The sequence below is a fragment of the Uloborus diversus genome, chromosome 3 (assembly GCF_026930045.1).
Source record: "Uloborus diversus isolate 005 chromosome 3, Udiv.v.3.1, whole genome shotgun sequence".
NCBI lineage: Eukaryota > Metazoa > Arthropoda > Arachnida > Araneae > Uloboridae > Uloborus > Uloborus diversus.
The window spans coordinates 82,132,656-82,204,744 of record NC_072733.1 but is presented as its reverse complement, the minus strand read 5'-3'; the positions used below and the strand labels follow the sequence as shown (position 1 = coordinate 82,204,744).

Here is a 72,089-nt window from a genome sequence, read left to right as displayed (position 1 = left end):
GTACTTATGTTTCTTGGAGTCATCCCTTACATTATGTTTCAGACATATTATATGATTTATTGCAACTGCTATAAAATGATGATCACTATTGTGCTAGTACCCATTGTACATTGGTCTCGCAAAACAGTGCTAAGAACTTGGGCTCAAATTACGATGACGAGAGGCATAGAAATTTCGCATGATAATTTTATGTATTGAGTAAAAGTGAAGCGTACGCGAATAACCTTTGAAGCTTTCGTATTTTTAAATGTTTTATATATACTGAGATGTACTGAGTAGTTCATAAACCGGATGCATTGAATACTTACCGCAAAAGAAAAATTTCTAAAATTAGAATTCAAACGATAAAATTTTAAAATCATAAAACAAGTAAAGAAAATAATACAAGGTTCCAAATTCAGTTAGAGAAACGATATAGCGTCTAAGATGTGGTTATTTGAAGATCAAACTTTTTTTTTTGACAGTGTGAAGTAAAAATGTCTAATAATGATTCATTTTTAAAATACATGCAAGGGTTTGCATTGCTCTTATCCTAAATAAGTTTCTCCACATAAGTTGGACGATCGAGGTATCATTAAAAACGAAATAAAGATTTCATTTAAAGATAACGACTAATGGAGGAAAATTCATAACTTCGAACTTCCTGAGTGATTTACCAGAACACGAACTTTTCACATCATTCTTCCAGTGAGATAGGTTTAGAAATTAAAGTTTGTAGATTTTACACACACGCAATCAATTATATACATCCCTGGACTCGGTTTTTCAAAGTAAAACGCTGTACAAATGATGGTTGGTTCTGTTGGGTTCAATGGCGCAAGTTCCTTCAAATGCCTTTTTACAAATGACGTATAGCTGCTTTTGAAAGACATGAGCATTCAGCAATATTCTAATAAATACGACCGAAAAGGAACTCAGCATGGGGATCACCATTAGTAATGTTTCTTTGAATTGAATTATTCCTTTGAATGGTTGGAATGCAAAAAAAAAAAAAAAAAAACACTTCAAAGAAAAGAAATTAGCATTATATATTAGTTGAAACAGCTCCAAATGTGAACTTTCGGGAAAAGAAACATAGCTTGATGCTTGATGTGACATCATTTGGTGGGTTCAGTGTTGTAAAATGCTCAAACTTTCATAAAATGGGGCGAATGTCCGACCAAATGCCCAAAATTCAAATATGCCCGGTCATTTTCGGGCACTTTTTTAGAGAGATGTTGATTATTGTTAAACAAAGACGTATTGAATATTTAATAATACAGGGTCCAGCATATCTCTTTCTCTAGTACATGGAGCTTTTAGCTTTAAATTTTAACTGATACACATATACAAATAAATAATGGCTAATTTATGTTCAGCAGATTAACCTTTTTTTAATAAACATTTATTCAATCACTCATAATTACTTAGATGCTACAGCAGCAAAACTGTTTGTTACCAGAAATATTTATAAAATATAGTATGTTTTTATGATCAACACTGATTAAAACATAGAAATATGTAAGCATTTTTGTATATTCCATTGCACTTTTATTTGTGAAAAGTAGCACTATGTTAGTAGTGGATTTATGATTTTTGACCACAAACCCAATTTTCAAAATCGCAGTTTTTATGCTTTTAGAGATGCTTAATGCTATCGATAGTACTAAGAAAGGAATGTTTAGTTTTTTTTTTTCAAGACCTTCCTACTTGTCAAACGCATCGCACCACACACAATTTAGTGAAAACAAAACCATTCACTATGTCAGTGATTCTATTGTGTTTAAGGCAGCCATTGATGTCACGGACGTTGTGCTACAATTTTGACATTTCCGTCTGCGAATCGATTCAAAAAATCTACTAAAATTATTATTAAAATCATAGCATCTTCAAGACTTTCTTATACATATTTTTGTCTCTGTTTTATATGACAAAAATAAATAAATGATAAACAATCCCGTTTTTGTTTGCTGTGTGTCTATGGTTACTCATAGATATTTTTCAGAGACGTTAAAGATATTTTTCACTAACATCACACGAATCAAATGCAAAGTTAAGTCCGCGATGTGTAATGTGCAATGAAAGTTTCATGTTCATTTGGGCATTGCCTTTTCAGAATATTCTGGGTAATGTATAATGACACATTGTTTAAAAGTTTTTTTTTTCTTTCTAGAATTAGAAAAAAATAATATATTATTTTTGAAACACATAATTTCTGTACGAAAATAGTATCTTTAACGGGTTCCGGGACACGTTTTGAAAAAAAATTTACTAAACAGTTTAGAGTTTTGAAATTTTTAGTTCTGGTTCACCATCTATTTAATAAGCAAAATCATAATATAAATATTTTAAGAATTTTTTTAAAGTTAAATTTAATTTATTGGTAAAACGATTGTCACCATGCTTGAATTCTGTTTCAACGCACCATGAAGGGTACGTGTAATCAAGTATAAATAATTTTGAAGTACAAGTTATAAATTCTCATACATTTTTGTGGGGTAGTTTGTGTCAAACGAAACTCAAAATAAATTTTAAATTTCTCCGGAAAATCAGCAGAAGAAACGTTCGAAAATGTTAAATTAAATATTTCATCCCGGGACATAAAAGTTAAATCAATTCTGAAACTGAACGTGTACAGAAATGAACGTAAAAGAAAAATGAAGATATTTAAGCACCAGTTTAAAAAACAAATAATGAAGTAAGTGTTTTGGGGCTGTATTTTTAATTTCTTACGTTAAAACGGAATTCATAGGTTTAAAAAATGCTATACATGAAGTAAAAAATACCCATTGTTAATAGTTTTTTGAAATAAATTACTTCTAGATTATCCAACACGTTTCATGTGATTTTCACTGCAAGAACATTAGAGTTTTCTCTTTTGACCTACAGCGAACTTTAAATAAGAGAATTCAGTTTAAAGGAAATGGCAAAGCCACGAGTTTTAGTTTTGTTTAATTTCATAGAACTATGTCAATCCTTTAAAATTGAATCTTCGACAGCGCGTAAACTGGATGCGTCACAAATTATCATTCGTATTTATAGCTTGACCGCGGAAAGATAGCGTATGAACTGGAAGCGAAAACGGACCACTTCATTTTGTAATAGGTAGAATCGATGTGAACACGCAATCATCAAGTCTCGCGTTCTCGCTGATGCTACCTGTTACAAAATGAAGTGGTCTGTTTCCGCTTTAAGTTCACGTGCCATATCTCTGTGGTCAAGCTTTACCTGCTTAAACTCGTTCAGTAAAACTAAAAGGAAAAGACTGCTCGTTATCAGTACTACAATGCTTGCTTAAAATAAACACATAGGGTAAGTGGGGGTAAAGCCCCCCCCCCCCCGCGGGGTAAAAACCCGCACCGACTTTTTTGACCTGACCGCCTTGGAGTGAGAAGTTTACTTTTAGGTGGTAGGTTTGTCCTATTAAAACCTACTGTGTCATGAAAATTATCCTTACCAGGCAATCCAGACATGAGAAAAAGGGGTAAATCTGCTTTTTAACACCCAACTATACATAGCTTAACTTCAGTCAATTAAGTTATTTTTCATAATGCGGCTGTCATATTTTCCCATGTAACTGAATCCTTCTTTTGTGGAGAGGAAATAATTATCGTACTAGTTTTTAAAAAATCATATTTAAATATATGAGATATTCAAGTTCAATACTGCTGCATAACAATAAACCAATGACACTATAGGGGTTGTCAAATATTTTCATCAAGCAGTCACTCTTATTATTCACATTCATCTTCCCCGCATTGCGGGGCTTTACCCCATTTTATGGGGTAAATCCCCGCAATTTTGATTTTCAACTTAATTGTTTATTTCTGGATAATTACAAATCAGAAAGAGTTTGAATTCGGTGGAGTTATAGTTTCAAACCGTTCTACGCCCCTAATTAAAAAAAGTGGGAAAAGCTATCCTTTCTTGATCATGATGTTATAGAAACTGTAAATCGCGGGGTTTTACCCCCACCTACCCTATACCCTTTTTTCTTTCTAAAATTTTCAGGCAGTGGAACCAATTCGTAAACGTTTCTTTCTCAGCTCACCTAAATTTTTTGAGTCATTGCGTTTTGTAAATCTGCACTTTCTTGCGTTCTCAAACTTTGTTTCAAATTCGAAGGAATTACAGTTTCGGAAACGTTAGCTTCTATCTTACCTGAATTATCCTTTCATCATCAGAATCTGATACTTTTCTCGAATTATCATCACAAGTGAAATCAAAATATTTTGGGTCATATTCAACGTTATTTTCAGAACAATAAACCTCGGTTTCGCGATTGAACGTATTCGGACTTTAGAACCGTCGCGTCGATAGAGTAAAACATATCCCTGCATTCTCTAGTTTGCCTTGGTATTTCTTTAACCCATTTAATTTCACTACATGGTATTTTATGATTATCAGGATATTCTTCGATTTCTTCTTCTACTTCAGATTTACTCAGTGGTGAAATAAAACTGTATTCCTCTGTTACCCGTTCCTGTGACTTTTTTTTTCCTTGCCCAGAATTAATTTCAACGAATTTAACAATCAGCGTTTCTGTCACTTCGATATTTTCATGATCCCAAATTCTGTAACCTTTTGTATGAAACGCATATCCTACCATGACTCCCTGTTTCGCTCTCATATCCAATTTGTTTATTTTCTGTTTTGGAAGTTTAATATACGAAATACAGCCAAAAACACTAAAGCGTTTGATAGATGGCTTTCTTCGACCAAATAGCTCAAAAGAAGTTTTGTTTTTTCCTTTTAAAACCGCTCTATTCCGTAAGTAGTGGAAGCACGTAGTAGCTGCTTCTGCTCAAAACTGCTGAGGCAAACCCGATTGATTTAAAAGTGTTCTAATTGCGTTCTTAATTGTTGAGTTATAGTGTTCTATGACGCTACTATGTTAACTGGAGGATTTGGGGGGGTTTTTTTTTTCGATTCTTCTGCCTTTAGGTAAATTTCAAACCGGGAGTTACTTTCCGTTATTGGATCGGATTGCTTTTAGTTTTTTAATCGCAAATCTCTCTGTTCTAGAAGAAAAAATAAATCAAAGACTTTCTTGAAAAATCGTCTATTATTGTGAAAATAATCTCCCCCCCCCCCCCCCTTAAGGACTCAACTGCTAAGGAACCCATCGCATTTAAAGGCAAAAAATCTTACTCCGCTTTTTCTTCAATCTCCGTTACAGGTTTAAACGAAATTCTCCGATTTTTCGCTACTTTACGCGCGCAATCTGACATATTTTTACTTTTTATATGCAGTGAAAGACAGTGAAGTACATAATCACATTTTTCAGTATTTATAACATAGTTTTTGTCTTCATCATAAACACGTTGATGCCAAATTTCAAGACTCAAAGAACTCGATGGGCTGTGGGTTGGGAGAAACGATGGTTGGGAAATACACATCGACGCACATTAAACTAAGTAATCCTCTTTTGGTGCCAATAGTTTAAAAATTAAAATGTAAAGAAATTGACGAGTTCAAGATTACAAGAGTTTCAAATAATTATAGATCTACTGTAGTTCTCAAGCATCTACTTTTCTAAATGAGCATGTCCTTCAAGGCGCTAAAATTTTAATCACTAAAAATTAATCACTAAATTTTTAATAATGACCTGTTTTTCAATTTTATTTCTGTATTTTGCGTTTTATGTAGGAACAGCTGAGGTAAATATGAACATGGGGTAATTCGGAACAAACACCGTTAGCACTCCTATGAGCAGTATAGGAACAAAAAAGGATTAACATGTGATAGTTCATCACTCGATTGATAACTAACAGCTATTTCCCGGCAGTTTGACAACACTTATTACGCAATTCCAGATGTTATAAGAGTTCGTAACTTGGGAAAGTGAAAATCATTTTGTTGTGTGTTCAATTTTGTGACTGCCTCATCACAGAAAATCCAGGTAAGATGTTGTTCTCAAACATTTCACATTCAGTATTAAATGACCCATCAGGATTTCGATTAATTTTTGCTAGATCGCGTTCTTACTGATTCACAGAAGAGTGTTCATTATTACCCCGTATTTTTCTTGATATGGGGTGATTGTAAACATTTGTTTCAGAGCATTTTCTGGCATTTCTGATGAATTTTTTACGGTCAAAAATTTTAATTACTATTTTAATCATTAAAATGAGCCAAAAAACATTATCTAATGAATTCCTTTATATGTTCAAATTAAAAAATGCCCCACCTTCGTCAAAAGAAAAAGTTAGCGCGGAGCTACTCTAGAGAAGACTTAATGAACGCAGTGCAGGATATTTTGAACGGCAACAAAACCTACAGAGATGCAGTGGCTACCCATGGTATTAATTTGGGAGTGTTGCACAACATAGTCACAGGCAAAACCGAGGCTGATAAATTGGAGCAGGTCGCTCAACAGACATTTGTATTGATGTGGAGCAAACTCTGGTGAAATGCCTTATATTGCCAAGGCTTAAATAGGGTTTCTCTGTGACAAAGAAGAATTGAAAGCCCTCGTTCAGCAGTATGTTGTAGCTAATGGATTGCACGATCGTTTCAAAGATGGTAAGCCAGGAGAGGGTTGGTATATTGGCATTATGAAGTGGCACTCCAGCTATTTACTGAAAAAACGAGAACTCCTGCAAAAAGCAAGGAAAAAGCAAAAGATCTCTTCGTGGTTTGCCATTTTTATGGTACAGTAAAGGAAGTTTAGGAAAATCGCTATGTGGATGTTGACTCAAATCAATGTTCACAATTACCCCATACACACTGGGGTAAATATGAACTTATGGGGTAGTAATGAACAGGCATTTTAGGGGTCATTGACTGCAACTTAAAAACAAAAACAAAAAAAAAAAAAAAAACTCACAGAATGAAGTAGGGCAATGAAACATTCGTTTTTGGTCACTTTCCAGAATTTCTGCATGTATGAAAGACTTCTGGTAGCCGTTTAATTTGAAACTTAGAAAATTTGTTCGTAATTACCCCCAACTGATCCTATTCAAACCAGGTCCGTCATGGAATATTTTCCGGGGGGGGGGCGACAAAGAGTCGAGAAAATACACGCACAGGTACAAATACAAAATTGCATTACAATTCTAAAATCCGGTGGGGGGGGGCAGGCGAGATACAAGACTCCCCTGATCAATGAAGTGAGGGGCCTGATTCAAACTCATGCAAATGTTGCCCTAACTTTAGAGGGAAACACTTTTCTTGTTGAAGGTGCACAAGAGCGCATACAATTCTATTCTATTCTATTCTAGAGTCACAACTGACTTCAACTGTATTTATGTCGAGGACTGCATACTAAGTGCCTTGCCTCCATTATTTTTTATATACCGATAGATGGCAGCACCATCACCGGATCGAACAGTTAATGAGAATTTTGAACTAGTCCAGGAGCTAATAGCTACCTAGTACTAGCACCCCCAGAGGTATCGTTTCACTTGGAGGACATTGAGACCACGAGCATATTTAACGTCGTGGGTCTTCGACCAGCGAGGATCGAACCCGAGGCCCTCCGGTCCCGAGTCCAATGCCTTACCGATCAGGCTAATACGGCCCCGAGAGCATACAAATTTTTAAAGATACAGCTTAATGATGTGATGCCATCTAGTGTTCACTACTTTATTTCTTGAAATAATTACAAATAATGCTGAGGAAAATTATACTTTTAAAATTATCTTTGTCGTACAGTCAGTCAGGGTGAATTTTAGAGGCAATTTCTCTACTTTTCACTGCCTCACAGATGTTTTAACAGTGTTATTTCATCTCTTGGCATGGCATTACTAAAAATACTGATCTGTGACATAAAATTGGTAAAAAACCTCCTAAAGCAGGAGTGTTTCGCTTAAGATCAAAGGCGCACCCCTCCCCCACAAAAAATGGAAACATACACCTCAAAGCACTCCCCCTGTCCTCCATTTCAAAGTCGTAGCTGCGCCATGACCCTCACCTAGGTGGACACCCCTGCCTAAAGAAGAAATAATAATTGTAAAAACCGTTTAAAAGAAATTGTCAACCTGGTTCAAAACCATTAACCAGGGCCGTGCCGTCCCTATATGCAAGGTCGTGCTGCGCACGACGGCGTCAGAGTTAAAACGGCGCCGAGCATAACCAATCAAAAATGCTCCAAATGAGGGAATGTCTCCCACGAAAAAAAAAGAAATTTTCATTACATCTAATATAGTGGCGGGGAAAATATACTGCTCTTTAAAACAAGCAATCCGTTTCGCTGCATATCTAAAAGGAAAAATTATTCCTTGTTGTGTCTAAACATGCTATTCAAAAGCGCAGTCTTTCACATTGAAAACACATGATGCTAATTAATGCATACATGAAGCATTTTTCTTCATATGTGGAGCCGTGAATGCCTTTTCGCTATGTCTATATCACACGACGAAGAGCTGAATAAATTTGCTGTTCCCCATTTTGGTTCTTGCGGTGAGTATGATATATTGTAATTTGTGCAATATATCTTTTTGCGATTTCTATCTATTGTTCATAGGTAATTCCACTGCATCATGTTATCATTAATAAAAATATACGGAAGCACATTTGCATATTATTTACTTGTGCGTAAAATACGTTATTATAGACAATAATTTAAGTTTACTTTTTCGTTCCAAAAAGTTACGCCTTGAACATTGTTAAATGATTCCCCCACTCCCTTTTTCTTTAACTATTTGCATATTAAATTACAGAAAGAGTTTTGGACAATGTTTTTTTTTTTAGATACTAACTTCAATGCCGTTTTAATAATTCCGTATTTTAGAATTATTCGTTTTACCGGAAAGGATTTCAGTTACGGATTTTAATGTGGAGTTTCCTCTATATTATTATCCTTCAATTTGAAAATATAGAAATCAATACCGTCCTGTACTGGGCGCAACTAGAGAGGGGGCGAGGGTCAATGGGGCACTTCTCTAGTTGCACCACCCTATCCCCCCCCTCCAGAATGCTGAATTGAATTGTTTTCCAAAAATATTCTTGAAAATTGATGAGGGGGAAAAAAACGCGTCTCAGGAAAACAAAGTTAATTATGTTGGGGTAAAACTCAATTTCTTTTGAAAAGAAATCTTTGAATAAAAAGTTTTCCTCCATCCTATTTCTTTTTCTCTTTCATTTTTCTTTTCTCTAGTTCGTATGAAAATAAGAAAGTCTTCAAAATCCTACTCTTCCGAATATCCCCCCATCCCCCGCGAAAAGCGTTAAGTAGCATCTCAAACTTTTTACAGATCTTTAATTTAACAAAATTTCCAGGGAATAAAGCCCCCGAATACTAACTAGCATAGCTTGAAATCCACCTAGCGTTCGAAATCCACCTAGAACCTAGAATTGCGATTTTAGAGCTTCAACTTCGAAAGATTGCCAGCCCTAATATTACCAAATAAGGTCTTAATCGCGTTTTCAAGACTTCAATTTCAGAAAATATTCGTGCAAGGGCTTCCGAACTGCTCTCATTTAATATCATCAAAAATTATGTTTTTTAAACATGACTTGCCAAAAAATTTAAATGGGATAGCCTTTGAACCTCTCCTTCAAATACCATAGAATATTGCTTAAGTTTTTAGGACGTTAATTTTGAAAACTTTTCCAGAAAAGAGCTCCCCCAGAATCCCCTTTCCGAAAATATCTTCAAAGTTGTCTACAATTGCGTTTTTGATTCCGAAAAAATGGAGGGGAGAAAAGGGGGGAATTAATTTCTATCTATTTTTCAAAAAAAAAAAGATTGTGGAGAGTGCCAAAGTTCCATCCCTTTTTCTCAAGTCAATAAATGTGTTCTATAATTGCGTTTTAAGGCTTCAACTTGTTCAAATTTCCGCGGAGCCCTTTTTACCCCCTCCCCCCCCATAACACCACCAAAGACTGTCTAAAATTGCGTTTTTAAAACCACATGTTTCAAAACATTTCCGCGGGTTAACCTGACCCCCTTCTTTTAAAGTGAATTTTTTTCCAGTGTACCTCCTTAAAATTATTTTCTAGCTGCGCCACTGCTCCTGTTGTCATATTTTGACAGGCTTTACAAGTTTTATTAATTATTTTTCACTTAGAGATTGGATGGATATTCAAAGTGGCATTAACTTTGACAATTACCATATTTGCTTTTTCCAAAACGCATTATTAGCATATCAGAGGAGCTGCTGAACTCAAAATAATTTCGAGATATCGTCGCCTCAGAGCAACAGCAGGATATCTTAGTGTTGTTCCTGGGATTAGATGTCTTGCTCTGAGGCGACGATATGAAGTAAAAACGTACCCGATATTCCAAAATTAAATATTCACATTATTTTTTAAATAAATGAAATGCCAAACGCATTTTTTTTTCCATTTTATGTTTGTCTACAAAACCTCACTTCAGGTGTTTGCTATATTTTAACCGAACGCCAGTGTATAAAGGCGCTCAAAAGACGTTCGCACGACGGCGCTGATCAGGCTTGGCGCGGGCTTGCCATTAAACTTAGGCAGCTTTAAACCAAAACAGAAATTTCAAGTAAAATAAATTATTTTGACAAAAATTGCGCAACTTTGAACCAGAAATCTAAAATTTCTAAATATTTAACAACTCTTCTTTTTTAGATCTTTACAAGCACATTTTTATAAGCTTTCTGTGTATCAAATCAGCATTCAAGAGTACTTTCTAAACAATAATTAACAGGGTTAATGGATTAAGAAATTACCTGCTTTCAGTGTTGCCATTTTATTTTTTAAATCAAAAAGTAGAAAACTGATATGTTAACCTTGCCTGCAGAGTGCAGCATCGTGCCTTCTACAGTCTCTTTTGAAGAAAAGTATTCTGAAAAATGTAACAAGTGGTGAAAAGTTGGTCTAAAAACCTCATGGCCCAAAATTACCCTAAATGACTGTATACTATTTCTATTTCTATTTCTATTCAGAGTCACAACTGACTACAACTGTATTTATGTCGAGGACTGCATACTAAGTGCCTTGCCTCCATTATTTTATATACCGATAGATGGCAGCACAATCACCGGATCGAACAGTTAATGAGAATTTAGAACTAGTCCAGGAGCTAATAGCTACCTAGTACTAGCACCCCCCAGAGGTATCGTTTCACTTGGAGGACATTGAGACCACTAGCATATTTAACGTCGCCCAGTCCCCTTGAATGACGACGGTGGGTCTTCGATCATCGAGGTTCGAACCCAGGACCCTCCGGCCCCGAATCCGACACTCTACCGATCGGGCTACCACAGCCCATGACTGTATACCAACCGAAGTGAGAAACGAAGAAGAAGTTGATTGTTGCTTTGTGTTATATGGATTACTTTCATGGGCGCACATAGGCAAAATTTTAAGAGGAGGGAGGGTGAGCTATTTTCCCCGGGGAAATCGATTTCAGTACAGATTAGAGTTATTAAAAATTGACATTTTTGAAAACTTATTCATTAATGGCTGGAGACAAAACGTTTTTACATTTTTGCAAAGAAAAAAGTACTAAAAGCAAGGAAGCTCTCATTTCTAGGGAGCGAGCTTGAACCCCCACTTGCCCTGGGCGTGGTGGGGGTTCATAAAAATATAATCATATGGGCGCCTATGATTACTTTATCAATTGTAGAATGGTGTTCCCAAAGACGTGCTAGTACAATACTTGTGCCTTATTTGTCTTGAAAATAGTAATTTTAACTAATCTTTTCTTATGTACAGTGCTGGTTAAAAAAATTGCATCACCCTCGCAATTTCACAACAATGGGATATGTGAGAAGTTTTTTTTTGGTCGACCGATTAATGATTAATGTATGTTAAATGCAGCAAAACTCATGAAATAAACCTTTAACAGCAGGAATCCGATAATTGTTCACTTTATTTTTCGGAATGCATGGCCAAAAGTGTAACAAGTACAATGTGAAGTGCATCCACGTTGCTAAATGGACGACGAAAAAGTAAGTAGAAGTTTTAATTGTAACACTCTTTCTGTTCAAAAATAAACAAAAGTAACATGGAAATGTTTGAACATCATAAAATATAACCAAATATTTTGTTGGTCCGCCTCTAGTTTTAATGACAGCATGACATCTACGGGGCATTGAACGGATGAATGATTGAATGTATTCTTTACTGAGTTCATGGTGCCAGACGCGAATTATTGATTCCCGGAGTATTGTAAGTGATGTTGGCTTATGTTTCATCACTTCTACACCCATTCTATTCCAACAATTTCCAATCGGATTTAGATCGGGGCTCTTTCCGGGCCAAGGCAAACTGCTGACCCCATGCTCGTTTTTCCATTTCTGAACCTGCGTGTGAGTTTAGAGAAAAAAAATACTTAACCCCATGTCAATTTAAGTCTAATGTCAGGATAAAGGTTTTTAAATTGTTACTTCCCAATTTTGCCCTATGGCACGGAGCAGAATCATCCTGGAAAATGACGTTTGGAACTGAAGTAAAGTGATCCCGGATAGTAGGAAACAATTTCTCCTCCAAAATGCCAATATACACCTGAGCGTTTACTGTTTCTTGCACAAAGTGAAGCTCACCAACTCCTTGATCAGAAATACGTCCCCAAATCATCTGGGATACGGGATGCTTGACTGTGTGTTGAAAAAAGTCGGGATGATATTCCTCTCCTTTGCGGCGTCTGTGTGCTGCCCGTCAAACCCATGCAGATTGAATTTGGACTCGTCCGAAAACACAACTGATTTTCATTGATCGACAGTTCACTTTTAATGAGCTTTTGCCCAGTCTATATAGACGCTGTTTCCTCATTTTATTGGTCAACAATGGCTTCTTTCGTGGTCGACCTGCCACCAAATCCGCACCACACAGTCGTTTCTGTACAGTAGACGTGGATGCATGAACAGGAACACCCGATTCGTTTTCCCATGCTGTTCTAAGGTCTGTGGAAGATGATTGTCTGTTCCAAAGACTGAGTCGTATCAAATATCTGTCCTGCGCTGCATTGGATATTCGTGGACGACCACTGCCAGTCTTTCGTAATGTGCTTTCGGTGCTCTTTAGCTTATTCAGTAGTCGAACAACAGTCGATTGCGAACAGTTTATTCTTTTTGCTATGGAACGTGACGACAATCCTTCTTTGTCCAATGCAACAGCAACACTCTTCCTTTGTGGTGTCAGTTGAACGTATTTCGAGATACTGCAACTCAAAAGTCCAGATCGTAAATGAATGCGTCGAACGTGAAACTTTTTTTTTTCATACAGTTAGAACAGTGATGCAATCGTACGCAATAACTTGCGTCATGTACCGATGCCAATTCGTGTTATATGATGCAAGAACCGTTAAATATTTTGTAATTACTTATAAATGTTAAAAATATTTGGATTTCGCGGGTGATGCAATTTTTTTTACCACCACCGTATTTTTGTATGTAAAACTGGCCTTATTCATTTATTTATATGCTGTTACTGATCAATAGATTGAATACTTAAATGTATTGCTATAATTTTAAAAACAACATTATTAGCAAAACATAAAGTTTAACTTTTCATGCTTGCTATTGGCAGAACATCAAATGTTGGGGAAATCAAATGTATTTAATTGTGTTTTGTTGCATTGTTTTTTTTTTTTCAAAAAAAGTTTTCTTTAATATAAATTTATCCATTAAAACATCGATTAAAAAGTCGATTAACTTTCAAGTTTGGGCAGTTGTGAGGGGGGGGGGTGCTCTATATGGGTCAACCCACCCCCCATAAAGCAAGGAAAAGTGTGCTTTTTGCCATTGATTTTGAAAAATTTCATATGAACCCCTCCCTCTCATCAAAAGTTTCTCACTACGCCACTTAGTTGGGGGAAGCTTAGGAGTCCTCTTTTTTTAAGCTGGACACTTGTGATAGTTGACGTCTTCAATTGTCGTAAAAATTTCAGAATGTGTTAGTGGTACTAGGATAAGGAAAAGTGAAGTTTCTTTATAAAAAAAAACTGATTTGTTTGTCCTTGAGTAGAGGTCAAAGTTTAAGGTCGTGAAAAAAAGAGCTAAATTTTAGATTGCTTTGCTTCAAAAGCAATGAGTGAACCAAGCCAATTCTTTTAAATGTGGATACTACTTGATAGTACACGCTAGCATAAATATTTTGGTGCTTCACTCATGGCCTGAGGGAAAAGGTCAATTGAAACTGTTACTTTTTTTAAAAAACTTTTTAAACTTTATTTGGAACCGGATATCTGCTAAAGCCGTGATTAACCCTCGGAAATTAGTATATGATTAACTACTCACCACGGTATAGTACTAAGAAAAATATAAAATAGCTTTGGTTTCTATTTGCTTTAGTACACTCCTGTTTCTGAAAATTGAAACACCATGAAGGAAGCATCATAGTTGAATGGAATTTAATACACAGTTAAGTGGTAATGGTACAAATAAATGATTACATTTTCAAACCAAACAAACAATAAAAATAGATAGAAATTAGTATTTTGTGTGGCCACTATGCGCCGCAATAAGAGCTGCTATTCGACTCGGAATGGAGTGAAACAAAGTTTGAATATCTGCCTGCGGAAGAGTATTCCATATTGTTTGTATGCGCAACCAACAGGACGAGGATCACGAGCGAGACGCCGCCCAAAGAAATCCCACACAAGTTCAATCGGTGACATATCCAGGGAATATGCAGGCCAAGGAAGAAGCTGTACTTGCTGCGAATCAAGGTAGGATTTGACAGTCATGGCAACATGTGGACGGGTTTTATCCTGCTGGAATACAGCCCCTGGCAATCCTTGCAGGAAAGGAATAGCTTGGGGCTGTAAAACTTCGTTTATGTATCGGATACTGTTCAAATTGTCCACAATTCGTAGCAATTGTGATAGTCTATGATATGCTATGGTACCCCAGACCTTAACTCCGGGTGTTCGTCCACTGTGGCGTTCGATAATGCACTCCGAAATGTGCCGTTCACCGGCATAGCGCCTAACACAAATTCGGCCATCATGGTGCCACAAATTGAAGCGGGATTCTTCAGAAAAGACGACCTGCTGCCAATCAGCACGCCAGCTCCTGTGCACATTGGCACATTGCGTGAGAGTTGGTTTTGCGTGAGAGGAATCCTGTATAAAGGAATCCTTGCGCGCAGACCACGCTGCAGCAGACGTCTCCGAATTGATGAAGCACACAATGAAACACCTGTAGCTGTTGATCATTGGGCTGCCAATTGTCTAGAAGAAGCTGTGCGGTCCGTCAGCGCCATGTGCACCAGGGATCTCTTATCGCGAGCTGACGTCACATTTCGGAGTTCACTCCCGGATTTCCGAGCTGTCCGAGCCTCGTCCGTGCTTCCGAACACGCATGATTGTGCTGCTGTTACGCTGCACACGAGCCCCCCCCAGCTACTGCACGATAAAACAATCCAGCTTCACGAAGGTCGACGATTCTGCCCTGTTCAAACTCCGAAATTTGCACAAATTTCGCTTTCTTTTGTCGAAGAGGCATAGCAAAGATTCAGTTAACGTTTACTCTAGCATGTAACCACCGATAATCATACACGCCTCACTACAGCCGTCTATTTATATTCGGTTCGATCCGACGTTCAGAGGGCGCTGCTCAGCATACGCATGCGCTACCGGTCTGCAATTCTAATCATTTGCATATCATGCCCTACTTTACATTTCCTGCAATTTTCAGCTCACTCGCGTAACTCCTTCGTGGTGGTGCAATTTTCACAAACAGGAGTGTAGTTAAACGGTCTCAATATATTTTGCACTATTATATCCAAATACGTGTTAGATAGAAGTAAAATAGGCACCACTGTGTTTGATAGACTAACTTGGATCCACCTACATTATTGCATTCAGTTTTCGAACTTAAAAAAAAAAAAGATTCATTCCTCTGTTTGAATTTGGTGCCATCAATAATTGTTTGAAAAATCAAAAGCAATTTCAAATTAATTTTGACTCATTTTTTCGTTATTTTACACACTTCTACCCAATTGTATGGCATCCGAAATAGGTCAGATCCACCTGATAAATTCTGGGCCCAGCTTCAACGTGAATGGTTTAGAAGACGCATGACGTAAATGCTAAATCTTATGTGAAATATACTATATTTTAAAATAACTTCATTTTTTTAAATAAGTAGACAGTTTAATAAATATAGAATATTTTATTCTTACACAAACTTGAACAACATATATTTTTATTAAAAACAGTAATTTAGGAACAAAATTACTTTATGTCTAATATCATAGATGAAGTCTCTTTGGAATTTTGTCTGATGTGTAAAATAATTAATCTCACCGCACAGATGATAGCCTGAAAAAGATAAATAATACGATTTTAAATGCAGCAAAAGGGAGACAAAAATTTTCAAACGAATAATTACTGCTAAAAAAAGCGAATTTCATTACCACTACAATTTCTGTCGCAACTATTATTGAAGTTGCAATTTTGTACCCAACGTTGTCAATCAAAAATCCTCCCAAGGAAGGACCAACAAAAGCTCTAAAAAGCAAACAGAAATAATATGATTAAATAAAAGTTTTTCGCTAACCAAAAAATAAAGTGATGTTTTAAGTTTTATGCTCATATTTTAAGGTTATTGTTTGAAAAGTAAAAAATAAGATTTTTTTAGCCTAAATAAAATACAAATGCTAACTTTAAAATGTCAATGAGGTACATCCTGACTCTGATTAGAGTACTTCCGGCAGGCGATGAATTAAACGATTCCCTTTGCTAAAATAGAGAGAGCAATGCCGGCTCGTATTACCATTGTATTATTTTTTCCATTAAACCAGTAACATTTCTTGTAGCACACTATATCCTTACATAATGTGCCAGTCTCCAAAAGCTTAGTCTATCTTATAATATTGCACAACAATTTCAAAACCCTTTAACTTTTGAAGCAGTATAAAAACTAAAAATTGTTTATATAAACAACGCTTTTTAAAGCACAGTAGTTCAGCAGATAATAATATTTAAAGTTTCTGTAGAGTTAAAGTACTGATAGCGTTACCTATTTTCAACAACAAAAAAAAAAAAAAACATCTTTTTCAGCAACGTGCTAACAAAATTGTAATACAACAACGGTAGTTGAGGCAGGTATAATGTGTTACAGTTCTTACTTCTATCTAATTTCAACTAATTGAAAGTTAGGTTTACTCAATTTGATAACATAAGTGATCAGATGTTTAGGTTTCATTCGCTTTCATCAGTTTTGACACCGTTTATACAATAATTCTGTATCTGAATGTGATAATATCAGAAAAAAGCAATGATTAACTAGCCAGAGCTAACACTGAACAAAATGACTTTTTCAACTAAATTATTAGGATATATAATGCCACAGCTGACAAATAGTTTGCCAAGCACTTCCTGCCCCGTTTTAACGAAAGTATAAATTTTGTTTATACTGTGATATCGCTTGATTCATAACTCAATATGACGTACGATCACTTCTTTTCTGTTTCGAACTTATAATTTTCGAACATTTTTTTTGTCAAAAATCTTTTATGTATTAACTTTCAAATCATTTCCACTTATTCAATATTTATAATACAACCGTCAAATAAGCAATTTCTCCAAACGACGGTTTATAAGTTCGTTAAATAGTAATTGTAAAGCAATAAAAGTAATCTTAGCATATTATTTGAAGATTATGGACAATGCTTTAAGAAAAAAAAAACCCTCAATAAACAAGGCAGCAATAAAGTCTTTGTAAATCTTTTAAGAAAAAAAAATCATGCTCTTTAGCTATTCCTAGTTCTGTTTCCTCAAAATGCTGTGGTATTATATTTATTCCTTAAAGGAGTTATTATATTTTACAAACGTTTGGGCTAAAGTTACTGTTAAACAGCTGAACACTCAATAGGTGTTGATGAAATTAGCAAAGAACGTTTAATCACTCACCCAAAACAAGCAACTGAGAACAATACACCTGAAACCAAACCATACGTTCCAACATCGTCAGGAAAACCTCTTTGGCTGAAAAGATAAATTTTTAAATGTTAAATTTTATGAAGTTCCGAGGCTTTGAATACTACATATAAATATTGTTTCTGAACTTCAAAGAGGTAAAAAAGCTCTCTGAGGTAAATATAGATAAACCACTGGCAATATTTTAAAATTAGCTCCAGTAATATGACTAAGACAATTTCGCAAATATTGTAACTTTTAAGTTTAACACATTGATAAAATTGACATAATCCATCTTTGCCTTTATATTTATATTTGCCAAGACATATTTATCTTTTGAATATAGTTTACTACAAGTAGAGTTGTTAAAGTATCTTGGTAGTAACATTGGTGAAATACTTACACAGTGTGCTTCATGCCATGTGTGAAACTACAAACGATTTGACCCGCCATAGCTAGTCCAAGGAAAAATTGAGAAATTATTACTGCTGTCAAATTTCTGAAAGAAAATGATGATTTTATAGTTTTGAAATTTGAAATCAGATGTATAGTTCGATGTTTCATAATTACATTTGTAGAATTATCACGAAATAGCATTTTATAAAGTGAAAATCTGGTGTTTTCGAGGAAAAAGTTTTGGGAAGATTTCTGGAATTCTAGATAACTCTTTCAATGGTACGATGCAAGAGTTCAAAAAACTAGTATCATTTTCATCTGCTAAAGCACAGTTTTTGATACTTTGAGACTTTGCAAATACAGGTATATGTTTGCATCGTTGTTATAAACTACTAAATGATAGATGTTTAGCATTTGTTACGATTCTGCTTTCATTTATTTTTTTAAGTACCGTTTATTTGATGCTGTATGTTAGTTGTTGAGTTGCATTGGGATGTACTAACGTGCTATTTGAAAAAAGCTTTTTAATGATGCAATTTTACGTTTCACTCTTTTTAACCAATGTACAAGATTTACACTAAAATCAGCCAAAAAAGCTTCGTACAATTTTTATTTTTTAATATTCCCTAGAGACCTTCTACAACAAAATAAAAGGTTTCTAAGGAAGTTGATTCTTTGACAGAAATACTTCAACCTTTCAAAATTTTGCTCTTTGCTCCAGATCCGTCAGATATAACAGACAGGAACATAAGCCCTTCCTTTTTCTTTTAACAAAAATTTGTGAAAAGGAAGTATAAAAATGGAAAAAAAAGCATTTTATCTTGTACTGCTAGAAACATTTTTTATGTACACAGGGGTATTTGAAAACATTTAGCATGTTGTGTAGTGTGTGAAAAATTTAATATTGGAACATTCAAAAATCATCCTCAGAAGGAAGACGAATACTAAAGTATCTCTTTCAAGAACTATACAAGATTATGAAGGATTTTAGCTTTTTATAGTTAGTTATCAGTTGAAATACTGCACCCAAGAATAAGATGCATCAGAACAATTTGTGCAACTTGTAATAAATAATATTTAAGGAGTAAAGCTTAACAATATTAAATATTAAAATAAGTTTTAGTTGCTTAAACTAAATATTGCATGGAAATTCAAAACAAATGTGACAGAAATGGTGAAAAAACTTAAACTCACGTAACAAATGGAAGGAAAGGCACAGGACCGACGATCAGGAAGCAGGTAATGAACAGGAGACATGCAATGAACGTTAAATAATGAGCGTTTTTCTGAAAAATTAGAGAAAAGCCTTTAGATACGATTCATTCAAATAGTTCCATTATTTTATGAAACGTAACATATGTTCAAAGACTTACTATTGACTACACCAGTTGAAAACCGAATTTAATTCTTAAAGCGGTTCGATACTACTGTTCAAGCATTCATAATGCAAAGTGTACTGGATAAAAACTTGATAATAAAACAAGTTTTGCTTTGAAGAAACCGAACACTCCTAATATTTTTTTCTTTAATATTCATTGCACCTTTCTAAAACTAAATACGATTAATAAATATGACATAAATAACACATTTTGACTACTTATTTGTTGAAAAAAAAAATTCCTTAGGTTTTTGTAATAAAAAGCCAAATTTTTAGCAAAACACTACCATTTCCTTAACACTTCCAGTGCCTTCAGTTTTTCATAATTTTAAAACCTTTTTGTGTCTATTTCTTCGTTGGATACCAGAATGTGATATGACCTTCCAATTTTGATATAAGTAACTAAAAACAAGTTTTATGGGTAAATGTCTGAAAAATTCCCCCGAAAAATGTGCTTTTTGCCCCCTAAAGTTAAGAGATTATTATTTCAAAACAACACACTGCATGTAGGGTAGGTGCACCAGTTGTGGCCACAGAACCAGTTGCGGCCAATTTCACATTTAAGTCTGAAATACTAAGAATATTGACCACTCCAACTAATCTTAAAGCTTGTTTTAAATCCTGAGCAGTATTTCTCAAAATTTCGCTGTGAAAGCTTAGGAACTTTTCCTTTGTTTGGATGCAGGATGCACTTGTCTGAGGAATATTGTATTTGTACTGCTCATTGTTAAGAGAGTGTTTCTTCTTTGTTTACTTACAGCAGCAATAGTTTTGCAGATTTTTAGCTATTGTTAAATTTTTCTTATCAAGCTAAGATCAAGTTTTAATGTGACTGCCTTTTTTTTCTTTATTTTGTAACTTACCTGCCTAAAAGAGTCTGGCCAAAACTGGAGCACGAATCCGTGTATTTTACTAGTTGTGGCCATAGTTATGGGCACAACTAGATTACACACTGTTCTAATTGTGGCCATGCAGAATATTTTAAGTATACAGTGAAAATCTAAAACAACGTTATCCAAGGACCCACAATACTTCAAGTGTAAAAAATTAAAAATATAGCCAAGTTACATAATGAACAATCATTATTTCTGCTTATGGTTGAATGGGGGGACGGAATTTTATTGACTTCGTAGCACAGTTGTCACTTTAACCAAGTTTAACCCTATAGAAATGGTGAAATTCATACTGCATCTACATCTATGATATCCTTTTTATTTTTGGTTTAAGTGTCTGAACACTTTAAAATGGGTAACTTTTACCAATTACACATTTTTGTTTTGATACATTTATTAGCTTAATCATTTCTTCAGCTTTACTAGTTCGATTGATTTTTGTCTACGTTCTATGAGAAACAGTGATAATGGCTTTTGTATAAGCATAATATGTTGTAATAGTATGAAAGTTTAAATCAAAATACATTTTTTTGAAATGATTTTTTATGAACATAAGCGCGCTTTCAGAAGTGAAAACTCAAAATAATCTTGTTCTATTTACATGACACCTTTGTATGTGTATACTATATTGTAAAAATGTGAAGATTTAAACTAAAGATACATTTTTTATCGAAATGAGTTTTCCAGGAGAATTGACGGGCTTCAAAATTTAGTATTTATGTAACACTTTGCAGACCTTGATTTTATACTGGTTGCTAAGAGAAAATGTTAATTTTCATCTTTCATTAGTTTATGGTCTACTCTTACAATATGTGTAATAAATTTTCGAATAACATTACAAAAGCTAATTCACTGAGTTTTTAATTTTTGTTTCGTTCAACATAGTTTCAAAATGTTTAGTACATTCGTTAAGTGAAAATCAATAAAGTTATTTTACTGGGTCTCAATTCTAAAAAGATAAATTAATTTACGACATTTTCGAAGCTTTTGGAAATTTTGTACAAGTTCTACAAATAATTGCATTTATTTATAAACGTTTTCGGAGTCATTTAAAAAAAATTCCACTGAATTATTTATTTTTACGTGAATTATATGAAATCCGTAATTACAATACTTATAAACATGGTTTTTCAAGAGCTTCGAACACATTCAGATTTCTTAATTGTTTAAACTGAAAAGAAAAGAAGGAAAGAAAGAAAGAAAAAAATCAACTCTTGGGATATTGATCAGTTTAAAAAAAAACATTTTGCATAAATAATGGCTCCTTAAAAAAAAAAAAGAATGTTTCATGCTTAATTTCCCACTGAAGTTAAAAATACCGTGAGGCTGTAAGAAATTGCTCCGTTTTGTATTACATGCTATTAGTATCACTTGTAAAGTATCTAGGATCTTAGAAGGAAACTATCAGACAATCTTAATTTGAAAGACTTGCCCTGTACCCGAACTTAAGTAAATTAAGAGTTAAAGAGTGGATTACTAGTTCTTATTTTACGGAGGAATTTTAATCTTTCATGAACAATTTGAAATCAAAAGCAATTTCGAAGTAAAGAATAAAAAAAAAGAATGCCAAAAAGAAAAAGGACACAGAAGACACATATGGCTTTAACTAGTGATTTAACTGAATCAGCTGGGACAGTATGGGTAAACTTAATTCAATCGGTGAATATGTAATAGTTTATTATGAAAGCAGTTATTTTTTTGTGTAATAGCTGCTGAAATAAATGGCTCTAATTATGATGTGAGTTCTATGATAAAAGTTGGCCCCTTAGGGTAAAAATAGTAAAGAAAAGGTGATTTATTGTGGGGAACTACAAATGATAGTATGCAGTAGCAGACCATTAGACAAGCTACATAGACAAGTTGTACAAGTATTGTTTTCTTATGATTGCCAAATGTTTATTTACTGTTTACTATTCCATTATTGTTACTAATTCATATTCATTAAAATGAATTAACATCCGAAAATATTGCTATTCTTTATTACACGTTTTTTATTAATTATAAATCTATTATTGGACTTTAATTCTTAGGCAAAAATTTTGTATTGGCCACAACTGGAACATTAGGTGGCCACAACTAGCTCATAGGTGGCCACAACTGGTGAAATCTATACTTTTTCAGTTGAATTGACCTACGTTGTTTTTGCTTATTTAATTGCTTATGAGTTTATATGTATGTTAAAGAGGCTTAAATTCTGAGAAAACTAACATATATTTCATTGTTATAGTGCGTCTACAAGAGGAACTTGGTCTCTTATAACTTTCTCTTGGCCTTAAAGTGGCCACAACCGGTGCATCTACCCTACATTATTTTCTCGAGGTTTATATCACAGTAATATGTTCAATTACTATTTTTGCAACGTTTCATATCTTTAGAGTTAATACTTTTTTTGCCAGAGCTGTTGTCGTAAATAAAAACTTTGAAAAAATGGTTATGAGAAAATCAAGAAAGAAAAAGGTTTTTGACACCCAGTTTTCCCACCAGATGAAGGTATCTGGGCTCTTTCGATGTGAAACTGCAGTGGGGATTTTAATTTTCCAAGAGGTAGTTATAGCCAAACTAATATTCGCTGCATCTTTTACATGCCGCATAATTCTACGACATGGATGCTGTCAATTTTTTGTATCATGAAATTTTCAATGCAGCCCACAAAGCCCACAGCCCACAATTTTCTCCTAATAGCAGAGTGGCTAAACTGTGACCGTAATGTGAACATAATGTCGCATGACTGTCACATTCGTAAGGATCTCGTAAAGGTCACGATTTGTCACTTTTCAGTCATCAACAGGTTGCAACAACTTACTTCTGCGGCGCTGTTACAAGGCGACATTGTACTCTGACGTCTTCATAATGTCACAAATCAATTATGGCAATGACTTTGCAGAGAAGTCGCATCAAACATGTCACAAATATATCACAGCGTGACTCTTAGTGTTGTCACAATTATTTTACTTTTTGACTGTGACCCGTGACGTTTCTGTAACATTATCGTGACATGTCGTGATATCAGAAGGGGCCCGAGGATTAATTTCCGTGAAATCGTAATCCCATGAAATAATGTCTCTTACTCTTTTTTTGAGCGCTCAGCCACTTCTTTGGTTTTCCCCTTGTTCATGTGTTTAGGAAAATGTAAAATGATTTTTCTTAAACCCCATATTTCATTTAATCTAATAAAGTGTTGCAAGCAGGGTAAGCTGGGATCTTTGCAAAACTCCCGACGTGCTTTTAACTAATAATGTTCTCAACTTTGGAGTTATTTCTGATTATGTATTTTTCTCCATCATTGTTTTGAAATAATTATAAAATAATGAATTGAATATAATTTTTATAACGCGTAAGGGTCATTCCATGTCAAGTGATCCAAAATTTGGGAAAAATTTTTCCTCACCCTTTTGTATTTCTTTGAAATTTGGCTCATCGATTGTACCCTTCGAGGTAATCAAAAGTCCAAATTTTTAGATTTTTATCTCTATTATTTTTTTATTTATGACACTTTGATTTTTCGAAAAACCCTCTTTTTTTCATGGATGTTTGAACATAAAATGGACGATAACTCAGCACCAAATATAGATAGAAAGATTTGGTAAAAAGCATTTTAAAGTACATTAGTTGCTGTTTGATTGGATATGCAACATGACTAATTTCAGAAAATTTTTAATTTTTACAAAATGAAATTTAAATTTTAAAATTAAATTTCTCAGAAAAAGTATAATGAATGTTTTTTAAAAAATTCTCAAAAATTTGTGTGTATTTTATCTTCATTTGTGCAAAGTTTCAAGTTGGGATCTCAATGGGATCATAATTTTATGAATTTTTAAATAAAATTTGACTTATGAAATAATGACATTTTTCAGATTCTAAGTAGTAATTGATCATGATTATGCTTGAAATGAGCTGACATGAATTTGTAGATTGGTAAGCCCCCCCCCCCCACCACTTTAATTTTTTTTTTTCAAAACATTTCGAAAATTAAAATTAAATAAATAGATAAATAAAACAAAATAAATAGTAAACTTAATTAAAAGTTGGTAAATAATCTTCTTTAAAGCAAGAAAAAGCCCCCCCCCCCCCAGCACCACCACTTTTTTTTTTCAAAACTATTTTCAAAACGCAAAAAATAAATAAATTAATAAAATAAAACAAAATGAATAGAAAGCATATAAAAAGCTGGTAAATGTTCTTCTTTAAAGCAAGACGAAGTACATTCCCCCCCCCCCTCACCCACACATACGATTGACACTATAATAGTATCACGCCTCAACTGACGCTTTTTTTTTTGTTCGGACCAAGTGTTTCTTTTTCAAACCGAACTTCACAAAATGTACTTGATTAATTCACTATCTGATAAGGAAAGTTATGATTCATTTCATCCCGTACCCCTGCGCCAACTTTCAATTTTGGAGGGAGGAGAGAAATAGTTTGCCCCAAGATCATAGCAAAATAGGAGTGTTTCCCCCCCATTTTGTTTCATTATTTTCACACTAAACTAAAAATCAATCTAAGTATCAGATCATATGTATCTCCGCATAAAACTGTCTTTCTACAACATTTGAAGTGCGGCGATTTTCTTTTCTTTAATGCTAGTTTTCTTTTTAGTTTCAGTTGTAAAGGAGAGCAATGCAGCGAGATCTATTTATGCATATATTAAAAGCAGTTATAGATCAAACAAATTTTGCTAGTTTGAGCATAACCTTCCATGTTGTTAAGCTTCATTTCAGATTGCTCTTCCCCCTCCCTTTCCCCCTCCCCCTGTCGTCCCACTTTTCGAAAGAAGAAAAAAAGCTGCAAATGAGTGGTTCTATTTGTCTGTTAAAGTTTTTCTGACTTTTAGTTTTTATGACCCCCCCCCCCCCTATTTATAAGCCTTAGTCACTGCTGATGTTTAGCAGCGTGCATCCCAGTTTATTATGATTATAATTCTTACGTGCCAAGTTTTCTTTTTTTATTTTAAAATACAGTTTTGAAAAAAAAAAGATAAAAAGTGGTTGTGTGGCAGGGGGGGGGGTACCAATCTACAAATTCATGTCAGCTCATTTCAAGCATAGTCATGATCAATTACTACTTACTAGACCATCCTTAGTAAAAGAACCCTATATTTAACTAGTTATAATCTGAAAAATGTCATTATTTCATAACTCAAATTTTATTTAAAAATTCATAAAAATATGATCCCATTGAGATCCCAACTTGAAACTTTGCACAAATGAAGATAAAATACACACAAATTTTTGAGAATTTTTAAAAAAAAATTCATTATACCTTTTCTGAGAAATTTAAATTTAAAATTTAAATTTCATTTTTTAAAAATTAAAAATTTTTTGAAATTAGTCATGTTGCATATCTAATTAAACAGCAACTAATGTACTTTAAAATGCTTTTTACCAAATCTTTCTATCCATATTTGGTGCTGAGTTATCGTCCATTTTATATTCAAACATCCATGAAAAAAAAGGGTTTTTCGAAAAATCAAAGTGTCATAAATAAAAAAATAATAGAGATAAAAATCTAAAAATTTGGACTTTTGATTACCTGAAAGGGTACAATTGATGAGCCAAATTTCAAAGAAATACAAAAAGGTGAGGGAAAAAACTTTGGATCACTTGACATGGAATGACCCGTAATCTATTATTTTAAGACCGCTCTTACCATACATATATCATAATAGCTCTCTATATGTTTTCCGCAAAAAACATCAAAGGTTGTTTCAATTAGCTGATATTACACTTTTTTTCATCATAATTGAAACCCTCCTCCTTTTATCGCAAAGTGTCATTCCTCACCTTCCAACTTCTCCTCCTCTTGTCACATATCATACTATAGTATATAAAAATATTATTTAAAAAAACGCGTGATGTCACATTTCTTGGTACTCCCCTTTTCCCTTCACTAACTGTCACAATTTCACGAACCCCTCTCCCCCTAATAGCGTTACATCATTTGTGGACGATCGTTTAGATATTGAGAAATATGATGCCATATGCATGACTCTAATGTCACGTTGAGAACATTCCAAAGTTATTTTTGAAGAACGTAGTCTTACATTCATGTTGAAAAAAGTTTTCGATATGAAAAATGTTCGACTTAACGTTTCCAGAAATTTTTATGTGCAAAAAGTCATTTTTGTAGTGATGTTTTTGGATAACATTAGAATTTTTCATATTTTCATTCACCAAACTATTTGAACTTCATTAAAAAAATATATTAAAATTAATAATTCCAACTTTTTACTGAATATGTATATGGTATAAAGTTTGACTTTGTTTTACTTCAGTTTTGTTATTGTTACATTTGGTTATAGTTATAAATCACTATCCAATTTAAATATTAGCCCCAAACACAGACGCTTAAAAGACACTTGGAAGAAGACGATAATATCCTCAAAATTGTCGAAGAGTAAGAACTATATTTGCAAAAGTTCATAAATACAAAAGACAAATCATACCCGTTAGCAGATGTGACACATCTCAAACTTTTGGAGAAAAAAAAGGTACTAATTATTTATTCAACATCAAAGTTTAATGACCCTTCTAGCCACAAATTTTAGTTTTTATAACTAGTGCGTGGTACGGTAGATTATGAAATAAAATGAATAGAGAGACATCCTTTAATTTTCAAACTTTAGAAGAAAAAGTTTTGAACTTTACGTTTACACGATTAATTTAGACTACGAAAACCCAGCAGTAAATATAACATCAAAAGTGTTTTTCTTGCATCGTACTTAATTCTTGAGAGAAAATCAGTTAAAATCAGTATTGCATGAAGCCTTGATTTTCTCGAATACTGCTTTTATGAGTGGTATCACACTTCTGTTGCCGAAGTGCGATAGGTTAATAAGTAATCATACCAAAAGATCAAAGAATAAAGCAAATAAGGAATTGTTAACTTTTGTAATAATTTTCGAAGCTTCATACTAATTTCTGAAAATTATTGTAAAGCTAAAAATTTTCTTACCACTTTTTCAGCGCAGTATCCCCAGAGAGGAGATGAAAGTGCATCAACAATACCTCCAATGAGAAAGATTACTCCAATGATTGTAGGGGATAGCTGGAACTGAAATAAAAAGCCTCTAAGAGTTACTTAAAATATTATTTAATAAAATTAGAGTAAATACATGACTTCATGCTAAAAACTTTTCCATCACGAGTACACAGTTTTAAGGATCCTTTTAACTGAGGACAATCAATTACTGTACATCAACGTTCCATAGCTTTACATTCTGAACTCTGTTTAGCATTTTCTTAGTTAGGTGCCAACATGTTCTATTGCTAAAATGGTTAAGTATATTCAATGAATTATCACAAATTGTACTGTGACGCTTATAAAGCTTTACCGATGCTCATCTAGGTCCTGAATGCTGAGAGGTTCTAACATTTATTTAAAAAAATAGTTGGTATTATTTTTACATTATTTGAATTTAAAATAAACGCTCATGGATGTGAAATCATATATCTTCAAAAGGAAGCTAAATATTCAAACCAATTAGAACAGAACTTCCATTAAACTTCTTTTTCGTTTAGATCTTTTTCCTTTCCGTTTGGCAAAGCTTCGAGTGTAGTTTTTGATTTTTAAAAAAAGTTTGCTTGGATATGTAAAACGCAGAAAATGCTTTCTAACAATAGAATTCAAATGGATTTCTATATGAAAATATGAATGGGTCGAATTCCAATGATAGTTGATCAACAAAATGATGAGTCTTAGAACTCTTTTTAGAGAGTCTCAGTCGCATATTGTTCATAATCGAAATTTTGCCGATAATGTTGCTGATTTTATTTTTTTACAAACTTTAAATTAATATCCAAATATCCTTATACCGCATAGGATTATTTTGTTCACTCAAATGTCCAAAATTCGAGATAATATCGCATCAGCTAAATATTAATTGCACTGATAAAAATTTTAATAAATTCTTTTGCGATACCACATAAAATGACGTAGTGTAAACTTAATAAAAATTTTTTCAATCAAGTGTCCTCAAAATATAGTCACTATTTTGTCATACTCCAATTCAAAATATGGGAACTAATACGAAAAAAAGCGGTTCAAATCATGTTTTTATTAAAAACTTCGGTGTAAGAGACACATTTTTAAGAACATTCTCTAAAAATTATTAAAAAAAACTAGAATAAAAAAAACACAAATATCACGGGACGCGGGAGCGTCCCACCCCGCCAAGGAAACCAAACGTCAGCAGCCAACAGAAGCAAATCCACCGCCAAAGACGAAAGAAAATAAAAGCGACCAAGAACAAGATTACACGACAGAACAAGTTGGAGTATTTTGGATTTTTCACCCCTCTGTATCTCAGCCCCATGAAGACCCCCGGAGTTGATTTTTGGTACACTTAATCTCTAGTGACCCCTGACGCCGTAAACCAAAATACAATCCCCTGTTCCATCAGGGGGAGGAGGTATTAAAGTTATAAAATCGCTGTTAAAAAAAGTTTTCGCTTTCTTTGACAGGGCTACAGCCCAGACGAAAAAAGGAATCAAGCTGAAATTTCCTTGTGCCCTACTGATGTGCCTTTTGTGCCATTTGACCCCCTCCCCTTCCCCCCTCGTTTTTACCCCCCAAATTGTACCTTCCCGGGGTTCTATCACAGCCCCCCGGGGGGCTACGGTAATGATTTTTTGTATACATATTTTTGGGGGGCCATTGAGTACATATGCAAAATTTCAACCCCCAGGGATATCATGGGCCGGAGTAATTGAAGTTTGAAAATCACTAATTTTCCCTAAATTCTTATGTACTTACTCTCAGCTCATAGGATTTGTTTATCTCGGACTGCAATTGCAAGGTTAGAACAGATCTAACAGTTATTCCAAAGTTGTCTTAGGAAATGAAATTCAATCAAGACTAAAACACATCCAACTGTTGCAACTAGACGTTAAATCGCGGATATCACAAATTTGCCACAGCAACTGCGCATGCGCGCAGACTTAGCTCATTGGGCTTTCTGTTTTCAGATTCTATGTTGTTTGTTTATACTTAAGCAGAGAAACAAATTAATGAATGAGATTAGAATGCTATCCTTTTCCCAACCCCCCCACTAAAGTTTTGCCGATACGAAATTTCCTTCCCCCTGTTTTTCAGTTTTGATATATTTATGGAGGGAAGAAATTTTAAATGTCGGCGCGAAACTGGGGTTAAACCATTACAATATTTTACGTGACAAATTATATGAAACTGTACGCATATGAATACGGCACATATAACTTTTTAATTGAAAGCGAAAAATAACCCTTTTTCATTGGTTTGCTTATTTTCTAAATTAATGGGTTTTTCACAAACAACACATAATGAATTGAAAATATATGAAATACGTGTGTGGATATCCGTGCTTTGCAGTAATTTGTTAGCTGAAAAAATGTTTGCAATTAATTTAAGCAAGACTTTTAATGAGCTTAGTCCGCGCGCAACATGCGCATTCGCTATGGCAAATTTGGGATATCCGCGATTTGATTTGGAGTAAAGTTGTATAGATCTTCTGACACATTCAAATTTAAAATATTTAATGGCTTAGTTTTTTTTTTTTTTTTTTTTTTTTTTTTTGCTTGGTGATAACATGCGTTATTTCGTTTTTTAAATGAACTTTTAAACAAAACTAGGTATTAAACAAGACAAAGACTTCTATAAAGAAAAAGATAAATCACCAAACAATTAAAATTATCCTATAAAACGTAAAATAATCCACGATTTAAGAAAAAATGTAATTAAACAAAAAGTGAAAAGCTAGATCAAAATAGCCCTCAAGCTGTAAAACATTTAAAGAAACCTTCATGAAAATGTTGAATAATCTGTCAAATAAATTGTAATAAAATTTATTGCGAAGTTGTAAAATACTCAAAAACAATATAATTTTAAATATTGTATTTTATTATCCAAGAAGTTTTCTTTGGAACAGAGAGGATACAAGGATTGCAATAAAATTTAAACCGCCCAATTCTCGCAAAATGAACATAGAATCTTAATAGTCAGAAAATAACTTGACGTAAAATTAGGCTAGCCATTATTGTTCGATAAAACACAAAACAGCATTGTTTCAATTGAACATTTTCTGACTTGATGTTCTCAATTCTAAAAATACAGACAAAGTAATAATATCAATGCAAAAAGATGTGATATCTCATCAAAAACAACCCTGTTGTAACAATTTCCCCGCCAAGAAAACCTTTAACTTTTCCGCACAAAAAAGAAAACCTGCATCCTAAACCCAAAAATCCTCATCCATAAAAAGTTATGATATCTAGTTTGCCCGCCAAGTATCTGCCAAACTATCATCCTCCCTCTTCTCCTTTGTCATCAAAGCTACTTCCATTAGAACCTCCTCCCACCTTCAACTCCTCAGAAATATGGATAGATCCTTTAAATTGTTTATCTTGTTTGGCGGGAAGCTTTTCAAAGTGAAGTGGTTGCTTGGTGAGCAAAAAGCTTCCCGCCAAACAAGATAGACAATTTAAACGATCTATCCATATTTCTGAGGAGTTGAAGGTAGGAGGAGGTTCTAATGGAAGTAGCTGTGATGAAAAAAGAGAAGAGGGAGGGTAATAGTTTGGCAGATACTTGGCGGGCAAACTAGATATCATAACTTTTTATGGCCGAGGGTTTTTGGGTTTAGGATGCAGGTTTCCTTTTTTGTAAGGAAAAGTTAAAGGTTTTCTTGGCGGAGAAATTTTTACAACAGGGTTGTTTTTGATGAGATTAGTTATTTACACTAACTAATTATTAAACTGCATACTTTTTATTTGCATGAGTAAGTCTGAAACATACGTTGAGAGTTTTAATTTAATTTACATTTAAATCTCCATCAGAAAACTCGGCACTATTTCAAGTAAAAGTACTGTAATCAGAAATACTAATCACAAAATATCTTTTGTGTGAAATTAGAATATTGTCATTCAGCAAATCATTTTGCAAGAAAGTATCGGTTTTTGTTCTGCAGTTTATTTTTGCAGTAAAACCCGGAACGTACTGAGACTTTATATTTATTGTTTTCACTTATAATTGTTTCAACGTTGGTTTTGAAGTAAAATTGACTTTTGTTACTCTTGTAGTAATTTTACTTACCTGGCGCACATGAGGCTCTAAAGTTGCTTCATTGAACCCGAGCACTGCGAAACATGTGCTGATGACTATAGCGTCAATCAAAAAGTCTGGATTGGAGAGCAATTTCCTGGCACTGAATGGTTTAGCCGAAACACCGCCTACGTATAGAAATGGACTATCTTTAAGATAAAACAATATATAAAGTGTAGTATTTTCTCATACAATGCGAATTCGCTATTAGTTTCTGGAAAAAAAGGTAAAACATGATCTAGTTTCCTTGAATGTTTTTAATTTAACATATTTAGCTAGACAAGAATCTAGCATAATTTGCATTTGTTTCAAGCCTATTCATTCTGCCTAAAACAGCATAACAAGTACTACTCAAAAACTAATAGATGGGGAATGTGGAACAAGTGCCACCTATCTGTTAATATTTACGTATGCAGTAACACATGTAGTCTGTTCCAGTCAGGAAAGAGATATCTCTGAAGATCAAAGCATATGATAATACAAGCAATTTTCAAAAATTGTAATTTATTGTAAGACAAAAAATGTTTTTGTTATTGTCAAATGATAAAGTTCTTGTTATTAACATTTTAAATATTAGATGACACCAACTAATATTCAGTTCATTTATTCATTTCGTTTACTTATTTAATCATTTATGAAATCGTTTACGTATTCATTTATTCTTTAATTTACATTCAAACATTTGATAATTCACTTATTTATTCATTCACTCATTTATTTTCTATTTCGTTCCCGATTTTAATTTTTCCCTATAATATCCAGAGACTGCTTTTTATCCTCGTTTGGACCTCAGTCAATCTGGGAGGGCCGTAACAGGGCGGTCATTCCAAGCTCGTCAGCTTGCGAGATCGAGATTTTCGCTCACGTGATCGGTTGCGATGTAGAAATGTCGCAAAGTAGTGTTCTAATCTACTCGAACTTAGCTTGCGACTAGGTTCGAGTAGATTAGAATACTAGTTTGCGACATTTCTACGTCACAACCGATCACGTGAGCGAAAATCTCGATCTCGCAAGCTGACGAGCTTGGAATGACCACCCTGAACTGTAGGCAAAACACCTAGCAAAGAAGATGAGCATATCTTCACTACTAGCTAAAATTATTTTTCACAACAGTGGGAGCACTGCATTCCTGTAACTTATAGAAATTAAGGTAACCTTCTGCAAATACATTTGTTTTTCACATAAAATTGGGCGAATCCCAATAAAAGTGGGCTCGGAACATTACCTAGAAATATTTTCTTACAGTGCAGCATTTTGTAATCCGACCCAAGTTCAAAGGCCCAATTCCCCCCCCCCTTCCCCCCAAAATGTTTCTCAACCCTCTTTCCCTTTTTTTATTTTTTAGATCTCTTTTTTATTTTATTGTTTTTTTTAATATTTTTTTGATTTAATAATTTTTTTTAAATATTTTTCATTCAATTTATTTTTTAAATGTTTATTTATTTATTTTTAATTATTATTATTATTATTTTATTTGAAACGTTCTGTGCTACGCCAATGACACACACACACACGCACAAACTAAATACATAAATGAAATAAAATTTTATAAACAGAAAAAAATACAATAAAATAAACAATTTAAAGTAAAAATAAATCAATAAACAAATTTAAATAAATAATTTTTTAATTGAATTTAAATTTATTAATTATTTCAATTTTTATTAAATTTAAATAAATCCCCCCACCCCTGTGGGCACCCCTGAAACGTGTAGAAGATAATGCTGAAAATGGAAAATAAACTTACCTTCATCAGAAAAGAGGAACAAATTGACAACGGTACCAGTGAGGAGTAACGCTCCCACCACGTTGAAGGGCAGACTAAATCCTCCAACCTGGTGATAGTAAAAAATATTAGGTATCTTTAAATGCATCAAATGCTTTTTTATTATAAATATTAAAAGTAACTATACAAGCTTTGTAGTTAAATTTGAACAATAGGGTGGATTTCCTTTAGTTGGATATTTTTGTATTTAGCTCTTATTTAGTCCTATTTTCTAACTAAAGCGTTTGATTAATACTTATTTTACAGCGGTTGCGGTCAATCAAACTTAAGCGATGAATTGGCTTTCATTATTTGCTTCGACTTTTCGTACTGTCTCGTCTACAGTATTCTTGTCTTTTTTTTCCCCCACACTCACAACTTAAGGAACGGTACTCTGTCAATAAAGAAAGAAAAAAGTAGAACAAAAGAAAAAAAAAGAAAAAGAAATAGAGAAAAATAAAAAACGAAACGCATTGACAATCCAAATATTTACTATTTTAACGAACTTCTTCCCAATAAAAGACATGAACCTTTTAAGACGTGTCTTTGTAAACTTTATGTGCCTAATGTAATTATTACTGTTATTGCAAGAAACTTAACTCCCGTTTGATGTTGTCTAAATATTATTAAATTAATTGTTTGACTAAAAGTTTTTAAAAGAAAAACAGTTGTCAATGAGCAATAAAGACAAGGTTAAATCCTTTCAAAGCAAATAAAGTTAGAAACGTTTAACATTTAATCGCGTAATAATAACAAGTCAAGAATAATAATTTTAGATCATGCCTAATGAGCTTAGAAATTTTGAATAACCCATTGTAAAATGTCCTCAACCATACATGACGAAAGGTGATAAATCAAAGCAAATACGAAGTAATCCGAACAAACAGCAAATCACGCGTACAAACTGCGGGAAAATGTTTCCGATTCTTGATAGCTGGTCTTGTATTTTAATTTTAATTAGAATGAAAACAAATATATTAAAGAATATACTGTACTAAAAGTGTCGGTACACTATGATTACATTCTGAAAAGTTTCAAAAACTTTCACTTATGTTTTTAGTGCTTTTTCTATTTTGAACTTGTAGTATAGGCCTAGAATAAATTGTAGTATAAACGTCTAGAAAAAAAAATTATATTTTACAAAATGTGTATAAAACTCAGTTATGCTTCCCCCCCCCCCTTAAACTTACAGTATATTTTTATTTCCCATGAAATGGGAAAAATTAATTTTACTGCACAGAATTAATTGAATACAGTTAAAATTCATAGATACAAAAACGTAACTTAGAAAATTAACGATAAAACATCGTTTTAAACAAATGATTGGGTGAAATAACTGTTTTTTTTTCTGTAATATTTTAATTCATTACTATGTTATGTGCAATGCAAAAACATCTCTCTCTCTTTCTCTCTCTCTCTCAAAACACGTACACACACAAACAAACGATTAAGCTATAACAATAGCATTATTTTAATTTACAGCCACGATAACTAGTTTTACAAAACTAACCTCGTATAAAAGTCCTCCGAGAACAGGTCCACCTGCTAATCCGAATGCAAAGGCAGTTTCTGTTAAAGACTGCAAAATAAAAAAAAAGTCATTAAGACACAATTGCCCCAACAAAGGACATCACAAGCAGCTTAAAAGTCGAGTAAAGCAAAGTAGTTGTTGGAATAATGATACTTCAGTAAATCCAGCAACATATGATCAAGGCGGCTTCATTTGACGCTAAGGCTTCGCCTTGATGCATTTCAATAATGAAATAAAAAATATTTCTTTAAAAAAGTATTTTATTTTTCACTTTGTCTCCCCACATTCCACTATACTTAACATAAAACCCAAAGTATAGTGTTTAGATGGATGATGGTGGTCTGATAAGTAAGTCTTAGTCGTAACCGAAGAGCCTCAGATATTCGATCCCAGCTGGTCGAAGATCCTCCATGTTCTTTAATGGTGACTGGGGCATGCCGTTAAATATGTTGTGGCCACATAGTCCTCCAAGTAAATCAATACCTGTGAGGGTGCTGGACCAGGGATTGCTCGGTTTCTGGTCTGGATCAAAAAAAAAAAAAAAATAGAGCTGCTTTCAGGGTCCCATTCAACCGGTTAAACAACAAATAGTTGTAGTTACGGGGGAATCTGAAGCGTGAAGTATAGTGGCTAGAAATATCGCAAATCTTAATCTCAACCTAAATTCATGTACTTTTGTGAAGTTTCTGCGCAAAAGTTCGCCATATCTCATTTGCTGGCATATTAATTGCAAAAAGAAGCTTTCTGAAGAAAGAGAAATGCTTAAAACGTTTAATAACATTTTATTGTAGTTTTGCCTGGATAAATAGAAAAAGTAAAAGCCATATTGGCAGCTCTTTTTATGATGGCACACCAAAGGAACGAACGCGGTTCAGTTCTTGCTGTCTTATTCTGTAGTGTCTTCAAAATATACGCTGTTTTCCCCATAAAATGTATGCAAATTAAGAAAAAATAAAAATCAAGATCTTAAGAAATTATTTAAAAATATTGTAGTTCACACTAAGCAAGTATTGTACTACTCTAGTCATTATCAAACTTAGCTTTCGAAAAAGAGGTATTAAACCATAACTTACCATAGCTCTACCTATGATTTCAGGAAGCTCACTGCCTAACGTTGTGTAAGATGCTGTCAGAAAGGCTGCAGCTCCCAACGCGTCAACTGATCGAATGACCACTGCAAGTGCAATAAATGATGGTCCTGGTGGAGCATACTGAAGAAAACTGTCAAAATATTTTAGAGGAAGCAATTACTTTGTAGCTGATTGTTTTAAACTATCAATTTCGTTAAGTAACAAGGCAATATTCTTTTTATTACTCAAGCAAAAATTTCAACAAATGCTGCGTGTTCCCGAGTATGTGCCCTGGAATACGTTTCATAAGTTTGAAGGCAAGACAAGTATTCTTTTTTATACTTTTAAATAGCCATCTTTTAAACCTAGACTGTTGTTTTATGGCACTTCTCAGGAAAAACGTGACATTTTTCAGCAGGGATACAGCAAGAGTTATCTTCTAATTGATTCAAATATTCCTTGGCGAGTAAGCCCCAATGAATGGATTTTTTTTAAAAAACCTTAAAGCCCCCTTCTTATATCGTCACTGCTTTTCTGGCTTTTTCTTATCGTAATTAAAATGTACTGTGGCTGTATTTTTCAAACCACACATATGTACACAAGCCTTGACTCATTGTAGTCACTTGAGTAATCATATAAAAAAGATAACTTTTACTATTTTCTAAGAAGGACCTCTTGAGTTTAAAACATAGTTTTCCAAGCGCATTTTTAGCAACTGCATAAATAATGTGTTCTACTTTCATCGGACTAAAAGTGTGTTTTGGTGAAAAAAATTGAAAGGAAAAAAAAAAACAATTTTACCTAAACCTCGTGTCATGATATTTTGCACATTCAGTTTAATACCGCCGTAAGTGCAAAATTTTAGTTTTTGATTTGATGGTGGGTATTGTAGGGATAACATGTTGAATATTGAAACAAAATACAGTCACAACTGATTAAGTTTAATATATATTTGTAATTATTAGTAAGTTTAATTGCATATTTGTATTTCATTTCAAATAACTAAGTTTAATTGTCTATTTGTATTTCATATCAAATAATTAAGTTTAATCGTATTTAATTTCTAAGTCCAACATGTTAGCACCACAATATCATCATAAAATCAGAAATTTGCGCTTGTGACGGTTTTGCAACAGGGGATTATACAATTTGCTTCACTACAGATTTTACAATATTAGGAGTAAATCTATTTTTCCTTTAGGTATTTTTTTTTCACAAAAATGGGCTTATTTTTTACATATTCTCTCAAGAATCATACTTTCCCAAAATATCAATTGCGTATACTGAATAGGATTAAATATTTTTGCCACGCACACATAATCTTATAAACACGGTATTTTGGTTATGTGAATAAAACTTATGCTTGAACATTCACGTATAATGGAAGAAAACTTCGTGGAAATTATAGGAGCTTGTTGATGTATTTGTCTTTACTAGGAGTATGTAAAAAAGAATGGAATAAAGAAAAAGAGAAACCGTGATTCCTCTTCCCCTACAGTTTGCTTAGTTCTCAGCTGAAAATACTTGAAGTACTTATCACAAACCCTACAATATCCGTTTTCTGTTCTCACTTCTGATTTATATACTGCTCTATCACAAATTGTACAAAAAAACGGTTTTGCTCAATAGCAGCTAGAAATTTATTTAGAAATAGTAAAAATGCTTTTCGACAAAATTAATGAAAATAATGCCCCCCCCCCCCCTTTTTAAATCGAATTTCGTGACATTGTAATATGTAGACGAAATTATGAAATAATACTATAAATAGATATTTATGCAGTGAAAATAACTATATTTTACCCAGGAAACATAAAACAACACAAACTATGATGTGACTTTGGTAAGACTATAAAAATCAGTATTACTATTCGCTTTAAAAGGGCTGTGATGCCCAACCTATGACTATGAACACGGCCAACACGGGCGTCACCTGGCCCAGGAAACCGTTGGTGCGTTGAAGTTGACTAAACGAAAATCACGATTTCTCACTATATTAGAAATTTGGAGACAAGTACTCAAGTAAGATTAGTTCGCGATTTGAAGCTAACCACTATTTTCAAGAAGGCAATTAAAAATTATATAAATAGAAAGAAAATATACTCAAACCTGTTTTTGTGCGGTAGACAGGAACCGAAGAAAAAAATTCGTTCAAAATTACCCTATTAAGCACTCGTTTTAAAGATAAGTAAGTAAATTGGGACCAATTTTGATAGAAATTTTCATATACCGCTCAAAAAATAGCACAAAAAAAGACCGAACAAAAACAGGTTTGAGTGTATGTTTAATTAAAAAAATGTTTAGAAAAAGTAAATTGGTAGTTTTTGTTTTTCAATTTCTACCTGTGTTTAGCTTTCAAATGAAGAGAACTCCATTCATATGAATTGAAAGAAAACACCTTTGCTGGCATTAAGGAAATTGTCTGGAAGTGTCTGTTATCTATGCATTTCGATTCATTTCAAAAAAAAACACGAAGTAGCCCTTAAAAAACAAAGAGGCAATCGATTTTATTTTTTGTCAATCTCTAGAGTAATAATGCGATAAAAAGCTTCATAGCATATTTTATAAAAATAAAAACCGGGAGATAATACGATAAAAATGACCTTAAGTATTTTTGTGTTTTTCCGCAAAATTTCGTTCTGGAAGATATTATATTACATGCGATAAAATGCAGTATTGCATAAGATTTTTTAACGTTGATTCTTATTTACTTCAAATGTTTCTGATAAAAGACAAAATCGTCCCTCGGGGACTGAAAATTGTAGACAATAAATTTTTTTTACTGATATTATTTACCTTGTTAAAAGGTCATTACTTCGAAAACGAATGAAAAATGAATTTGTTTAAAATATGAATATTCTTTTCAATGCCGAATGCAGTGAAAATTAGAATTATATAATATTTACAGTAAATTAGGTACTGCAGTGTATAATTTAAAACATTATATTATACCGCAAAACATGAAAATTTTCCAATAATAGCTACAAATATGCGTTTATATTTTGAATACAATAACTAATGAATTTTTTATTACAGAGCACCATTTTCACAAAAACTTAAATTTTTAGGTTTTTTCTTCTTTTTTTTAAAAATAATTTTGCAACGGCCTCCAAATAGAATCAATCAAAGAAAATGTTTCAATCCTAGCACCAAAAGCAATATCTTATGAACCACATGTGAATGTGTGATATGCCTTTTTTCACTGTTTCACATTAAACCCGGTGTTACATTTAACCCTTATTACAGCCAAATAAATTATCCAAGTACAGGGAGACCAGTAATTTACGCGCTGAAAAGAAATGTCAATTTCTCATAAAACTGTTAGGCGTATAAGTCCAAACTTGGAGGTTAGATTCAGTGGGGTCGGCGGATTTTTTTGCGCAATCTCATCGAGTTGGCTTTGTTGTTTAGTTTTCTGTGAAAATGTCGAAATATAGCGTTTCTGAGCTCATTTTCATTACTCGAACGTATTATTCCAACAATAGCCCAGTTGTCAATCGAAGAAAGTTTGCAACTGAGTATTAGATTAAGACAACGAACTGTCTCACTTTTAACAATATGTGGAAATGTTAAGAAATCAGTTCATTCTACTAATTTCAAAATGAGCCTCGTTTCGAAAGCATGTGTTTCGAATCTAAGCCGGCGCACCACCTCATCATATCAATGAAGTGTTTGATCTGCTTGAAGAGCACGTTAATAAGCGGATTCTAGTTTTAGTGTACACAAAATCGAAAAATATGGGAACTGATTGAGCATCCTTTCCTCCTGACCTGAACCACTGCGATTCCTTTTTGCGAGATTATATCAAAGACAAAGATTACGCTGGAAACCCCAAAGAACGTCGAAGACCTGAAAACTGTAGTTCAGACAGTTGTTGAAAGCATTGTAACTTCGACTCTCCAACAAGTGATGCAGAGTTTTGCTATTCATTTACCCCATATCATAGCTACAGATGGAAGACACATCGAACATGTGTTAAATTAATTCTCACTTATTGTACTTTATTTTAACATTTAAATAGATTTTTTTGAATCCTTAGTTTTCAAGAAATGAATTTTTAACATCAGCGCGTTAATTACTGGTCACCCCGTAGATTGCACCGTTGCTGGAAAATATTTGTTTACCGCTGTATTTTAAACGGAGGGGCGTAAAACAGTTGCAGAGTTCGATACTTCATTGTTTGAAGGCGCGCTCCTAATCTTAGCTTATCTTTAAAATGTTGATAAATTTACAGTTATGCATTGTTTTTAATGATAGTGGAACAGATGGATTTTTTTACATTTTTTAATGATGTTTACCATCGCTAATTTTTCTTTTCAAGTTTTACAATTTTTCCATGTTGCTGAATATGTAATAAACTTATTCTGAGGATTTGGAAAAAAATCCGATCAGTAAAAAAAAGTACAAAAATTAAAGAAAAAAAACGTCCTATTCATTACCAATCTCCTCTACAATAGAAATACGTATTTGGAAATCGATGAATGTGTTAGATGGGACACAAAGTACTCAATAAAGAAATGTCAAATGCAATCCAAAATAGCTCATTCATTTGCATTATCATCAGATGTGAGGCTGTCTTTCAAGTTGAATGATTCTGTCAAGACAATTTTTTTCACGTATGATGCAGACGAAATGAGTAATATTTATGTACAAATAAGTTTGGGTTTTTAAGAAAAGCAGTCGCTATTTCTATTATACTTTTTGTCGTTCATTAATGATTAAATAAAATATGAATATTGCTTCTTTTTACTTCCTTTTACAAAAAAGGAAGTATTGTATTCGCGAAAAAGTTTTCACCCAAAAATCGGCCTTAATTTCCATTTTGCTCATCCCCAAATGCATGTTGAGTTTTTTTTTTTTTTTTTCAACCCGACCACACGTGGATATGTGCCTAGGAACGTACAGACACCCGAAATATCCATTTTGACAATCCCCGAATTATTTACAACGAGTTTTCCCGTGACCTCTGTATGTACGTATGTATGTGCGTATGTGTGTATGTGTGTATGTATGTCGCATAACTCAAGAACGGAATGTCCTAGAAAGTTGAAATTTGGTACGTAGACTTCTAGTGGGGTCTAGTTGTGCACCTTTCTTTTTGGTTACATTCGTATGCTCTAAAGGGGGTCTTTTGCGCCTTTTTGGGGGGAAATCATTGTTCATTTCGATGTAAACTCAAGAGGTGTTATAATTTGGCGGACACTTGGTGATATATCGCCAGTCTTTTGGTCGCTAAGTTTTGTCGCCGACCTGGCGACAAATTTGGCGACTTTTTTTTTTTTTTTTTTTTTAAATCTGGTTTCAATTTGACCACTGTTGGTGATATTTAGAGAATAAAGTATTGAATCATATTAAAACTGCCAATGAGAAAATGACATTAATGAAATGGAGTAAAAAGGAAGTCATGTGATGCATACATCAGCTCATTATTTCATAAAACCGCTTTTCATAGGGGCGTTCATTTCTTGCGGGGAAATGCTCTTTACTTTATCCAACTGAGATAACACTTGTGTACAATATTAATAACTAAACTGACTCATGACAAGCAATTGTGCTTGACAGAAGGAACTGAAAAACCTGGTTTTTAAAGAATGTTTTTGAATAAAAGCAATAATGTGACTATTGAATACATCTTATTATTAGCATGGACACTTCGCAGTACCCCTCACCTCTTCCTGCGGAACCCAGTTTGGGACTCCCTGCTATACAATATTATGTTGAATACCATTGCTTTTTACTTCCTTTTACAAAAAAGGAAGTATTGTATTCGGGAAAAAAATTTTCACTCAAACATCGTCCTTAATTTCCATTTTGCTCACCCCCGAATGAATGTTGAGTTTTCTTTTCAACCCGACCACACGTGGATATATGCCTAGGAACGTACAGACACCCGAAATATCCATTTTGACGTTCCCCGAGTTAATTACAACGAGTATGTGTGTATGTGTGTATTTATGTCGCATAACTCAAGAACGGAATGTCCTAGAAAGTTGAAATTTGGTGCGTAGACTCCTATTGGGGTCTAGTTGTGCACCTTCTCTTTTGGTTCCATTCGGATGTTCCTGGGGGGGTCTTTTACACCTTTTTGGGGGAAATCATTGTTAATTTCGATGTAAACTCAAGTGGTGTTATAATTTGGAGGACACTTGGCAATATATCGCCAGTCTTTTGGTCGGCAAGTTTTGCCGCCAACTTGACTACCAATTTGGCGATTTTTTTAAATTCTTTTTTTTTTCTTTTTTTTTTTAAAATCCGGTTTCCATTTAGCCACTGTTGGGGATATTTAGAGAGTAAACTATTGAATCATATTAAAACTGCCAATAATGAGAAAATGACATTAAATTGGAGCAAAAGGAAGTCATGTGATGCGCACATCAGCTCGTTTAATACAATATTTAGTTTTTATTTTGTGAGGAACATTTTGACATTTACTTGAGAGATGGTTTAAAGCACTGTAAGGGGTGTTTACAAGTATTTACAATTATTGTGTGTGCTATTCAAAAAGTGGTACATGTGCAATAGTCAAAACGCAAAATTTTGTCTTGTGTGAAGATTTGCAGTCGCTAGCAATTACTAGAATCATATAATATGCTTAAAATAACAATATTTATTTCTTGTTCCGTTTTCTGATATAAAATTTAAAGTAACTTTCATTTCAAAGTGTTCATTTTTAAGAAAATAACAATTTTGTGAATAACTTGCAAAAAATTAACTATGAAAAATCAAATATTTTAAAATCTTTTGGATACCAAAATGGAACAGAGAATAGATGAATGCACAAAAGTTCGACAACCCACACATTGTTTATTTTTATGGAAGTATTCTGACCTTGAGCCAGCACAGAAGAACAATTGACAAGAATTGTTTTTTATGAGCTCACGTGACAGTTAACCTGCAGACAGTTAGAAAGATTTCGAGCAAATTAATTGTCGCTGTAGAAAGACTTTTTTTCTTTAAAAAAATGTTAGGAACGTTCTTGAAAAGCACAGCAATAACGAAAGTGAAAATAAAAGGAAAAAAAATGATGGTATAAAACATTCTTGTAGCTTGTTTCAGCGTTTTAGATAGCTTTTAAGTCATTACAAAATTAATGTTATTTTTTTCTCAGCACAACTTCATTTTCTGACTTTTTACTTCCTTTTACAAAAAAGGAAATATTGTATTCGCGAAAAAAATTTCACTCAAAATTCGGCCTTAATGTCCTCTTTGCTCACCCCCGAATTAATGTTTAGTTTTTTTTTCAACCCGACCACACGCGGATAAGTGCATAAGAACGTATAAACACCCGAAATATCCATTTTGACATTCCCCGAATCAATTACAACGACTTTTCTCGTGACGTCCTTATGTACGTATGTGCGTATTTTCGGATGTATGTCGCATAACTCAAGAACGGCATGTCCTAAAAAGTTAAAATTTGGTACGTAGACTCCTAGTAGACTCCTAGTTGTGCACCTCCTCTTTTGGTTGCATTCGGGTGTTTCTAAAGGGGTCTTCTGGCCCGTTTTCGGGGGGAAATCATTGCTAATTTCGATATAAACTCAAGTTGTGTTATAATTTGGCGGACAATTGGCTATATATCGCCAGTCCTTTTGTTCAGAAAGTTTTGTCGCCAACTTAGCGAAAAATTTGGTAATTTTTTTTTTAAAATCTGTTTCAATTTGGTCATTGTTGGTGATATTTAGAAAGTAGACTATTGAATCACATTAAAACTGCCAATAATGGGAAAATGACATTAAAATTGGAGTAAATGGAAGTCATGTGGTGCACACATCAGCTCGTTTAGTTTTTATGATATGGATAAAAGGCTTTCATTTATCATCAATAAAAGTATTATGAAAGCAAAATTTGTTTGTAGGTATATGAGTGCTTTGTTTTCTCCATGTTAAGAAACGATCTTAGCTTACCTGTGCTCATGATTATGAAAAGTTGAACAAATTGTATTATTGGCGCAAATGTATGATTCAGAATGACTTAAAACAGAACTTATGCATTCTGGTGAGGAAACAAAACTATTTTTCTATATTTTTTCAAAAACTAAAACAGACGAAAGAAAACCAGTTTAAAGTTCTTTCATCTAAGGTGCTAAGTACGAATTCATGAAAAAATAAAATAAATTTTAAGCAATGCTTACAATTGGCATATTGCAATGCTGAAAAGTGCACACAAATATGTGAATTAAACTGTAACGCATAGGATACTCAAGAATTTGAAAAATTAATCAATTATCGAGTTTCACCGATCAAGCTGTCTGAAAAACCGACCTAACTGATGAGTTGGATTTCATCTGTTGCTTTCCATTCATTGTCGTCCTTGTTTGTTGTTGTTACTATTTTTTATAATGTTATATTATAAATCATAAAAATATTGTGATGCAGTGAAGCGCAAAAAGGAGTTTTTCAACGTTTAAAAATTGTATTTTGCAGCTTCAAAGTTGCCCAATTTTTATTTTAAAAAAAACTTATTTTGCATCCAATTTCTGACGAGACTAAAAGTTACCCTAAATGGCAAGATATTTTTGAATCAGGCTAATAAAACATTCAAAATGGATTTTATAATTAGTAATTCTTAATTTTGAATAACTATACAATAGCTTAGGAGTGATTGATTCTTCCGTTTTATACCATCAAAATATGAGTGGGACCATTTTAAACAGAGAAATCGTAGTACAAAGTTACCATGATTTATTAACTAAAACTTACTAAACATTATTAAGGGCAGAATATAACGGAGTGTATGACATATACTCACCGAACTCATTACTCACCCAAAGAGAATAACACAAACTCCTGAAACAAACATTCCAGCTTTCATCATGAAGCCTGGTTTAAGAATAATAATCTGAAAGAAACATTCTGTGATAAGAATAGTCACAATTTTGTCAATTGAACGAGCTGATGTGTGCATCATGACTTCCTTTTACACCAATTTAATGTTATTTTTCTATTATTGCAATTTTAATGTGATTCTCTCTCTAACTGTCTAAATATCACCAACAATGGCCACATTGAAACCAGATTTTAAAAAAAAGTATATTTAAAAAATCGCCAAATTTGTGGCCAAGTTGGCGACAAAACTTGGCGACCAAAAGACTGTGTGTGATATCGCCAAGTGTCCGCCAAAGTATAATATTACTTGAGTTTGCATCGAAATTAACAATGAATACCACTCAAAAAGGTGCAAAAGACCCCTTTAGAAGCACCCGAATGCAACCAAAAAGGAGGTGCACAACTAGACCTCACTAGGAGTCTGCGTACCAAATTTCAATTTTCTAGGACATACCGTTCTTGAGTTATGCGACATACAAACACACATGCACACATACGCACATACATACGTACATACAGACGTCACGAGAAAACTCGTTGTAATTAACTCGGGAAACTCCAAAACGGATATTTCGAGCGTCTATACGTTCTTAGGTACATGTGTACGTGTGGTCGGGTCGAAAAAAAATTCAACATTCATTTGGGGGTGAGCAAAATGGAAATTAAGGCCGATTTTTGAGTGAAATTTTTTTTGCGAATACAATACTTCCTTTTTTGTAAAAGGAAGTAAAAATAAACACAGTTAAGTTAAATCTTACAAATAAAGAAATTATTTTGAATTTTTATAATAGAATATTTATTTCAATGCATATTATTACTTCTGTCTCTTACAAAAGTACTAAATTGATTACTCCTACTAATATGAGGGTTGGAGAGTGTACTGTGGAAATCATCTATACCATAGATTTCAGGATAATGATACTCGATCACATACAGTAAGGTTTTCGTAACTCCTCGATCTTTGTCATCAGAGTATCTATCGCCAATGCCCAGAGCAATTGGGAAGGTCAATAACAAACTAATACAAGTTACTGAATTTACACGGGAATCGTATGTTGTTGCCTGGGAGATATTTATGGACGTATATGCACGAGCAACTCTTGCGACGAAGAGAAAAATTCCCGAAAAGAACCAGTTATTTTAGTTTTTACTCGAATACGGGAATAAAATTCTATTTTTAAACTACCAGTTACTTTCAGTCTGCAGATAACTCGTAATTTTTACTTCCTTTTACAAAAAAGGAAGAATTGTATTCGCAAAAAAAAATTCACTCAAAAATCGGAATGTATTTCCATTTGCTCGCCCCCGCATGAATATAGAGTTTTTTTTCAACCCGACCACATGTGGATATATGCCTAAAAAAAGTATAGACACCCGATGTATCCATTTTGACGATCCCCGAGTTAGTTACAACGAGTTTTCTCGTGACGTCCGTTTGTGTGTATGTATCTCGCATAATTCAAAAACGGTATATCCTAGAAAGTTTAAATTTTGTACGTAGACTACTAGTGAGGTCTACACCTTTTCGGGGTAAAATCATGGTTAATTTAATGCAAACTCAAGAGGTGTTATAATTTGGCAAACACTTGGCAATATATCGCCAAGCTTTTGGTCGCCAAGTTTTGTCGCCAACTTGGCTGCGAATTTGGCTTTTTTTTTAATCTGGTTTCCTCTTTATACCATATTTAGAGAGTTGACCATTGAATCCAATTAAAACTGCCAATATTGGGAAAATTTATCTACGTATACAAAACGTTTTCTTTGCTTCGGTTCGCAATAAACTTGGGGTGAAAGTATTTAAAGTGTTTCTTTGCTTGCTCAGAGGCAATATTATCATTGAATTGGAGTAAAAGAAAGTCATGTGATGCACACATCAGTTCGTTAAGAAGAACGTTAGAGACTCAGTTAAAGAACATATAAACAAATGTGTCGCAAAAACTCATTGTGAAACTGAACTTACACTATGAGTTTACTTTATATGTTACTTAACTTTATATGCAGATCACTAGCCTACTCACAGTATATATGTAAGTATCTCATCATGTCGCCATTTTTCTCTAATCAAGAAGATTTATTTTCTGTAATAGTGCAATCCCTTATAACAACAGAACAATCACACGTATCACGTTTTTTGTCTATTGCATAAGTTTCTCCTGCTTATTTTATTCTTAATTTAAGTCAGATTAAGGAAAAAAGCATTCATCACATTTTCCATCTTTTAGTAATTATTTGAATCATTTAAAATATTATAGATTTTATTAAATCGAATTAAAGTGCTTCTTCTCCCAAATCGTTTGCCTCCTTTGTTGAAGATTTATCATCATTTCAGTACAAGAAAGGTTAAGTTCATGGATCCAATTTTGGATCAAAAAATGTCCATCGCATGGAGGAATTTGATCATACGAGGAGTACGGATCTGCATTCTTAATGTATTTTTATGAAAATATACCCCGCATTTGTGCGTTGAATGTATAAAAGCACAGCTATTTCCGTAGATTCTCTTTCAAGCTCAATCGTCATTGTATTTTTATAGCCCAGTTTTAACAGAAGAGAAGAAAAAAATCGCGAATAATAGATTCCGCACTCCTTTAACTGCCGAGCAACTTTGAATTATTTCCAAAGTTGAAACAACTTATGCGATGATTTCCCTTTTTCACCTATGGTCAATCTTTCAACTATTGATACACGAGTCAATCAACACGTGAACAAAAATTAAACGGAATTGAAAAGTTTCCAAGTCATTAGGATTCCGTCACTGTGAAAAAGATGAACTAAATTCAAGGCTTTTAAAAAGTTATTATCAACAAAATTTAACATGTCGGTAGATACTTTGAAGTGATCTTAATTAAATTGTTTAAATATCTGTTTTTTTTTTATCGTTCAATACAGTGTAGAACTTTTACATACTGTATAAGAGAAAAAAATTTTTTTTCTTAGTTCATTTGGAGCACAACAGGGTAGTTAGTAGAAATACGGCATTCGGGAATTTGATTTAGAAAGATATGCAATTCGTTTAGCATAATTGTTTATTAATACCTAATAGAATATAACCATTTATATGAATTCCACCATAAAGCAATTGCGTTTTTTTTTTTTTTTTACAAATTAAATTTTTGCTTTACGAAAACCGATAGAAAAATAACCTTCTGATCTCAATGAAAATTTGAGGCAAAGTTATAGCCAACTAAAATAAAATACAGTTCAGCAATTTAAAAAGACTCAACACTCGTAGACAACAACTCTCTCAACACAAATACTTGGTTTAAGACTTTTGATCATTACATTTTAGAAGCAAGTTAAGTTGGAAGTAAATAAAGTAATTTTTCAACGCTAGAGAGGTTTATCAAGAATTATAAACGTGAAAATTGGACCAAAAACATTTGTGAAAACTCTTTAATCAATTTTCTTAGGAGATGTTCCTGATTTTTGAAACTCAAAAAGGAAAATACTTACGATTTTTCCGTATATTGGTGACGCTAAAAACATAATAATTTGATAAACACCGAACACAAATCCATATGCAGTAGCTGACGCTTGCTTTTTTTCAGCCTAAGAAAAATACAGAACCAAAACAGTTAATTAGGGCATAAGTTTTTAAGAACATTTTAAACATATTAAAAATAAAATTTATTACTTTAATTTCATGAAATATTGATAAAAAAATTTAAAACTCAGTTCTTAAAACTTTTGATGCGATTTGTTTCACCTGTAAGCTTATTGGGTATTAATAGGGTCCGTCAAATACCAGACGCTAGATCAGCCAAGTGAGTGAAAAAACATTTTGGTGCCTAGTGCTTTCAGAACAAGAATCATTCAGAAGCTACTTTATCCTGAATTTTCCTAAATTGTGTGAAATAATTTGTCTGGTGAATAAAATTCTTTCCTAGCTATAAAATGTTTGCCATTTTTATCGATCTATGGTTGTTACTATGTCAGTTTTTGCATATACTCTAACACAAAAAATAGTTGCGAGTTTTTGAGTCTCTCAATAAACGAAAAAAAAATGTATATGTACATTGTACACCTTGGTTGAACTTACGTCAGACATCGTTTTTAACAATTTTTAAGTTTGAATTTTATTGAATTATATAGCTTTATTATAAAGGAAATGCCAGTAAGAATTGGATGTGGAGGAATTGGCATAGGGGAGATTTTTTTTATTTTTTAAATCTCTTACGATTTAAGTGCCCAGAAAACTAATTTCTGTGTACATAAAACGGAGTTTAAATATCGGAATCTCAATGTGTCGTATAATCTACTAAAAAATGAAATGAATTTTTCGCTTTAAAAACTTCCAATTTTTTGTAATTATTTTAATATTGTTAAAAAAAGGGCTTTAAAAAGATAAAACCAACACGTACTCTAAGACGAAAATTCTGTGTTTTGAAGTTTGTTCAAAGTGAATCTACATGTTTGATCAGGATTTAAATTGATGATTCAAATTTCCCCTTTGCTTGAGAAATGCTTTCAGTTGCTAAAATGGAACACAAAGTTTCTAGTTAAACAATGAAATGTGTGATTTAGGTGTTTTGATGAAGGTCTTTCAAACAAAAAATAGCTCTCTTCAAATCTGAAAAATCTGTCAAAGTTTTTACAGAGGAGGACAGATAAACAGTTTCCCATCTTATTAAAATCAAATTTTATTTCGAAAATGGGGGGGGGGGGTATTTATTTTTGTTATTACAGTAGAGCCTCATTTTTTTGAAGCTCTTTTTACTTCCTTTTACAAAAAAGGAAGTATTTTATTCGCGAAAAAATTTTCACCCAAAAATCGACCTTAATTTCCCTTTTGCTCACCCACAAATGAATGTTGAGTTTTTTTTTCAACCTGACCACACGTGGATATGTGCCTAGGAACGTACAGACACCCGAAATATCCATTTTGACGATTCCCGAGTTAGTTACAACGAGTTTTCTCGTGACGTCTGTATGTACGTATGTATGTGCGTATGTGTGTATGTGTGTATGTATGTCGCTCAAACTCAAGAACGGAATGTTCTAGAAAGTTGAAATTTGGTACATAGACTCCTTGTGGGGTCTAGTTGTGCACCTTCCTTTTTGGTTGCATTCATATGCTTCAAAGGGGGTCTTTTGCTCCTTTTTGGGGGGAAATCACTGTTAATTTCGATGTAAACTCACGTGGTGTTATAATTTGGCGGGCACTTCTCGATATATCGCCAGTCTTTTGGTCAAATTTGGCGATTTTTTTTTTTTTTAAATCTGGTTTCAATATGGCCACTGTTTGTGATATTTAGAGAGTAAACCATTGAATCATATTAAAAGTGCCAGTAATGAGAAAATGACATTAAAATTGGAGTAAAAGGAAGTCATGTGATGCACACATCAGCTCGTTTTCTTTTATATTTCTTTAACGTAAATTGAAGCAGCTTGTCCGGCTGCAGATACTGAGTTGTTCGCTCATTTCTATTATTCTTCAACACACTCACCAGTCAATTCTTGGAACATTGGAATTAAATTTAGATTTTGAAATAATATTAAATTCAAAAACGAAAGAATCGCAAGTTCTGTTTTATTGAGTAATTTAACTACGTAGTATGTACATGTGTTCAAAAGTAACTATTATTAATAGCACAATAAGGTTTACTACAGTTACCAAATGCTTTTAAAAAATTGAGCATATTTATTGTTAATAATTAAAATGACATGAAATTGAAGCAATTCATTTAGTAATTGTTTTGTTCCTGTGTGTATGTAAAAAGTTTCTGTGTTAAGTTAAAGGTTCTGTAATCTCTTGATGGTCATTTTTAAAATCCCCCCTTTTATCCGAAGTTTTCAATTAAACGAAGGGGCCCGATCTCAACCACTTCCGTTTTAATCAAGGTTCTTCTGTATTTGTTTTTATTATTATTTATTTTTTTATCTTTAGACATTTTTCTTGTTGTGTGTTTGTCTTACGGGAAAGTAGACTAATGAAAAAGATATTTTTCTTTAGGAATCCTTCAATTTTAATAATTCTGATTTTATATCTTTGAGACATCGAACATTCCTTGAAATGTAAGAAAAACGACATCAGATGCACCTTTTTATCATTTAAAAAAATTATGAACTGAATTGTGTTGCATTTAATAGAGGCAACAATAGTAAATGGTACTGCAACAATTTAATTCCTCGATCAATTTCAAGAAGCTCCATTCTAATAATAAGAACTAATAATATGTGCAGTCAGTCTCTTCATTTTTTTCTTGTTTTTTACGCTTCCTCATTACTCAGAAAAAATTACGGCTTCGACGAAATCTTACAAAACGAATGTGTGTTCATCAACTTCACATGATTCCAATCTGCTGAAACTGAAGAAAATTATTGGAAGAAATAATTGTCGGAAATTCTAGTAATTCTACTTTTTGTATGGACTTTCTTTTTTCTTGTTGGGTTGTGTAAAAAAATTGAATTGTGTTTGGTTTAAGAAAAGTAACTATTCTTGGTCCTTAAATAAGTCAATTTGGTTTTTACTCTACCTCTTTTAAGGGTGAGTATTACGATTGTGCTTGAAAATTGATGCATTTAAAGTTTAGCAACTTTACACAGCCAAAAGCTTAGGTTTCTACTTTATCAGAGATTGTAAAATAGGCTGTAAAATAAGGACATTTAAAATTTGCTAAATATTATAAGGCGAGAAGCATTCGGAAGAATCTTTAGTATTCAGGTAAAAATGAAATTGCGCAAACAAGAGATGTGCCTATGTAAAGTTTTTGCCTAAAAACACCTTTCTAGTAGTAATGATTTTTATTCAGTTATCTATTTATTTATATTTTTACTATTTTGTTTATTAATTCAATTTTTAAGCCCTCGAGAATGTAGTTGGGATTGCATATGATCCCGTGATCTTTTCTCGCATTTTTGTCTACTTTCCAGAAAACGGTTTGATAAATGTAAAGAACACTTATCTAAATTTAATGCGCCTATTTTATCGTACCAGCATCAACTTTCTAACAGCATTTGCATTTCTTTTTTAATTGTATGGGGCTATAAATTATTTCAATTATACATTTTAATTCTTAAAACTGATTTTAGAATTAAAAATATGTATCCTTTTTAAAAACGATAGGTTTAAAGTTGGTGTACAAATATATCAAATTCATTGCCTTAAAATGCTAGCAATAATATTTAAGTCTATCCCAACTTTAATGATTTTTTATTAGAAATGATTTCAATTCAAACTTCTTTCACAATAGTTAAGCATACAAACGTCGGAAATTGAAAAAAAAAATCTGTCGATACAAAATTTCAAACCTGAATAAATAAAAACAAATAGGCAAAAATTTGCAAAAGAAAATTAGAATTTTTGGCATCTTGAATTCAAATTAAGCTTTTAGAAATCACGTATGTGTGGGTGGTGGTGTATGCTCTTCATACAAATCCAGTTTACTTTGGATTTTTGCCAAATTTCTCTCATAGGTCCTTTGATGGTCATTAATTCACATAGGGTGTTTTTCGGCCCGTTAGGGCGGGGGAGGGGGAGCGAAAGAAGCCCACGGGATTTTTTCTTATAAAAATCCAGTTTACGTCAGATCTTTGCCAAGCTTGAAACAGAGGTCCTTTGTTGATCAGGAATTCACATAGGATTTTTTTTTTTTTTTTTTTGCCCCAAATAGAGGGAAAAGCTCCATGGGATGTTATCCAAAACTTCCGTGAAAAAGAATGTTTACGCCCATTAATAACAATTTTATTTATGGAATTTAAAAAATCCAAACAGGTCTAAATTTAAATTTTTAATCATAAAATTGCTCTTTTCCACACGTTGAAGGAGAATTTTTTCCCTTTTTTTTATTATTTAAACCTGCTTGTTGAAGATGCGTCTCTTGACACAACTTTTATTTTTGAGGGAGACCGTGAAACGCCGGACAATACATCTAGATGATTTTTAGATGTGTCGCGATGTTACAAAAATAAAATAAATTTTCTGGGGGAAAGTTTTATTTTTAATACCAGATGCGGCTACTTCCTATTTTCAAAACCCAACAAATCTAGTTTTATGGACCAGAATGCCTTTTTTTAAAATAATTGTTGCTCTGAAGTTTATTTATGCACAATTTTAAAAATCACGTTAGGTTGAGGATACACTCTGCATACGCTGAAAAAGTTCCTATTTGCATTCCCCGCGATTTGATGAATTTTAAGTGGTGACATTTGGTTCAAAAAGAACGAAGAGTGGCTCACACTTCAGGATCATCTTTCGTTACTGTGAGGGAGTACTTCCCAAAGCGCATTTCAATTAGAGGCGATTTGGAGCTCTCCCAATTTCGCTCCTTGCATTTTTTTTTTTTTTTTTTTTTTTGGAGTCTTGCATTATTACAACCGTTCAAAGAGCCAACAAAGCTGGAAGGTTAACATCCAGACAAAAATTGCCAACCCACCCGCCACTATATTAGAAGGGGACATGAGAAATCCCTAAAGTCAACTTATTCAATGCACAGTCGGTGGAAGGGGGGGGGGGGGGCTTTTCCTACCTGATGTGATATCTAAAACTGCATTAAGAAAAAAATACATATGCATGTACAATGTTTAAAAATGCTGAATCACAAAATTGAATGATTGTGGTTTTAATAAACGATGTTATGTTGCCGCATTTTCCGCTAAAACATTCTCTTTTATTTACTTACTAGAGGTACCCGCACGCCCGTAGTAGAAAATTAAAAGCTCATTTGATTCGCCTGTATATTTACAAATAATGAATGGTGAATTTCTCGCCAATTTGTTATGCTTGCCCATGTTACGGTTCCACATTGTGATAATTTGCTTGGTGAAAAGTTCTTAAAATTGAAATAGAAAAGGAACAAAATCGAATTTACGAAAAATCGCTTCGAGGTGCACACCCCCATGCTATAAACTAATTCTGTGCCAAATTTCGTGAAAATCGGCAGAACGTTCTAGGCGCTACGTGCGTCACAGAGATCCGCGTGGACAGAGAGAGATCCAGACAATGATCTAGACAGACTTTCAGCTTTATTATTAGCAAAGATTGTATGAAATGCGTTTTTACATTATTTATTTATTTTATAATGTATTCAAATTCAAAATTTTATTTTAAAAGAATTTTTTCTGGAATTCATTTGTATAGTCTGTTTATCCAATTTGTGTTCTGATACATCATCAAACCGTCATTAAACGTCATAGTAATTGAATCTGAATTTTCGGAGCAATGATATTTCTGTACCTCAGAGCCAGGAAGTCCAGAAATTGCGATTTTCCGTTTATCAGTCCGTTATATGCCTATTCCGCATCGAGCCATGTGAACGCAATTCTTTAGAAAAAATCCTTTTCGATTTCTATACTAGGGCTAAAAGAGCGCGCGTCCCATTTTTTGCATGCGCCAGAAAAAAGTTTTTCCTCGCCTATGTAAAATTATCATAGTGTGACTTACGCCCTACTGGCTCTGAGGTACTGATTTATCGACACCCTATACGGCAGATAGTTGTTTACGAAAATATACTGGGCTCACTGAAGGTCATCAAATATCAAAGAAATTAAAGCACTCAAGTAAAAATACTATCCGAAATATATAAATTTTACTTTTATCATACATGAAAGGTTAAGTAATATAATTATTTTCCGTCAAGAAACCTACGGCTACGTCTCAAATTACGAAAATTGTCTTACACAACAGGCATTAATATAAACGCTCAGTTTTTCCAGTTCTTAAGTTGATTTATTTCTGAGAAATTCTACCTTTTTTATTCCACACAGCATATTTTTACTTATATTAGCTACTAGTTTGTTTGGCTCTCTTGGCTCCCTTAAGAAGTTTTCAGTCTCCAGCTCAGTTACTTCCTATTCCGGGCTGATGAGTGCTAAAATGCACAAAACTGCAGTCCTCGGATGGAATGACTGAGCTGGTTGTTGCATTTAATGTATATTTTTTTATCCATTTTTAATTTCAATTGCCTAATTCAATGAAATCTTTTTTTAGGAAAATAACACCTTTTTGATTGAAAATAATTAAGTATCTTATATTACGTAATTTGATTTAGTTTTTTGGAAAGAGCAAAAACGTTTAGCTTAAAATAATATCAGCTCTGAGAAAAGGACTGATGAACTGATATTCAACAAGAACAAGTGTTCTTGGAAAATAACAATGTGCGTTTCGCAGTGTAATAGAATAAGTTTAAACCAATATTAAAGTCATTAGTCATTAAACATTTAAGTTACTGTAAAACATTTTTATGAAGAAGAAATGATTAACTAGTTGATTTAATGTTTTCATTAATTGTTTGAAATAATGAATATCAAACAAAATTTTATGTGTAGTAGTTTATTTATATCTAACGGAAAAAAATGTAACTATCTTTACTACAATTGGCAATGCTCTTTTTTTTTTTTTTTTTTTTGTCTACTTATATTTGATAACGATACTCAAACTACGACTCGCGTAGCGGTTTTCAGCAATCGAGTAAAGAAAAAATGAAAAATATGAAAAAAAAAAATATTTACTCACACCGCTGAATTATTTTATTAGATGAACTCAGGAACATTTTTAAAAAATGGACAAAGGTTGTCATTATAGTTTATGTATTTAGGCCTGCGTGCAATGTACACGGTTCGAGAAAAAAGAAAGAAACGTTGAGTAGCGCCGTATTACAGTGTTTTTTCATTGTCTGCGTTATTGAATGAGTTTTTAAGAGAATGTCATACCTACAGACCTACATAACCCTTCTGTATTTGGTTATGTTAAATATCAACAAGTGAGTGACCCTTGCTAATGAGTTCAATCAGCTCCTTCATTAAATATGACGAAAAATGGTTTGTACCAACTATGTAATGTTTGACAATGGTGAAAACGTGCTTGAAAAACCAGTCTCTCTTCATGAAGCTAAACGAGCAGGTCACTAGCCTCTAGGAAAAAATAGCAAGACAAGACTCAAAATCGAACATGTGTAGCTCCCGCTGTTGCTTTTGCTATTTACATGTTCTGCTCTCAATGTATAATAAGTTCATGCCTCAATCTTAAGCTAATAGTCACAATCAATTAGTTTTGTTTCATATTTGTGAGTAAAATGAGGGATTTTTATTAGTAAGCAGAGTTGCGAAATTTCAAAATAAGAAATGACTACCAAACAGAGCTTTAAAAATTAGAAAACAAAATAAAATCAATATTTCAGTTAACAAAAACTAAATTCGCTTGATAAAACAGAAATGACCATTAGCTTTACTTGATGTCAAATTAAAAGCCTTGTTGTGTAGATTAATGTTTTAATGGCTTTTCCAATTTGAATTATGAAAGAATAGATAAATATTTAAAACTACGATTTCTTATCGGTTTCTCGTTCATATTTTATATATTCATATTTTTATATGTTGCCAATCAATACCCATAGTTAAATCAGTCCCTATCATAAAACAACTGATACATAAATGTTTTAAAAAGCAATACTAGGTCACCTATCTCTTAATCCATAACTTTCATTAAAAATGAGATGTTATCTCAATGCATATAATTTCAATTTCAAAACTTAATATAATCACAAAACCTAATGCCTGCAACATTTGTTTTTAATTATCTCCCCGTAAAAAGTCTCTACTGAATATATGAAAACTTTTGATTACAGTCAAATTACTAGTGATTACCTCAATGACAACAATGAAAAAAAGGCATTTTTTACATAATTAACTTAAAATAATTACCTACCTCTGCCGGGAATATTGGTGCCATCAAAGAGTAGCAACTTCCAAGAAATAAATTTCCATAAATAACCGCGGCTAATATTTTAATTTTCCGCGCTGTCATTACTTTTGTTTTAGGTTTCTGTTCCATTTTTTTCTCTTCGAACATGTCCTCAATAATTTTAATTGGTGACTCTTTACTGGAGCCATTCATACTGTTAGTCATTGAGAACGTAAAACAAAGTTAATTTAAAATCTTACAATCTTTTTCAACTGATACAATCGCCGCACGCTCTCCGTTTTCTCCTCGCGTTGTAACACTCGATCAATATCTTGAGAGGAAAAAGCTGAGCGAGGTCACTTTTGCTTGAGTTATAACAGTGACAGTAAATCACATTGCATTACATCAACTGGTGACATATCAAATGTTTTTAAGACACATATCTTGTGCATTTGTTTGGTATTTACTGTCTGTCGGCTCTGGGGTGTTTTCTTCCGACTTTGTTTTCAATCCTTTGATCATATTATAAATTCACACACTAGAGGGCGCGGTGGTGTGTTTACCTGGGTTTTATTTAAATTGAAGATCGAGAGCAAAAGAAATTGCTTTTATTTAGCGTACATTGTAGTGTAATAATTAAAAAAATAAAGAAAATGTAAAAGAGATATAACATAAATCTTTATTTTTTTCTAAAGTATTTATATTTTTGTCTAAGAAAAAATGTATAAAATTAATGGAAAAACTTTTGACTGTAAAAAATATTTTAAAGATGAAAACATAGTTCAACAAGCAGACTTTTCTTTTGTAACACAGACAACATGAAGCTAGAAAAGATGGAAAGCTTGAATTAGATGCTTGAAAAGTATAAAATCAAAAATAATGATGTATAATTGCCAAAAATTGCAGATTACTGCATACACGTGTTTCGGGGTTACAAAGAATCTTTTTGTTCGCTGCACAACAAGTAAACTTATGAATGAAAAGACATCAAACGCATCCATAATCTCACTTATTTTGCATTGAAAAGGGGTTCCTTGTAACCCCGAAACATGTGCATGCAGTCATCTGCATCTTTTGTGCAATTATACGTTGTTGTTTCTGATTTTTGCACGCAATATATTTCGATAGATAGAAAAATACACCTTTAATTACATCAGAAAAAAACGGCAAGATGTATAGAAAAAACATAGCTGAAGAGTGTATTTTATTCATTCTAAATTCAAAGCCGAAGTTTTTGGGTTCTATTGAACCAGTTTGTGGTAATACATCTAAATACACAGAATGAGAATTTCCTAATTCTTTCCTGTAATCGCAAATATCTAAGAAGTCTTTAGTGGTGGTCAAGTGTGATGGCACTAGCATGTACGTCGATAAATATGTAGGTGTCATACGTCTGCTTGGAAAATCTTTACTAGTAATAAAGCTGAAAGTCTGTGTCTCTGGATGTGTGGATATCTGTATGTCTGTTACGCGCATAGTGCCTAAACCGTTCGGCCTATTTTCATGAAATTTGGTACAGAATTAGTTCGTAGCATAGGGAGGAGCACCTCGAAGCGATTTTTCGAAAATTCGATTTTGTTCTTTTTCTATTCCAACTTTAAGAACATTTTACCGAGCAAATTATCATGCCATGTACGAGTAAGTTACCAAATTATCATAACTTAAAACCGTAACTTTGGCGAGCAAATGAACATAGCAAATTGGCGAAAAATTCATCATCTTTTATTTGTAAATATACAGGCAAACCAAATGACCTTTTAATTTCCTACTGCGGGCAAAACGGTGCGGGTACAGCTAGTGTTGAAATAAAATAATACAGTTTCTTAACTGCTTCCTGCCAGTGCTGTTGTTAGGAAGGGAGATGCTGTCCCCGAAATAATTGTGTTTTTACTGTAAAAATATACGAATTAAATGTAAGTAATTTTCAAAACACCTTTTATTTTGGTGAGCCCTCCCCCCCCCCTCCAAACCCCAAAATCAGTTCCACCAAATATTGTTTTCCAACTACAGCTTTTCATATCGATATTCTACATATCGATAGTTACATAATAGGACCTAAGGCGTTTTCAGAAACACTCTGCAAAAAATTGTTTAAAAATGTCCCCGTATTAGATTTATATCGATTTCAGCAGACTTAGGAAAAACATTCGTGTTGAAGACTAACACGATAATAAAGATTATTGTTTTAATTAGTGTAAGTGTCCTTATTACTAAGATTTTTGCAATGAATAAATGATACTTTGACAACTCCTATTTGCTCAATATATTTTTTCTTTATTTATAAATTCGTTTTTCAATTTTTCAATAAGAAGATTTGTTTTTGAAATATTCGTTTTTCAAATTCAATCCGGATACAGAAAATGATATCCCAATCTAAACAAATTTTGTATTTAATCTTGAAACATCATTTGGCATCTTTTCAGTGCTGTATCTGATAGAAATCAACAACTTTTTGTTTCACTTCAGTATGGGGATCCATCCACTTTATACTACATCCATACTTTATGCAGCTTTCTTGTACTCTGTCAGTACAGTCGCTTTTTTCCTAGTCAGTTTTTTCTACATTTAATCTAAACTTCTGTTTTCGTTGTTTTATTAAGACTACATACTTCTGCATTTGTTTCCGCTGCAATGAAGTCCATCATGGTCACTGTCATTATACATAACTGATTTATTCATAAGCATTAATGTCTTCTTCCTTCTTCTTTAGCAGCTTTGGAGCAGTCACAAAAATGTTGCAGTTATGCTAGGGTTTTTTCCCCCGTGTTAACTTTTGACACCCTTGTTTCACGACTATCGGAGATTTTCAAGATCCAAGCTAAACAGAGTTGCAGTGACTTAATTTTTTTATAGCATCTACGGATAAAATTGCTCGAATTGAAGCTAAATAACAATAAAATTATTAGTCTTATGTTCTGAATATCCTAAAATTTTGATGTATTTTCAAAATTGATGTTTTGCTTACTCCACAATAAATATTTCCATGTTTTTTTTCGTTTTTTTATGCACTTTACGTATTAATGCTACTGTTAGAGCATTATATTTTTGTCAAACAGTTTTTCAATTGTCATTCAGTATTTAAAAACATGAGAAGGCAAAAGTACAATAACTACTCAAATACACATTGGTAAAACTATTGATGTTCAAAAACAACAGTTCGAGAACTAGCAATCATAGTGTCTCGTGTGACTCTGATATCTTGAATTCAGTTGCTATTCGGAGAACAAAGATGGGCATGGGCGGATTTATCGGGGAAGGGGCATAGGGGGGCAACGCCCCCCCAGTTTTGGGAGGACTTTATACAGTATGAACACACCTTTCAAAATCTTAAAACGAAAAATCATAACTTTTTCTCCTTTTTTTTCTGTTTTCAATAGTTCAGAAGTGATAATGAAGAGAATGGCGAATGTAGTTTTCTGATGGTCTAAAACAAAAGAAAAAACACCATACATTAAATACATATAGGAAAGCTGTGGTTGGGTGCTGAAACTGTCTAAAACGACTATTTTGAACAGAAAACCATATTAGGGAAAAGGATGGGGGGACACATGTGAACATTTTTTTCATTTCTCTGTTTTTCAAAAGATCCCAAGTAGCACGCACGGTGGGAGATGGTTGGCCAACGGTTGCCAACGGTAGAAACCGGTGGGGAATGGTGGGTTGGCAACGCAACGATGAGCCAACGAGGGCCCTACATTTCCTGGTCACCGTGGGTCCAACCTTGAATATTTTCAATGGGCCATCGTCGGGAAATTGTTTGTTGGTAACAATAAAAATCTTACGAAACCCGCAAAAGGCCCTTGCAGGCCCTTCTCTCAACTCTGATGACGCATGCGCAGGGTCGCGAGTTTTCGGAATACCTTGCTCTTTGACGCCATTTTGAATTTTTGATTTTGCTAGCTATGCTTCGATTGTCGGATTTGTGTCGACACATTTCACATTGGAATTGTTTTTGTCGGTAAGTTTGAAAACTCTTTGAACCTTGAATTAAATATAATTGCAATTTCTTTACACTAGAATTGAAATCTGTTGTGGCTGTAGAAACGAACTTGAGAATTTACGTTTTAATTAATATATCCGCTAATTACAGTCATAGAAACGCAAACTAACTTAACTAGATGTTTGAAAATATACGAATCTATCGATACCTGGTTCGATCGTCAACTATCTGGTTTTCGGAAAATGTTAGAGTGACATACACTGCTCGACATTGAAAATGCAACACCAAGTAGGAGTTTTCAGAAGTTTATGCAAATTTTAGAGTAGACGTACATCAGAGAGTTATATAAAGGATATGAAATGTGCAGCTCTCCGACACATATGAAGTAAGATATAAGGAAAGGAACTTGCAGAATGGGCAATATTCGTGTCGTTCTTTCTGACTGGAGATTTATCGAAGAAATTTTGTTTTTGTCTTAGAGGATACGTGTAACACGAGAGAATGCCAGGCCGCCGTCAACGAAGGCACTTCTAGCAGATAGACGATTTTACTAGGGGTATGGTGATCGGACTGAGAAGGGGAGGTTGGTCCGTACGTCAAATCTCAGCCGATACCCACATGGATACGAGCACGGTGCATGGGCAGTGCCGAAGATGGTTGGAACAACGAAATGTGGCAAGATTGCGGGGTGCAGGGGCATCCAGAGTGACGTCAGAACGCGTGGATCGACACATACACCGACAAGCTGTAGTAGACTCACAAATCACTTGTTCCTCGATTCTGCAGCAGGTGCAAGATACCCTGAATGTTCCCGTGTCAACCAGAACCATTTCCCGTCGTTTGGTCGCACGTGGTCTGCAATCACGGCGTCCGCTAAGAAGACTGCCATTGACCCCACAACATAGACAACAACGTTTAGTATGGTGCCGGACTAGAGCGACGTGGATGACAGAATGGCGAAATGTCGTGTTCCCATATGAATCCCGCTTCTGTTTATCCAGTGATAGTCGCCGCATACGTGTGTGGCGTCGACGTGGAGACAGATCTAATCCGGCAGTAACTGTGGAACGTGCCACCGCACGGCAACGTGGCATAATGGTTTGGGGCGCAATTGCGTATGATTCCATATCACCTCTAATCGTATTAAGAGCACTATGCCTTCCCAACGATACTTGGATAATGTGCTGCGGCCGGTGGCAATCCCTTACCTTAAAGGGCTACCTAATGCAATTTTTCAGCAGGATAACGCCCGACCACACAGTGCTCGCATCTGCCAACATGTTCTCCAAGGCACACAGATGCTTCCCTAGCCACCATACTCTCCTGACCTGTCACCAATCGAACATGTGTGGGATGTGATTGGACGGCGTTTGCAGACTCTGTCCCTGCCTCGTTCAGAAGACGAACTGTGGCAAATGGTTGAAAGGGAATGGAGAGCCATCCCTCTGGGCACCATCCGCACCCTTATTGACACTATGCCTAGACGTGTTTCTTCGTGTATCGCTGTCCACGGTGGTCCTGCATCCTACTGAGCCGACGCAGTTCTCGCTCTGTATTCTGCCTATCATTTTGAAATTAAAATCATTTATTATTCCTTGCTGTCTCATTGGCTGTCCTTCCTGGCTGGCATTCCTTGTTGTCCTTCTTGGTGTTGCATTTTCAATGTCGAGCAGTGTATGTATAAAGAGAGTTTTTTTTTTTTATACTGGGAAGCTACATAACTGCATACAAAGCGTCTTGCCTCTGGACGCACACAAGAAAGCTTTACAACACAAGACAAGGATATGACGCCCAAGTCACTTGCGGGAATCGAACCCGCGACTTCCAACTTAGAAGATGAAGCTTCTAGCACAGAGCCATGGAGGTCTCGCAAAATACATAGATACATATATTCATATGCTCGAGTTTTGATACATAAGATACAACTCGAAATTGCTTCGTAAAACAGAAAAACTTTCTGGGGCAACATTTTAATAACTGCAAATACGAGAAATCCAAAACTTCTAGCCATTGTAACGTATATTTTTTCACCATTCATAATTCCAGTAGAACACAATTGATTTTCAACACAGAATATAACAAAATCCAGGATGAAAATGGGACTGTGGTATTTTAGAACGCACACCCTTCATAACACTAGTCAGTCACCGAAGCCTGAAAGAATATGTTATTTTGAATCTCGCCTTCTGAAAAGAAGTCCTAGGTACCTTGGACCTTGGTGATCGAGTGGTCTCAGCGATTACTTCGTAGACTAGATGTGGTTGTTTCGAATCCCATCCTCGCCCCGGGTCTACTTATTCTTTGGATGTATTAAATTCATTCACACTACATGTACATCTGTATCAATAAAATTGATATTACCATATTTAACGTGGATGAAACCGTAGTATGCAGTCCTCATCAAAACATGAGCGATAGCTCTATACAAAACGAAAATAAGTTCCTTCAAAAAGTCAAAAGCGTTGGCAACAGTTGAAAATATGGGAGTAGTTCTGTACGCCCCGTGGCAAATATAATGAGTGACTGAGGTCCAAAAGTTCACACGTGCGTTTTCTTTTTTATGTAGAAGGACCAGCAATTGTTGCACCATTATCTTAAAAGCATTTAGGCGTAGAATTGTTTCTTCCTTAATGTTACGAAGCAAAATTAAAACTTACAATGTATACCTTCCACTTCTTATTATTGTGCTGCTATGCCACCAATATTGCTATTTGCGTAGTACTTCGTGATTTTCCATCAACAAGAAATACCATACCCGATGCATCGACAGAAAGTCTCAGAGTAAAATGCGCAAAATTGGGTTCTGATGTTGAAAACAAGGACACAGATCCTGAACTGAATATTGATAGACAAGGTAAGGTTTTAATTTCAAAATACATATTAGATAGCTCTTTGTGTAATGCATGTTCATGATTAAATTGTTAATTGTAGCAATTACTGCAGCATAGTCGAGTTGGAGAAATGCTCATTATCTTAAAAAGTAGTTGCGCTCCGTGAACAAAGTTTTCGTAGAACCCCCATGGCGCATATGCTAAAATAAAAATAGTTATAAGTTTCACATGAGTAAAATCGCGACCCACACATTTTGCGAGTTTACATACATGTAAATCTTGACATTACAGCGAATGTTAGAGTAAGTGCATCAAACTTTAAGTCAAGTTACTTTTTTTTATAAATTGCTTACTACAACATAGCAATCTATTTTCACTTGAAATTCCTACTCTGGAAAACCAGATATACATAAATTTTATTTCCCCAGTGATAAGCAATGGTTACCAAGCTTGAGTGTTGAGGGCAACCTAAACTCTTAAAATTATCACACGCAAAGGAATACTTTTCTTTTACAGAATGTTGTGTAATTAAAGAAATTAGCGCTGAAATATTGTTTTTTATACGGCTTGGAAGTTTTAAAAGCCACTGAATCTATAAATCTTCATCGTATGCTTCGTATGTACTACGGGATTTTAACATGCCGTAGTACATACGAAGGTTTAAATTTCTTTACTTTTTAACTTGCCGCAGTTTTTTGTTTTCTGTATTGCATCGTTTCGATAAAATTAAGGCAATTTTATTCTTACGCGAGCAAATAGTGTTAACTGACAGCATCTTTCATATCTTGTATAGCTGGTAGACCTGTATCACTAAGAGTGGTTCGTTGCGATTTTCTATAAACAAAAATACCTAAATCCAACCACTCAAAATCGAAACTTCAACTTCGGATTCAAATGTTGCGATGAACGAAACTTATCGTAATCTGAAAACTGTTTACATGACAAAATTTTCATTACAAAGTTCATTGAATTACGCTTCGTGAAAAGAATTGTTAGATTTCTGCAAAAATTTAGATAGCTCAAACTAAACGAGAGTTATCAAGGACAAGAAAATAATGCAGATTTTCAGAGAATCTGAGCTGCCAAGCATAGAACTTTAAACCTTAATGTAAAACTACCTTAGTTTCTGACAAAGAAGAGTAATATTGTTTTAATTCGTAAACTAGCATGTGCCGGAAAGTGAGTTTACTCTGCAGAATAAGAATTTCCTCAAAACAATTAAAGTAAATTTCTGAAAACTGGTTCAATGTCTTGCAATTTTCATTAGTGTAAATAACTGGTATACATGTGTTTATAAACTTCAATTTTATCACTTCGCAAAAAAAGCCTTTAACTTCACACTTTGGAACTATTCACGTTTACGAGCTAGTATTCAGTAAATTGTATTTTATATTTTCGTTCATTTTATATCCATTTCTCAAAGATGACACGACTTTCTGAAGTTATTTGTTTAAAGTTGTGTTTTAAGGTGAACAGTTCCTTAAAAGGACCTGGCAATTCTCCTGCAGAACGATGCACATAGGGGTATTTGATCCAAAAAGCTGGCCAAAAGTCGAAATGTCGACTTTACTGACTGGTGCCGGCCCTAAGTCTCAAAACAGATAAACATGCCATTATGTGCAAGTGTTATTTTTTTCATTGAAACTATCCATAAGAAATTTGCCAGCAATGGGAACTTGGCACTTTGATTCGGTTATCTTTGTTTACGACAATAGAGATTGTTAAGAAACCTTTTGAAGTCTTATTTTTTCGCGTTAAAATTATATTAGAGTTAATTATGGATGACTTGGAAGGTTTGTATTCTGTTATTTATCCATTTTTCCTTTTACAACTGTTAGTGTTTTTTTAATGCAATGCTTGAAGCCTCAAAATCATCCATTTTTTGAAATGTTTAATGTAAATCAATAATTTAAACTGTGCTTTAGAATGTCTACTCTGATAATCGTCAGCAAAAGTTTGCCCGAGAAAATAAAGCTATAGATAGATCATAATTTTGAGCTTTTTCGATTACTTTTAGGTTCTATGCCTTCAGTCATGAGTACGACTCAAAAGCAACTACACAATATTATGAAAGACGGTACATATAGGCTATTTGATGCAAAGTTCAAGCAAATAGAAATAAAACTAGCTGAAATCATGTATTTCTCCGAAAGAAAATGTCAAAATTGAAAACTGTCAACCAGTTTTATTCCTGGGTCGGACTTTAAAGTCAGTAGCATCAAATTGTCTTTCTATAGTATAATTCATTACACCCTGTACTATTTTCAATTTGTGCACCTTACGGAAACCTGTGAACCCAAAAATAACCGAAAAAAGGGAAAACTATAAAACGAAGTCTGCTCGTAGGAGCGCATTATTTAAAAACGTTCACTTATGAAAAGACACGAGGGGATATGTTTTTCTGAAGCTTGAAAGGCATTTAAAGAAATAAGAATATATAAAATTGAATAATAGAGTATAAACCTTGCTCGAGCCTTTCCATAATAAACGTTTCTAATATCACATTTAACGCGAAAAATACAATGAAGGTTTGTTGAAAAACTATTCAGACTGCTGATAAACTTTTATGGTTAGTTTCAATGAAAATTGACAATCTTTCACATACTGACATGTTTATCAGCCTGTTTCGTGACTCAGGGCCGACAATAACCAGCACAGTTGACAATTTTGATTTTTTGGCTCAAATACTAGTCTGTGCGATGTACTGAAATGGCCAAATACTCGATTGGTATACAAATCAATGTGCGTTATGAAAGAGTTGTATTTTCCACCTGTCTCTTTTAAATGTACTAGCGTACTGTCCCTGAATCGGTATTTCAAATGAAGCTTGTTTTTGAGCAAAAATCGCAGGTTATGAAATGACATATTGAACTCTCATAAAACGAGCTGATGTGTGCATCACATGACCTAGTTTTACACCAATTTCAAGTTATTTCCCCATTATTGACAATTTTAATAAGATTCAATAGTTAACTCTATCACCAACAATGGCCAAATTGAAACCAGATTTAAAAAAAAAAATCGCCATTTGTCGCCAAGTTGGCGAAAAATTTGGCGACCAAAAGCTTCGCGATATATTGCCAAGAGCTTGCATAAGTTATAACACCACTTGAGTTTGCGCTAAAATTAACAATGATTTCCCCTCAAAAAGGTGTAAAAGACCCCTTTGGAACATCCGAATGCAACCAAAAAGGGTGATGCACAACTAGATCCCACTAGGAGTCTACGTACCAAATTTTAACTCTCTAGGACATACAGTTGAGTTACGCGACATACGCACATACATGCGTACGTCACGAGAAAAGTCGTAATTATCTCGGAATGTCAAAATGGATATTTTGAGTGCCTATACGTTCTTAGGTACTTATCCGCATGTGGTCGGGTTGAAAAAACTCAACATTAATTCGACCTTAATTTCCATTTTGCTCACCCCCCGAATTTTGAGTGATTTTTTTCGCAGATACAATCCTTCCTTTTTGTAAAAGGAAGTAAAAATCATAATAGTAAGTTTCCTTGTGAATTTGAAGTTCAAAATTTGCTTTGTGCGAATGAATTTCATCAAATTGAAAGTAATGGATAACGTATTTGCTAGGCCTAGAGATTTATGGTCGTATATATGAAGCTTAGTTTTAAATTTCCTTTATGACGCTTTTGAAAAAGAAACCTCGGGAAAAGTGTTTCTCTTATCTCCTTCTTTATTATGCCTATTGCGAGAAATTAAGTGGCTCCTTATTTGTTAATATAGCTTTGTTATTTACTTTATTCCAGTTTTGAAAGTTCGATCGCCTCGTACGCTGCCCGAAGTAATTTTTTGAACCACTCAGAAAATCAGACTTTAAATTAAACACTTTTAAAGAATTTGGAGAATCATTGCATTCGAAATATTTTTAAACTTTTTTCAAATTCTATTTTAAAATTTAAGACTATTCAACCAACCATGAAGATAAACTTATTTTGATAAAGATCTTGTCTTCCGGAAATTCTGCTTAATGGCATCAAATGGTCGACTCTGTTACTATGGTTAGCTTATTTTAAACTGTTTTCAGTGAAACTAGAAGACAAGTGAAAACTGCTGCAGAAGTCCACTTCCTTTGCTGTCTCAAATAGTAAAACAAAATCGTAAAAAAAACTTAAATTAATGCTTTCGAAAAATTAAAAGGAAAACTGATACGTTGAAAGCTTTATAACAGCACGAACTTAATACACTTAACTGAAATTTCTAAACTTATTTTTTTTATATTGTAAATTATGAAAACTATGCAAATACGTTACTCTTATACGCGCAAACATTTCTAATTGAGTGAAAGAATAATTTAATATGGGAGTTCAATATTTTCTGTTTTTTAAAACAAGTTTTTTCCTGACCATGGTTTATCTAGTATGTAAAAGTTAAATTTAATATCAAAGTGTGACCTAGATATAAATGAAATGTTATTACTTGATAATGCGTATAACTATTTAAAAAAGGACGATCAAGCTCCAAATAAGGCAAAAACGAGTGCTTTGCCTTTTTACTTTATTCTCTACAGAATTAAAAATATTTCTTTAAATTGCAAACTTTCGTAGTCCTAAACAACATTTTCTCTTTCCAGGTTCTTTGAATTTTCAGCTGGAAAATGAAAATTTGTTGGATCGTTTCTCCAATACAGATGATAGTGTGAAAGTCCCTAGCGAACCAAAGTTACTTTCTTCTGCTCAATCTGGATTTGAGCAGAACTTCGATAATGACGATGATGCATCACTCCAAACAATTTCAGATTTGCTACCAACAGTCGGGTTCGAGTTTTTAATAGCGTCAGAGACACTAAAAAAAGCAACCGTCCTTGAGGAATTGGCAAGTTCCATTGCTCCATTTGAAGGAATTTCCGATGAAGATGATTTTAATGCATTCCTTATAGCTGAAGATGATGATTGTGAAGAAATTCACGCTTTCGAGTTCAAAGACTCGGATACCAGGAATGATTCCCTAAACTTAGTTTCGATGGGAAATGATTCGTTTGAAGCTTTTTCAAACGCTGAAGCAAACCAGAACATGCGTACTGAGTTCGTTCTTTTTATTCCTGACAGTTCTATGGAAAATTTTCAAGATAACAGCAGTACGTTCGAAAGTGCTAATGAAGATGTAATAAATGTTTCGATAAAGAACATTTCCTCGTCTGAAATAGAAGCAACTAATGTGGACACAGATTTCGTCCTAGTTATTCCAGACGGAAGTACAGAACATTTTCAGGAAACCAGCAATAGGTTTAAGGATGCTAACGAAGGAGGAATCGATTTTTCGTTTGAGAATGTATCCTCTTCTGAAATGAATTTAGCCACTGCAGTGAAAGATGTTTTTCCAGCACCGTTAAAGGAACCTGAAATCACTACGGTCATTGTTAAAAACTTGACTGAAAAGAATCCAGATATGTCTACAACGAAGGAAGGTCTTTTGGTGGAAATAAGTGAAGTAATTGGAAATAGTAGTAATATCACTGACAGCGAAACGTTGGTAACCAATTCTAATGTCACAATTTCGGAAACGTTGGTAACAGAATCGAATGTCACAATTTCTGAAGGAAAAAAATGTCCTCCGGGAGGATTCTGCTTGTTTTCATTCATCTTTCAGGATACTTGTACTGAACACTCAGATTGCAGAGGAAACAGGCTCTGCTGCAAATCTGGATGTTCCAAAAAATGCTTAGATTTATAAATACAAAGTTTGTTTTGATAAAAACGCATTGGACTAATAGGTTTTAAATTTGTCTACATTTTTAATGTTAATTAGATTTATTTTGCCATCAAAATAAACATTTAGTTTTTACTGAATGTTTGCAGTTCTATAATTACTGATTTTTAATCACGGCTGCACGCAAGCGATGTTTTCGTTCATTCGGTCTTATTTGGTTATTTTGTTCAGATCGATTTGCTGAATACCTCAGTTTCACTTTCCGTCAAAAATCGTTTATCCTTTTAGCATACTGGAAGCAAAATGCTGTTGCTCCCGAAGGTTGTATAAGTCATCTCGCATATGCACATATTGCTATACCTGCAAATAGGTTATGAAAGAATGCAGTATCTTTTTTGGAATATCTGCTTTAAATTGGTAAACATCAAATTTTTTTTAAAGCTATGACGTTTTAAAATTTCATAAATTTGAAAATTTAAATGAAGAAAATATGCATTTTATGTTTTAGAAGTGTATATGTAGCACAGTATTTTAAATGTTAAGCACACTTTAGCATGTATGGTTTTGTGCACAGCAACACGTTTTCAGATTTTATTTAGTACATAATTTGATCCGTGCATGAGGTATTGGTGGTTAAATTTATCTCCCAATTTTCTATTTCGTGGTTTTAACCTTTTTCAGGGTTACAGGATCAATGGAATTTAAAGCTTTAGAGTTCATCGCTATTACAAGTATTAAGGAATTTTCTCCAATTACATTTCCCTTTGCAGTTAGTGTTTAAGTAAAAGCTGCTTTAAATGTTCATTAACTTCGAAAACGGATGTTAAATTATTGCATAAATTTCAGATACCAATTGCAGCTTAGAATACAGCTCTTGTACATTGTTTGATCTTGAATGCACATAGCTTTAATGTGAATTGGACTTCACTGAAGTTCGTCTGAGCTGCAATTTGATAACTGAACTCTGAAAGCGGATCTTTATTTTTATAAGATCCTTTAATATTTTCTGGCCATAACTATTCAAATTGATATCACGAAATCTGCTAAAAAGTAATATAGGTTAAATTCTTATTTAATGAATGTTAGGTAAGCAAGTGGTATTGAATACGTACAAGAGCATTTTTCAAAGGAATATACGGGTTTGATGCTCCTCCGATTTCAAGTTTTGCTCTATGCTCTCTCCCATCAGTTTTAGAATTGACATTTTTTATGAAATATTTATTGCTCAAGTTTGCCTGTACTCATTTTGAAACTTATTTTAAAAAATAGGAAAAGGGGCTTTCGAAGAAATAAACCCCTGAATTACTAGGTTTGATAATCCTTTAAAATTGAGACAAATCTCAAAGCATAAATTACACATCCAGATAAACAGTTGATAACATCAGGCAGGAAAATATACATAAACCGTAAAACCAGTAATTTATTCTTTCGACGTAGAATAAGTTTCTATGTTTCAAGTTGGTTTTTACACGATTTAAAACTAAAAATAAGTTGGGACAGTTAATGGAATACCCATTATTCATTACCTTATGTTGCGCAAACAAATTAGCCTGGTGCTGAAGAATTCCTTTTGTCCTGTAAATCAAACGATTTTTCAATATACATTCATTATGACTGGGATAAACGTATTCAAAACGAAACTGAGGCGTTTTATGCATGGATAAAAATAGTTAAGTAAAATTGCTTCAGTAGTGGTTCGAGATTCAGATTTTTTTTACTAAGGAAATTGGCAAAACTTTTATATTAAGCCTATGTGGAGTAAAAGTTAAAGAATTTCCCTTAAGTCGACAACAGTGAAAACAAAATGATCCCCCGAACCCGTAAAACGAGCCAGATAATTTCAAATGCCTGCTTGAGATTCTGTGGGCGTCTCGCTTTCGGACTGAATGTCTTACTCAGTCATCCTTAAAACGGCCGCTTCCTAATTTTAGCTCCTTATCGTTTGTTCTTTTGTTTACTGAGCGTTTTTTATCTCTCATACTATAAGTTTTCGTCGACTTAAAGTTCGTAATTTACGGTCTGAAGATTCCTTCGACCACTAAAACTAGCGTATGAAATTTTCGTTGTAATGAGTTTTCGTTTAGCGTTAAGTCTATTGTTTTATAGTCCTTTCATTATATTAAATTTGTTAACTATTCTAGTGAGAAATTGTTTGGCTGTAATAAGCAACTGCTGAGGTTTCATGGTAGTTCCCAAAATCACCCGATTTTCATTTTTTGACGTTAAACTATTTAAGTTTAAAATGGCTGGCGATTATTTTAGGAAAGATTTCTGACGGAGGATTTAAAAAATTAAGTCAGTTCACGTCAACTGACCTGTTCCCGCATGACAATCTCGGATTTTAATGAAATTTTGTAGATGTACACAAGCCTTCGAAATTAACATGAAATTTTCAGCGTCTGAATTGTGAGGATTTAGGATCCTTTAAAGAGCTCTGAAATGTCGGAGCTGCAATCTTCATGCTAAGCTGTTCATGGTGAAAATTGCTCCGTTGAACTGTTATTAAGGGTTGTTTCAAACTGTTTCTTCTTAAAGGGATCACTTTTCAGGGGAACTCATGTGGGGGGGGGGGACTGAATAATACTAGTGGATAGTACTACTGCTGTTAGTACGAACGTTCATTTTTAACGTGATTTCAGGACGTGGGTCCTGGGTCACGCTTCATGAGTTCTGTATTTTCAACTGCTGGAATTTTTTACACTATGATGCCCTCAAGTTGAACCTTAAGTGACAGTTCAAAATATACATTATGATTTTTGCGATCACATTTCAAAAGTATGCAACAAATTTTTTCTAAAAATGTAGTAAGATTATATGTTGAGTAATGACCTTGAAAATGTTTATCTGGATTTATGGAGTTCAGTAAAAAAGAATCTTTTGGCTCGAATTCGAGCTGGAATATTTTTTTGAACTTACAACGAAAGTAACCAAACTTAATACGGTACCGATTACCTTTCCTTATTACCTGAAACAGAGGTAAGCATTGTCAATTTGATCTTATCGGAGCCACACTAAACAATCTTGTCTTCTATAATATGTAATCTGATGCTACCGACTCTTCATCAAAATGTTCTCAGTTTTGTTTGCTCAACAAAATGTAATACTGTAATAGTTTTAATTTTTGCATTTTTTTTAAATTTCTAATGTCATTTTTTACACAACTTTCTGTTTACCCCAGAGTATGACATATGTTCCTTCGTTTTATGTTTGCTTGCAATATTTTTAGAGAATACTCAAAATTAAGTAAAGCAACAAGTGTATTCTTTTACCTTTTGGAAAAACGTCTAATACCAGTATAAATTTCGGAATAACTCTTCAAGTACCGATTGCCCGAATTGTAT

General features: G+C 33.7%; 1 protein-coding gene across 1 annotated transcript; it reads right to left on the bottom strand.

The window, feature by feature from the left end:
• Positions 1 to 16,021: 16,021 nt before the first annotated feature.
• On the bottom strand, positions 16,022 to 56,795 carry LOC129218386 (MFS-type transporter SLC18B1-like). The gene is made up of 13 exons (XM_054852631.1): positions 56,334 to 56,795; positions 48,143 to 48,238; positions 44,629 to 44,702; positions 35,868 to 36,015; positions 34,774 to 34,842; positions 33,246 to 33,333; positions 31,490 to 31,626; positions 27,377 to 27,475; positions 19,349 to 19,440; positions 18,162 to 18,257; positions 17,753 to 17,827; positions 16,255 to 16,348; positions 16,022 to 16,159 (listed from the first exon to the last, which is right to left on the bottom strand). Exons 1-13 carry the CDS (start codon positions 56,532 to 56,534, stop codon positions 16,073 to 16,075), a joined length of 1,356 nt encoding a protein of 451 aa, XP_054708606.1. The 5' UTR covers positions 56,535 to 56,795; the 3' UTR covers positions 16,022 to 16,072.
• Positions 56,796 to 72,089: the final 15,294 nt, after the last annotated feature.

Bases quoted from the DNA above. Each gene is read 5' to 3' on its own strand.
- LOC129218386 (XM_054852631.1), bottom strand. From the start codon at position 56,534: ATGACTAACAGTATGAATGGCTCCAGTAAAGAGTCACCAATTAAAATT. The intron at 36,016-44,628 runs GTGAGTAATGAG...ATATTTTGACAG, and splicing joins GTTTGTGTTATTCTCTTTGG to TTTTCTTCAGTATGCTCCAC. The intron at 17,828-18,161 runs GTAAGTATTTCA...TTATCTTTTCAG, and splicing joins CATGGCATGAAGCACACTGT to CCAAAGAGGTTTTCCTGACG.